Below are 72,089 nucleotides of genomic sequence, written 5' to 3'. Positions count from 1 at the left end.
AAGGAACCGAATCAAGAACTCCGAGTACAAGTTGGGGTAAGGGACAGGGGAGAGGGAGGCTCGGCCTTCCTCACCTGCCCATCGATAGCCGTGCATATCTCTGTCACCAGTTGTCTCTTTAGAATTAAAGATACAAGTTGGATGACACCATAGAATGTAATTTACCTGTTAGTAGTGGACTTTGAAAGAACTTGCTAAAATAATGCCTAAACATTATTTGTCTTTTTTAAGACAAAATATCTGTAGTAAAATATCTATTGTATCTGCACTGAAAAGTTCGCTCCTCATCAATTTGGCAGTCACCTGAGATTTTTAACCTTGGTAATATTCCTAGCCTGTGTCTGAGGATAAAATAGTCCTACTCTTCAAGGAAGGCGATAGAACTCTCTGTTCTCCTCACTAAAGGACTTGTTCAGAGTCTGGAATTGCCAACAGAGTCCATGAGGTTTCTTGTTGAGGACTTATCCTGGAGATACACGTCTGGACTCATGAGGGAAAAGAGAGGAAAGCATCAGAGATGTATTCACCAAGTGCAATGAATGTCTCATGATGATGGAGGAGATTGTTGCTATGGGGGGAGGAGTGGGGTGAGGGGGTGGGAGGTATATGGGGACCTTATTTTTTTTAATGTAACATTTAAAAAAATAAAGACAAAAAAAGTCAACAAAAAAAAAGAGGAGAGGAGAGGGAACGGAATATTTTTGGAATTTATTTTGGAGTTTGATGCGAGATAGGGACATTATTTTATATTTATTCCAAATGGCTATGCATTATCTCTGTGCTCCTTATTAAGAATATAGGCATGGTATGTTGATTTGAAGTGCTGCCTCTTATTACATATTCAAACTCATGAATATTTATGTTTCCCTTCAGAGTTATAATGTGTCTATTTCTTCAAGTGTCCTTCAGAAAGTGATTTGGTTTGCTCATCTACATCCTGCACAATTCTTATGATTTTTTTTGCTTGTCATTGCTATTGTTACTGAAAAAAGACTTTTTCCATTACATTTTCTAATTGCTTATTTCTAGAATTAAAAAAGTGATTGATTTTTCTTCTTATATCTATTTGTAATCATCCATTTACCTGAAGTCTAATGAGCTCTGATGATTTTTTCAGATGGTTCTTTTGTGATTTTAGTGTAAACACTAAAAGAGTGATAATATTCTCCAAATATGACCTGTGATTTCTGCCTCAGGGTCTTGGATTCTGATGCTATTGTCTGAATTTCCATCATTCCTGTCTCAAAATCCTTTCTTCAGGAAGAACCAATTTCTCTACGAACCCTCTTTTACCTTCTCAGGGAGTTAATTTCCCTCTCCCTGAACTTCCATAAAGCTTTGTACATGCCTTTATTATAACCACATCATGCCACATTATAATTATCTACTTACAAAACTGTTTTTTCCAAGGACACTCACAAAAGCACACATTTCTTCTCTAGGCTGGGAGACAAGTTGGGAAATTTCTGTTTGGAAGAGGGAGGACCGACGCTGTCTCGTTCATCTGCATATTCTCTGATCTGCAACTTGCCGTCTGGTGCAGGGGACAGAATGAGTGAGCGAGGGAGTGAATGAATGAGCTAAGAAGTGAATGACTAGACGGGGAGCCCACTAGGAGGTGAAGGTCAGGGACAGAACTCAGGTCCAGCACAAGACTTTGCAGCCCCACTGTGATGCTTCCCTGGAGTCTGAAGTCCAGTTCAGGGTCTCTGCGGACAGCTCGGGCAGCGCCTTGACCAACTTGGAGAAGAAGCGGGATATTATTTAGCGTCCTGTACTCTTACTGCACCCCGTTCGCTGTTCTGCCAGAGTGGGTTTCATCGATGGAGACTTGCAAAGAGTATTGCCCCTAGAGGCTCTAGGGCAGAACTCCTTTTCTCACCAACTGGTTCATGGCTTGAATTCAATTCCTTCATATATATTGAGGACCGCTTGTACGGTGCTAGTTTTTGAGATGGGTCTTCTGGTAATGGGCTGCCCGAGAGTTACGGGGTCTCACTTGATTAGGCAGAAGCTGGTTCTTGGGGAGGAGCCTCACTCCTCCGCTTTCCACTGCTCTTTCCCCACTCTGCCAGAACAAAGTGGAAGGAGAAGCTCCCTGGCTGTGATTCAGCCTGCTGGCTCCTCTCTGATCCACTCCCCTCTCACCGGGAAAGCCTCAGTGAGCACTGGGACTGCGGGCAGGGAAGACAAGGCAGCTTTATTTTGCACAGCGCCCCTGGACAAACGGCCCCTCATGAGGCTTCGGGGCAGTCAGGTGTCAGGTCTGGAATGCACACACCTGTACCTGGGAAGGCTCCTTTGAATTCCTTCTGCTCTGTGGCCTCCCGGGGGTTTTGCCAGCGGTGGTGGGTGGGAGTTTGGCAGCCTGTGCCCCGAGGAGGAGCACCCCACCCAGACCTCCACGTTGAGGGGCCACCAGCAGAGAGATGGCAAGACAAGCAGTTTCTAAAGCTCCCCAAAGAGCCTTCCTCCTGTCTCTCCCACTCCCTCCCCACCTGCAATTCCCACCCTGCCCCCACCCCCAGATCCACTGAGAGTAAGGCTTTCCCAAAAGAAACAACAGTTCAGGGACGGAGCTTCCCTGCTGAGACACGGAGGGTTTCGAAGCTGTGAGGGGCCGTGGGGTACACGCAGCGTTCTAGTCTGCTAGGCTGATGAGAGCAATGTACCAGAAATGGGCTGGCTTTTACAACGGGGATTTATTAGCTAAAGGCTCACAGTCCTGAGACTGTGACACTGTTCGAATCAAGACATCATCAAGGCAATGCCTTCGCCCTGAAGACCAGATGCCAGCGATCCTGGATGCCTCCATCACATGGCAAGGCACATGGGGGCATCCACTGGTCTCTCCCTTCTCTTCTGGGTTTCGCCGCTTTCAGCTTTTACTTCCGTGGCTCTTTCTCTCTTTGTGTGAATTTCATTCTCTTATAAAGGTCTCCAGTAGGAGGATAAGGCCCACGCTGGGCCATGCCTTTCTGAAGTAGCCTTATCAAGACATCCTACTTACCATAGGTTTACAACCACAGGAATGGATTATCTTTAAGAACACACTTTCCTGGGGACTCTGTGTCTTCAAATTATACCATGCAGCAAGGCTCATTTATCCCTTCAGCCTGAAACTTGTTCATATTTTTTGCTTGTTTCCAAGAAACAGATGAGGAAACTAAAACCCAGAAAATTTAAGTGAATTTCCCACACGTCCCATTGATTGGTGGCAGAGCAGCATCAGTATTTATTGAACTTTCATAACTTTTTCTGTCAGAATTATAACATAACCTTGCTTAAACTTATCAAGTTCCAATCAATATTTCAATATTCAATAATTCATTGGTAGCTTCCAATGAAATGTGATGAGAGGGAAATATTAGGTTTTCTAACTGAACCTGTCCTAGACCTCAAGAGGGCTGCCCAGTCCCATCTGGAAGGAGAAGTTGTGAATTTCTGTGTGGCATGCCTGGATCCATCAGTGACAGGAAATAGGGCTTAGACAATGAGCCTGTCACCCACTACTCTGGATCAATCTTAGCCAGAAGGTAGATAAAGGAAAACAACTGGTATAACCCTCTTCAGCCTATACAATTTAAAATAAATAAATAAAACAGATTCTGTTTATTTTAAAGCATTTTATTTATTTTAGGTCAACCCAAAGACCTTTCTGGATAGTTCACCCTTGTCTCCTGTACAGCAGGGACAAAGGGGGTTCTCTTCTCCTGGTTCAGAATGGGGACCACAAGTCTTGGGCAGAGCCTGCCAGAGGTCATGAAGAACCCAAGGAGGTCTTGAGAAAGCCAGGCACCTCTGGCCCCGGGTCCCCCACCCCCAGAGTAAGGTGTGGCATCTCTCACCTCCGTTAGGTCTCTCTGCAGCTAGAACAGTGGGAGCCACGGCTGTGCTCTTGAACAAGGGCTAGTGCGATATGAGAGGGTAAGTTAGAGGAGTGGCAGAGGGACAGTGGGAAGGAAAGAGGATGACCACAGGACCTCTGGGGAGGAAAGAGGATGACCACAAGACCTCCACCTGACCTCTCATTAGAAGTGCATTTCTCCGAGCCAGAGAAACCAGGGTAAGACGTGGTGAGCAGGCTGGACCGATGGAGGTGAGTACAGGGGGTACAGGAGGGGTGTCCCCTGCCAGAGCAGGGGGGAGAGGGATCATCCATGGCTGAGGACAGGCCCCCGCTGGGATGTGGGAAGCCCTGGGCCAGAGAGACCTACTAGCCCTCTCGGACAGGTCTAGGTCTTCGGCTGTGATGTCCACACTCCACCATGAGATTATGGTAGGGATATAGCAGATGAGCTAGAAAATCATCTTAGACTTTTCTCATCCCGGAAAAGCTTCCGAATGAATAGCAATGCGACAAAGCACAGGTGCTCCCAGGGTGCACACAAAGTGACCACACTGGTTCCAGAGCAAAAATCTTCCCCCATGTCTTCTGAGCCCAGCTGGAGAGCTGGCCGGCCCCTCGCCACAGGGACCTCTGCTGCTCTCCTGCGGAGCAGAAGGCTCACAGAGGGGTTGCAGCCTGGAAATGGCGTCCAAGGCAAGTCGCATTTCTGAGTCCTGGGGCAGGGTGTATTTTCCAAAAGTGACCTCAGCAGAACTTTCATTTCCACGTGCTTTCTAAAACCTTGTCTCTCCCCCAGCAACAGGTGGAGACTGTTTCCTTTCCCACTGAACCAGGAAAATCTTCTGTGACTGCTCCAACTGACAGGAAGCAGCCATGACCTGTGACCTCCAGGTGACAGAGCTCCCACCTGCTGCTCCTTTGGGGACATGTCTGTTGGGAGCCATGAGCTGATAGTGAAGAAGTCTGGAGATTCTGAAGCCACCACATGGAGAGACTATATAGAAGCATTAAGAGATGCCCAAGGAGCCCCGGCTGTTGCAGTCCCCGGGCTTTTTAATCCCCCTGGCCCAGGTGCCAGACATGTGAGCGAGCAAGCCACACATGTTCCCAGCCTCCAGCGTGCTCCTCGCTTTAGCCGCACGTGTTCCCAGCCTCCAGCGTGCTCCTCGCTTTAGCCGCACGTGTTCCCAGCCTCCAGCGTGCTCCTCGCTTTAGCCGATGCAGAATGGAGCAGGAATAAGCTGTCCCTGCCGAGCCCTCCAGATTCACGAGTCCTCCAGATTTAAGCCACTAAGTTTTGGGATGGTTTGTGTGGTAGTTTGAGTCTTTTGTGACCCCAGAAAATTATGTTCCTAAATTGGTCCATTCCTGTGGGTGGAACACTTTGACGGACTGGATTTGGTTGAGGGCCATTGGATTGGATTGCTTCAGTGCGTGTAGCCCAGGGTGGGTCTTGGTCCTCTTGCTGGAGTCCTTCATAAACAGGAGAGAAGAGGCCACTGAATCAGAGAAAAATGCCCAGGAGCTGAGAGAGATGTCTCTGGGACCAGAAGCTGAAATCAATGGAATGCAGAAGCTGAGAGGAAGCCCCTGAAGCCAGAAGCTGAAGGCAACAAAACCCAAGGAGAGGAGAGAGATGGGCAGAAGCTGCCTCATGTCTCATCACCCAGACCTGCAGCCTGGGGAGAAAGCATCTCTTGATGATTCTTCGATTTGGACACTTTAACAGCCTCAGAACTGAAAGCTTATACATTAATAAGTCCCCATTGTAAAAGCCACCCCATTTTTGGTATATTGCCTTGGCAGCCTTTAGCAAATGATAACAGTTATACAGTATCAGATCATCGGAACATTTCTTCACCTCATTTAATCCTCTTACTACTGTGAGAAGCAGGTATCACAATCCATAGTTTATAGGCAATAAAACCAAGGCTCTGGTACAAAAGAAGTGGCATTGCCAAAATTTAAGGCACAAATTTCTGACTCTAAAATCAATGCACTGCCTAACGTCAAAACAAAGATCCTGTCCAGGAGAGATGGTGCTGCTTGGTCTGGGCTCACAAGACAGGGTCATTATATGAAGGGCAGCAGAACTTGAGACAGGCTGCCCTTTTTTTTTTCAGATTCATTTTTTAAAATTTATTTCTCCCCTCCCCCATTGTTTGCCCTTGATGTCTGCTCTTTGTGTCTGCTTGTTGTATGCTTTTCTTCTTTTTTAGGAGGCACCAGGATCTGAACCCAGGACCTCACATGTGGGAAGGAGGCACCCAATGACTTGAGCCACCTCTGTTCCTGCTTGTTGTATCTCTGATTATGTTTCCTTTTTGTGTCTCTTTGTTGAGTCATCTTGTTGCATCAATTCGCTGTCTTGCTTGTCTTCTTTAGGAGGCACCGGAAACTGAACCCAGGACCTCCCGTGTGGTAGGCGGGCTCCCAACTGCTTGAGCCATGTCCGCTTCCCCAGGCTTCCTTTTAAATCAGTAGAGCTCAAGAGCTGGGCCAGGCAGGGTGCAAGGACCAGGAGCATCTCTGAGAGGAAGGTTCCAGAGCCTAGTGTATTAGTTCAGCAGGCTGCTATGACAAACACCAGACAATGATTTGGCTTAACAACAGGAGCCTCTTGGCTCAGTTTGGCTTGGAAGGCTAGAAGTCCAAAATCAAGGCCTCAGCAAAGCCATGCTTTCTCCCCAAAGGCTATAGTGTTCTGGTGCTGGCTGCGGCCACCCTTGGGGTTCCTCGGCTTGCATCCTGCCCCCCGTCACATGGGGATCTCTCTCCTGTTGTGTCTGCTCTTCTAGTTTCTACGGACCTCTGGCTTCTGGCTGTGTGGCCTTCTCTATCTCACTAAATCCAAATTTCTTCTGATTCAGCTGAGCCACGCCGTACTAAAAACAACATCTTTAAAAGGTCCTGCTTGCACCCACGGGGTTGCAGGTGAAAATGAAGAGCGTGAGTGGAGTGGGTGTAGCTCAGGGACTGAGCCCCTGCTTGGCATGGATGCGGTCCCCGGTTCAATCCCTGGTACCTCCTAAAAATGAACAAACAATTTAAGGGCTTGGCTTTTAATGGGGTATATAATTCGACCCACTACACCAGGGGAGATACTTAATTCTGGCTGTGGCTACAACAGAACTGGTGTCGACCGAGAATGATTTTAGAGACTCTTTTTTCACAGGAGTAGAAATGGAGACATTCCCAGGGCTTGGGCTCTCCCTTGCTTCCTCTCTTTCACATGGATTTCTGGAATGTCCATGGCCTTCCCGGGGCTATTCCGAGCAAGAGAAAGTCTCTGATCTCATGGAACTTACATTCTTCAGGGACAGAGAATGAAAGAGTGACCACAAATACAAACAACTTCATTTCTAATTGCGACAAGTGCTCTGGTGAAGAGGAGCTGCGGACCTGATAGAGAGCACCTTGGGGGAGGGCGATCCAGTGCGGGAACACCTGAGCTGGAATGGGAAGGATGAGGCGTAGCCCACGGGGAGAGCTGCAGCTCCGTGTTCCAGACCGAGGCAAGTGCAGGAGAAAAGTCCCTGAGGTGGTAAAAAGTGAAGCCCGTTCAAGAAGTAGATAGACAAGGGGCCTGGAACTAGAGCGGTGGAGGGAGGGAGACTGGTGAGGCGGGTGGCACCTCACAGGCCTTGCAGGCGGTAGAAGGAGTTTGAGCTTAATGAGTTTAGAGTTTTCTTAAGGTGACACTGGAGACGGGGGATAGATGCGCAGGACTTATCAGGGCGGAAATGGAATTCGGGGAAGCCAAGGAGCACGTTGTTGATAAGAGGTGTGCCTAACATCCTTGTGGGCCCGTGGGGATGTCGGTCTGGGGCCTGGTGATGAGCCGCCGGGTCTCTGTTGCCCTTCCCAGCTGGACCTTCTGTCACACTTCTGGGGACGTGAGGAAGATTGGCCCGTTGTTTCCTTCCAAAACGGATTCCCGGGGCACAGAGTTCTCACTGCTAGGAGTGGGCAGGGATCCCCCAAGTGTGTAAGCCAGGAAGAGAATAAAGGGTACTGCAATGCTTGTATCACTTTCCTAGTGAAGAAATTGCCATGATTTAGTGACTTCAAACAACACCAATTTATTATCTCACAGTTCTATGTTGGAAGTCTGAGACAGGTTTCCCCAGATAAGATGAAGGTGTTGGCAGGACTGTGCAACTTTCTGGAAGTTCAAGGAGAGCGTTATGGATTGAATCGTGCCCTCCGCAAAGCTCAAGTTCCAGCCCTCTGTGGACGTGAACTCATTTGTAAATAGGTCTTCAACCATCCTCTTAAGAGGAGGCCAACTGAATCAGGGTGGGTGGGCCATAACCCAGTATGACTAGAGTCCTTCTAAGCACACAGAGGAACTCTGAACACAGTGGGAGTAGGAGATGGATGGGGAAAGAGATGGCCATGGGATGGAGGCAGACTGAGTCATAGGTTGCTGCAAGCCACTGCTAGAAAGCTGCAGGCTTCAGAGGAAGCGTGGTCCTGCTGACAACTGGACTGTGGACTCCTAACCTCCAATCCATGAGACAGAACATTCCTACTGTTTAAGTCAACCAGTCTGTGGTATGTGTGACAGCAGCCCTGGAAAACTAAGATGGGGGACTCTGTGTCCTTGTCTTTTCTGGTTTCTAGAGTTCGCTCTCCACCTTCAAAGCCAGCAGCAGCAGGTTGGGGCCTCATGTTCTCATCTTCTGGTTCTTCTATAGGCACGTCTTCCTCTGACCTCAGCAGAGAGAGCTTCTCTGCTCTGAAGAAGTCATGTGATTAGATTGGGCCTATCCAGGAACCCAGCGTGTTCTCCCCATCTGAAAGCCCTTAATTTACTCATATCTGCAAAGTCCCTTCTGCCATGGAAGGTGACACACTCGCAGGGTCTGGTGACTAGGTCATGCACATCTTCAGGGGCCTTTATTCTGCCTTTTACAGAGCTAGACAAGGGCTGAAATGGTAGAGGGAATGCATCTGAGGTTTTTTAGGTTGACATGTCCAGAGAGTCTATTCAATAAACTCTTCTTGTGACTTCTTTGTCTGATGTTTAAGCTCGGCCAGGAGAACAGATACGAACAGTGACAACAATCATCATTTATTGAGAGTGTATCATGTTCCAGGTACTTTAACTACTGCTGATAGTAATAATAGTTTGGATCAGTTGAGGGCTTACTTTGTGCCACGCATTGTGAGAAGTGGTTTACACATGATGGCAGGAAATGTGTTGGTGTCGTCGTCTTCCTTTCCCTTCACCAGCTGTACAGATTCACCTTCTCGTCTTCTCGCCCTTCCCTGACATCCTGATGGGAGTTTGATCTTTGCACACCACCTTCTTAAGCTTTTGTGATTCCACATCAGAAGGAGGGGTGAGGAGAAACTGTACTGTTTCTTTGGAGCTTCCCTTCATTATTGTTTCATAAATGCTCCTCCTGTTCTCCTATGTTGGATTTCCTGTGTGCTCAGTGACAAATGTACCCTTTCAGCCTCTGCTCTGTGCGCTGGGCCTGAAACTCTGCAAACCACATTTCTGCATTGTCAGCTGGCTCTCTATTAGGCTCTGCTCATAGAGTTCCAGAGGGAGGCTGGAAGGCTGGAAGAGGGAGAAGCGACCTGCTGCTTCCTGGTTGCTCTTTCTTCCAGTCAACATCTGGCTGGTCCCTGTCTGATACAGAAATTGATACCAAAAGTAGTCTCGGGAAGCAGTCTGTCAAAGATGGTAGTTTGGGATTGGTTTGGTCATATCCTTTGTTTCTTGCCAATAGGAAATGGGATTCTAGTATCCAAGCATGAAGTGACGGCATGATTAATCATTATCACCTGGTCTGATTGTGATGAATCACCTACTAAAGCTGTGGCAGTTTGAGATTATTTATGAACCCCAAAAAAGAGAAGGATTATGTTTTTAAACTGCTGTTTCTCTGGGTATGATATCCTTTGATTGTATTAGATTAGATTCAGCTGACATGTCTTTGATTAAATTATGTGAAGATTAGGGCTTGGACTGGACCATGCCAATAGGCTTGACTCGGGGTTGTGTCCCCGCCCCCTTGGTGGGCTGATGTAAATAGACACTTACTCAAGAGGACACATGGAAGAAGACACAGAAAAGGAGAGAACTTGGTTATTTCAATCCTGCCATGTGAAAGTGCTGGGAAGAGAGATGAGCTCTCTGCCAACCTACACCTGAGATCAGAAGAAGCTGGGCCCATGGAGTCTTAAGAGGAAGAAGAAAGGAGAGACCAGGCAGAGACCACCCACCATTTTGCTTCAACATATGGTAACAGACTCTGGTGAGAAAGTACTTCTTATGGTACCTCGAGTTGGACTCTTTAGGATCTTGTAACTGTTAGCCTTTACCCAAATAAATACCCTTTATAAAAGCCAACAGATTTCTGGTACTTTGCATCAGCACCCTTTTGGCTGACTAATATAAAAGCTTTCCTCCAAAGAGACTTTCAGCCACTTACTAGAGTAATTACAACACTGAGCAAAAAGAAGCACTCAGATCTTTCAGGAATTACTAGCTCTGAATTGATACTAATTTTTGGAGGGCCAGAATGTCATTGTGGTCTACCAATGAAAGTGGGTACAAATGGTGGCCAGGTGATATATGAAGTCTTAGGTCAATTCCAAATCAAAGTGGGCTCAATGAGTCTCTGAACCAAGCATGTGGGTATTCCCCCAGTTCATGAATATAAATGGGATAGATATACTTGGTAACTGGGAGAATCCCAGTCTTGGTTCTCTGCCCCATGGAGTGAGGACCGTTGAGATTGGAAGAGTCAAGTGGAAGCCCCTGGAACTTCTCCATATTACCAGGGTAGTAAATACCATGTCCCTGGGGGAAATTGCAGAGATTAGTGCCATCATCAAAGACTTAAAGATTCAGAGAGAGTGAAATCTATCAACGAGAGGTTCTTAATCTTCTTTGTTTCACAGATCCTTGTGCCAGTCAGGTGAAAACCATGGACCCCTACTAAGTCCACACTATACTGTGTATTATTTAGTAAATATATCACACCACACCAACACGTCCCCGCAAGAATAATTTTTTAAAAAATTTTAATTCAAGCTCACAGACCCCTGGTTAAGAGCCAATCAACCCACATTTACTTGCTTTTTGGTCCATGCAGAAGGCAGGTGGATGTTGAAGAATGTGGACCATTGTAAATTTTATCAGGTGGTGATTCCCAGTGCTGCTTCTCTTCTAGATATAGTGACTTTACGGAGGGGTAAAAATCAGCATATCTTCTGGCACTTAGTAAAGACTTTTTTTCTTCATACCAATTTGTAAGGACCTCCCAGTGCAGTGTGGTTTTTATCTGGCAGGACTAACCCATACCTTCACAATCTTGCCCCAGGCTGCATCAGCTTCCCTGCTCTCTGCCATAATTTAGGCTGGAGAGATCTTTATCCTCTTGATATTATGCATAATATCACACTGGTCTACTATCCTGATAACACTGATCAGATCTGATGAGCTGGAGTAGCAAGTAATTTTAGATGCCTTAATAAGAATTATGTGAACGTTTTAGATGTCTTACTAAGATTTAAATAAATCAGAGGGTAGGAAATAAACCCCATGAAAATTCAGGTTTGTTAGCCCAATGGAGTTTCTGACTATCCAATGACCTGGAGTATGTCCAACTGTGCTCAAAGTGGAGGACAAGTTGTTCTGTGCAACACCTCCTACAATTAAAAAGAAACATAATGCTTTGTGGGTCTTTTTGGGTTTTGGAGACAGCAGTCAACCACATTTGAATGTGCTACTTAGATCTATTTACCAAGTAACTCATAAGACTACTAAGTTTTGCAAAGCGAAAGAAGGCTCTGCAGCAAGTCTAGTTCACTATGCATAATGTTTTTCCTTTTGGAGTTTTTGACCCTTAGACTCTTTGGGCATTTAATCCTGCTGCAAAGCCTTCTCCATGTCAATCTACTCTGATGGCCCCATTGACAGTTCCTTACAACCAAATGACAGGAGGAAAAAAACGTGTTCTCTGAAATAGATTTTTCTGTACAATATAATAACTGAAAATGGACAGCAACAGCATTATAGCACCTCTCAGGAGTGACCCTGGAGGACAGGGTTGAAGGAAAAGCCTCCTGGTGGGTGGAATTTTGAGTGGTACATTTGGATGTCCAGAAGCGCAGATCTACACTGCTTCACAGGAAGCTACCAATGGTTTGGCAAGGTGGCCAGGGTCTTAGAAAGAAGAACATTGAGAGAATGGTGGTAAGGAGTTCTGGAGAAGAGGTATGTGGATGGACTTCTCAGAATGGGTACAGCATGTGAAGATATTTATTTGTGAATGCTCAGCTCAAGTTATCCACTGTAGAAGAGGCTTCCAAAAATCAAGTGGAAAAAAGGCTATGTTTCATGGATGTCGCCAGCCTCTTCTTCCACCACCCCAGTACTTACTATCTAGCCTGTTCACCTAGTAGAAGACTGATATTACTGGACCCTTTCATCATAAAGGGGTCAGAGATTATCCTCACTAGAATAGATTAGTATTATGGATGATAACTTGCCTTCTTCGCAAGCATTGCCCTCTGTAAAGATAAGGAAAGCTGTATTCTTGTCATATCATTCTAATCATGGGACTAATTTCAGAGCAAAAGAAGTATGTCAGTGGGCTCACCCCTACAGAATTATCTGGTTTTACGATATATGACACCTACCCCCAAGCAACTGCCCTAACAGAAAGGTGGAATGGCCTACACAAGACTCAATTGTAATGCCATTGAGGAGACGCTTATAGAATGAGGTACGTGCTTTGAATTAGAGACCAGTTTATGGTATTATCTCAGCCACAGTCAGAATACAGCGGTCTGGGAATGAAGAGGTAGGAATAGAAGTGGGTCCTTTCACTATTATACCTAATAATCCACTTGTAGAATTTTTGCTTCCCATCCCCCAAATGTTGAGCTCTGGCCGTTTTGAAGTCTTGTTCCCAAGAATAAGTGCCCTGATGAAACTGCCACCTGGCCATTTTGGGCTTCTCATGTCACCGACTCTCAGGTTGAGAAGGATATATTTCCACTGCATGGGGTAACTGATCTCAGTTAACATGGAGGAATTAAGTTGCTGCTCTCCTACAGCAGCATGAAGGGCTATGTTCAGAACCCAAGAGATGCTCAGGGCATCTCTAAGGATTTCCATGCTCAAAAAAGGCAAGGACACTGAATAGTCACACCTTTCAAGAATGCAGGTTGGTCTCACTCCCCAGGTAAAGAACCCTATGATGCTGGGGCCAGAACTCTGCAAACTGCATGTCTACTTTGCACAAGGGCTCTGTGTTAGGCATGGGCTGAGGTTCAGACCGAAGGCAAAGGAAATACAGAATGAGCAGTGGAAGAAGGAAGTTCACGAACATCAGCTAGAGCCCGGGGACTGCACCTCATGACCAGTTGCAGAATAAGTAACAGCTTTGCACATTTGCTTCCTCACTGGTATGCATGTACATATCTATCCTTCTCTTCTCTGTCCTCCTTTCCCTTACTATTTTAAACAAGTTTTGTTAGAAGCTAATCTCACAATTTAGGATTTAGATAACACAATATTCAGATAGGATTTTGAACGAATTTGAGAAGTAATTAACTGTGGTTGTTTGAAGCTCTATATACCCCAGAAAAACGTGGTCTTCAATCTAATCCATTCCTGTGAGTGTGAATCCATTGTAAGTAGGACCTTTGGAGGAGGTGTAGCCAGCCCCAGTCATCATGGAGTCTTTTTTTTTTTAAGAAAATAAAATTCAGACACAAGAGAGAAAGCCATGGATGCAGGAAGCTGAAATCCCGTGGAGCCCAGAAGAGAACAGAGAGGCCAGGAGAGGCCGCCATGTGCATTGCCAGGTGACAAGCTAAGGACCAAAGACTGCCAGAGCCAGCCCAGACCGCCACAGTCTTGGGGAAGAAAGCATCTTCTGGTTGACGCCTTGATTTGGACTTTTTCCCAGTCTCAAACTGTGAGCGAATAAATTCCCATTGTTTAATCCAACCCATTCCATGGTATTTGCTTGAGCAGCCGAGGAAACTAAAAGCATTAACGTAGCCCAGAGATGAATTCACCTGTTGGGACTTCGCATCTTCTCGTTTGGATAATGAGCGAGGACATTTTTGCTTGTAGGTGGATAGTTATTGTTAGGAAAGAAATGTAGAGTTGTTTTGTTATTGCACGAATAGTGGTATAGGTGTAGAAGTGTGCGCGGAGGGATGGGCCATGGGCCGTGCTGGTTATTAGGTAATTGCCCTGAGCTCTTTCTACCCTCAGCTTTGTGACGCTGACATTGACACTCTGCTTTGCCTGCTCGCTCCCTGTTGGGCTCTGCCAGTGGGGGCTCTAGCGGTTGCCTCCAAAGCAGGAAGCGCAAGAAGGCAAGAGGCCCTTCCTGTTTGCTTCTGCCCATGAGCATCACCATAGGGACCCTTTTTTTTTTTTAATGTCATTTTGGAACTCTTCTCCCTTGCTCGATGCCATCCAGGATCATGTATTGGATTGCCTGATTTTAGGAGGTACCAGGAATTGAACCTGGGACCTTGTTCATGGGAAGCAGGTGCTCAAACCACTGAGCTACACCTGCTCCCCTAAAGAGACAGTTCTTCATCCCAGAGGCAGGAGTACCTTCTTGTGGCAGAAGCTGGCTTTAGTTTGTGTACCACTTGCAGAACCAACTTCCTCGTGCCCACCTCAGAGTTTCAGCTCTTGGGTCCCTCCTGTAGGTTTCTAAGTTTTAAATTTTATTGTATTATTTTTATTTTTTTAATTAAAAAATCTGTTAAAGATTTATTGATATATTTCTCCCTCCCCTTATTGTTTTTGCACTTGCTGTCTGCTCTCTGTGTCCATTTGCTGTGCGTTCTTCTGTGTCTGCTTGTCTTATCTTTTAGGTGGTACCAGGAACTGATACTGAGACTTTCCAGAGAGGGAGAGAGGTGTGCAATCTCTTGCACCATCTTAGCTCCCTGGTCTGTTGCATCTCTTAATGTCTCTCCTCTGTGTCTCTTTTGGTTGTGTCATTTTGCTGCACCAGCTGTCCACGTGGGCCAGCACTCTGCACAGGTCAGCACTCTGCTCAGGCCAGCTTGCCTTTACCACGGGACCCCAGAAACTGAACCCTGGACCTCCTATACAGCAGACGGGAGCCCAACCGCTTGAGCCACATCTATTTCCCATTTTTTAACTTAAAAATTTCTTTTAGGTTTCTAAGTTTAAAACATTCCAGGCTCGTCCCTCTGTCCCCTAGCTGCAGGTAGGAGTGTTAGCTGCTTACCATGGGTGCTGTCTCCGTGATGTCTTAATGTTATCTTTCGACTCTTGCCGTAGCCTAATTAACAACTTCGTACCCAGTTAACAGTCCTTGCCATTACATTCTACTTAGGTAACAGATGGGCTTTTTGTCTCCTTAATGCACTCTAACCAATACAGACCTTCCAGCCTGGTTGAAATTTTGGAGTAAATGGGGGCTTGACCCAAGTTTGCTCTTGTCTCTATCTTTACTTTCATTTTAGGTAATGTAGTCTATAGCTGTAAATCCAATTTATATGCCAGTAACTTCCAAATTCATCCCCTCACCTTCGCCTCTCCCTAGAATTTCAGACATATATTCTATTGTCAACTTAATAGCTTCACTCAACTATTTAATAAGTATCTCAAAGCTGCCTGGGCATAAGAGGACTCCTGAGTCTCTAGAGCTTTATACCACTCACCCAAGCCTGTTCCTCCCTAACTTTTCTCCATTATAGTAGAGTACAGCCAGTTCCTCAATAAAAAACACAGAAATCAACCTTGATTTCTTCCTTCCCTTGCTTCTCCATATCCAGTCCATCAGCTAGTCTTGATAAAAATGGCTACAAAATACATCTTGATCCCTAAAACCTTTCACAGCCCCCAGGTCTGTCTGGCCTAACGTCTGCATTAGCCTTTGGAAAGGGATCCTTTCTGTCACTCTTGCTCCATGCAGCAGCCAGATCTTTTAGAAACATAAAGCATCAAATCCCTCGAAAGTGTCCCCAGCGCCCATTCCATTGAGCAAACACCCCTCACCCGAGTCTCAATGGCCTTACCACCTCTCGAAACCGTCTCATGCCGCCCCACCAGCATTCCTCTGGAGGCTGATGCTTCTGCAAAGGTCTTGGAGCTGTGTGGTAAGGCTGTGAGCTTCAGCTGAGGAAGAGGCACAGACAGAACACCAAGGCTCAGCGTCCCGCGGCCTGGTGGCTGTTAGTCTCAGCCACCAACCATTCCCTTCTCTACTGCAGGCTGCTGTTTCAGACGACTTAGCTCCTGGAGGCCAAACCCCCTCCAGCCCACCTCACTGGAGACCCTCAACACCTGAAAGGTCAGTTTCTCTTCATTTCCAGGGAATGGTAACACTGAGGACAAAAGCTGTTTGCCTGTGTCTTAGACGCTCACCCTGAGTCGTTGCTCATCTCTGACTTTGGCTTCTGCCATTAAAGCTTTGGTCAGAAGAAAAAGCAAACTCTTTGAGTCCCAGTATAGACTGTTTTTCTCTGACTGTTGCAATTTGAAACCTTACCCGAGTTTCCAGTGGAAAATCTGGGCCCAAAAAAGAGCCTGTGGGTTTTTATTCTGTCAAGAATTCTCCTCTTTGGTAATTGTGGTTGTTCAGGTGAAAGTAATAATGAGATAATAACTAGATACATCCGTTTTGCTTTGTACTAGAGATAGAAGAAGGAGATCTATGTCAGTTGGTCTGTCAGTCAATCAGAAATCATTAGCGAAGCTGAAGTTTAAAAAAAGGAAAAACTCCAAGGTCTGACTCAAAACCGTAGACTCAGAATCTCTTGGGTTGGAGTTTTTGGTGTTTTTTTTAAAATGTGAAATTAAGTTTTAAAAACTTCATGAGTGATCCTGGTGCATGTTCTGGATAAGAATGAATCATTACAAGGTTTGCTGGGAGTGTTTAAATGTTCTGCTCTCAAAAGAGCCACATAAAACTCCCCCTGGAATCAGGAACTCAACAACTCCAATCCCAGCTTTTCACGTGAAGGTAGAAGAAAAGAGGCCAAGGGAGGGAAGCAGTGTCACCTCAACTCACACGGCTGCCTAGTGGCAGGTGCAGGTGCTGGCCCTCCTGAGTGAATGGAGCAGAGGGAAGGTAGAATGGATCAGGGCTGCACTTCGCAGAGAGGAAGGAACGTTCTGAATGGAGCGAACAAAGAGGAACGGAACGGGGCAGGTCCCATGGCTGGACAGGCCTGGAGAAGGTCGGGAAGGAGGGAAGGGACAAGGGCACCCCCGCCCCAGCTGTGAGAGATTTCCCCACCGCAGGTAAACTACCTGGCAGCTCCCTGGAAAAATGGGAGGGTAACATCTGTTGAGAGCTAAAAATAGAAAGTGTTATTGGGCCTTTTGAGGCTGCTCACTTGAAAGAAGAACATAAATCACTTCTTTGCCCAGAGCCCAGATCTGTTCTCTGTGGCTTTGACTGTGGGGGTGAGGCAGGTGGAGATAGAGAAGGGGGTGGCGAAGAGATTTCTCATCAGTGGAAATCCCCTCGGTTACGGGTCCATTGAGAGAGTTCGGGGTTGTAGCCATCGTGCCTGTGTGGGGGAAATATCTCCAGAGAATGACAGAGAAACAGACATGAGCGAGACAGAGGGATGGGGTAATGACAGAAAGACACAGGCCGATAGAATGGCCGAAGTAAAGTTCTACGTGGAGGCAGGAAAATAAGAAGGAGAAGGAAGTAATGGGGTGGGAGCAGAGAGAATGATGTTTCCTTGGGCTGCCTTAATGAATTACCACCACTGGTGGCTCGAAACAATGGGAATTTAAGCTCGCACAGTCTGGGAGACCAGAAGTCCGAACTCAGATGTTGGCAGAGCTGGTTCCTTGGGGAGTCTATGAGGGAGAATGTGTTCCCTGCCAGTGGCCACAGCAGTCCTTGGGGTTCGCTGGCCCGCAGACACCTCGCTCCAGCCTCTGCCTCCATCTCTCCAGGCCCTTCCCCGGGCCTCCCTGTCCCCTTGTAAGGACCCCCAGCCTTGGATTCAGCGCTCACCCTAAACCCAGCGTAGCATCTCAAGAGCCTTAACTAATTACAGCTGCAAAGAGCCTCTTTCCAAATAAGGTCGCATTTTGAGGCTCCAGGCAGGCATGAATTTGCAGGACGCTATTCAACCTACCACACCAAGGTCTGTTGTCTATGTTCCCACGATGTTTCTTTTTTCTTTTTTTAACCCCTCAGTTCTTTGGACAGGTGCGCGTTGCTCCCACGTCCCCTGGGGGCTTAGCCTCCCTTTGTGTCCAGTGCGTGATGGGAGGTTCCTGCCAGGCACTGGTGGCTTTGGAGAGGGGTTGGAAGGAGATCCTGGTCGTTGCTGGCTGCCTGCTCGTAAGCACCAGGGAGCCCCTAAGGCTCCTGTACCTGGACTTCTCTCCTGGGCACTCACCTCGGGCTAGCCGCTCCCGCCCCCCGCGAGCTGCCAGGAGGCTGAGATTTCCTCTTCCTGTGCTTCTCCTCTTAGTCAGCACAAAGGCCTCTCTTCTGTTCAACTGATACCCTGCTCCCCTCGCTGCAGTCAACATTTCTTTAGCCTTAATCCCTTAAAACCTGCTTAAACAACTCAAAAGCAATAAAGAGATAGTTCTTGGTTACATTTCTCCCCTTCTCTTTGTTCTTTCTAAGCCTGTTCTCAGATTGCAGCCCAGAAGGTCTTTGTGTGAGTGTTGACTCATCTCCTTCATTCTAATGAGATCACCTACAGCGTAAACCGAGGGCAGGGATGCTCCGGGCTGGGTGTTGGGTAACAGAGCTGTCTGGCTTTGGGACTGGGCTTCCTGGAGGGGGCTGGGGGCGGGGGGGGGTAGGGGGAGCTACTGCGCCTGAGACTTTGCAGCATCAGTTGTTCCCAGCGCCTAAAGGCATGCTCTTTGGGTACTGATGACCCCCAGGTGACCAGACCCCTTCTGTCCCCCACCCCTAACACCTGGAGAGGGGCGCGCAGTCCAGCCCCCAGCTCGTCCCCTTGGAGTCATATTATATCCTCATTTGAAAATAGATGGGCCGCTCATGAAATAATTAACTCGAATTCAGCTTCTTAGCCCAAGAGAGTTTGGTAAATTAGAAATTTGCTAGAACAGAGAATTTTTTAAAAAAGTGGTTTGTAAAATTTCATTAGCCAAAAACTTACAATTTTCGTCTTAAAGATTTAATACACGTAATATTAATTTAGGATGGACCTCAATTTCATTAAACACAAACTTATCATTTTTATCATCTTAAGATTTAATACACATAATGCTAATTTGTTTTATTGGCATTGTTACTGGATGACTCTGGTTTCTGGACCTCTAGATTCCTGGTTTATGTCGCATAAAAGAATTTAATGATATGCCATAGGGTAGGCAAGGAAGTAAAGAGAAACAAGAAACAAGAAAATGAGAAACGTACATGGTCCGACACATGGACCGTGGGTATTCTACTGGGTGAATTGGGGTCCCAGGTCAGGGCTTTTTAAAGTCTGTTTGCTGTTCTGATTGGTTGCTCCACCTCGGACAGAGAAATTTTTTTTTAATTGTTTCTTTTTTTATTTTGGACAGAGAAATTTTGATGAAGAAAATAATTAAAGCCTTGGGCTGTAGATAAGGAGGAGAAGAAAATACTGCATGCAGCCTGTGGTAGCTGGGGAAATTTTTTAAGTGTGATATTGTCCGGTATAGGCAAATAAATCAATGGAATAGAACAATATGCTGGGTATACAGCCGTAACTGATAGGCCAGATAATGAAGCAAAGTGCTACGCGCCCGTTACCACCTGGGTGCTGTGTGTGTGTGTGCGTGTGTGTGTGAGTGCACGATTAAATTAACTCTAATCAGGCAGCACAGAGATCGGCAGCCGCAGGCAGCTGGTGGTGGTGGAGGAGATGATAAAGGGGAAAGGCAAAATCTTACTATCTAAACCAAACAGTTGAAGATTCCATAGGGAGTTAGGGTGGAAAAATCTATGCTACATTCACACACACACATCCGTGGAAGGGATGGCCTGAATGAAAGGGTGAAGGGACTGCGTGAAGGCAATGCACAAAAGATGTAGGGTTGAAAACAAGATCTCCAAAAAAAGAAGGGGCCTGTGTCGAGACCTGTGCCCCAGGTAGCACCATCCTGAGTGTGACACTTACACCCAGACCCTGGCCTCATGCCTTTCTTCAATAACCCAGTATCTGACCACAGCCCGGGCCTGAATCACCAAGTTCCGAATCTCAGCTCCCCTGAATGATAAATTCACTCTCCTTTTTGGTAAGGAATTTTGCAAATCCGGGGAGATGATAAAATAATTTAGATAAGAAATAAATGAAGTCCATAGAATTAATAGTTATATGTTAAGTTTAGGAATATATTTTAGAGAATCTGACTTCCTGTCTTTGATTTTAATTAGATATTGGTTTTAATTTTGGAAAGCTGAAAAAGAATTTGATTCCATTTTTAAACATGTTTGAATGTTTAGGAGAAGAAAAAGCTTGTAAAATTTATAAATTTCATTATAGTGATATTTATAATAGTTGTTTAGAATCTTAGAGAAGTTTTCCTTATGAGGCTTGCAAATCACCTGCTAGACATATTTTGACAAAATCAAACATATTAAATTTGTAGCCGTATTTTAAAATGTTTTAGCTAATTTAGCTAATTAATTTTAAGAGTGCTTAAATGTTCAGGGGAATTCAATCTGGTATATTAGAGTTAATACACATTACTTTAAAAGACAAGGAAAGTAGTTGTTTATAAAATTAGCAGATTTTAAAGGTTTAAGAAAACGTTGGTTTTGATTTTAAAGTTTATCAAGTTAGTAAAAAAAAATACATTAGAAATTGGTATATTTTTCTGAACAAGAAAATCCTCCTCAAACATTAAATGCCCAATAGTCAAAAAAGAGCAATGGTTTTCCCCAATGAATTACTTTGTTATCTTTGTCAAAAAATCAGTTGAACATTGAAGTATGGGTTTACGCGCGGGCTTTCTATTCTGTTCCATTCGTTGTCTGTCTCTCCTTTACTTATACCACAGTCTTTATTACTCGAGGCTTCTAGTAAGCCTTAAACTTCTCCAAACCTCTTGAAAATTGCTCTGGCTCTTCTAGGTCATTTGTCTTTCCTGATAAATATTAGAATCAGCTCAGCAATTTCTTCAAAGTGCCCTTTAAGGATTTTGATTGGGATAGTATTAAATCTGTAGATCGATCTGGTGAACATTTTCATCTTAATAATATTGATTTGCTACTCCGTGCATAGTGTATCTATTTACTCTGGTATTCTTTGATTTCCTTTTGCAATGTTTGTAGTTTTCATTATACCAGACTTACACATCTTTCATTAAACTTATTACTAATATCTTATTTTTTTATTACAGTTTAAATGGTGTTTATTTTCATTTTCATTTACTACTATTCAAGAATGCAAATGATTTTTGTATACTGGGGTTGTATTATACAATCTTGCTAAATTCAGTTATCAGTTTTATATTAGACTATTTATAGATTGCTTCAGGTGTTTTAGCTACACAATCATTTTGGCTACAATCTCGTCTTACTGCAGTGGCTAGGGCGTCCAGTACAATAATAATTAAAAGTCAAGAGAGTGGACATCCTTCCCTTGTTCTTGATCTACTGTAGCAAATATGAGACGTCACCACTGAACACGCTGTTGGATGTAGATTTTCAATGATGGCCTTAATCAGGTTGAGGAAATTGCCTCTTTTTATTAGTTTGGTGAGAGATTTCATGCATTCATGCTGAATTTTTTCAAATGCTTCTTCTGTATCCATTGAAAAGATCATAGAAGTTTTTCTCCTTTATTCTACCACTGTGGTGTATTACATTTTTTGGAACTTCAAATATTAAGCCAACCTTTCATTCCCAGGAAAAAACACACTTTCTAGTGATATGTTATTATATAAATTGTTAAGATGATTTGCCAAAATTTTGTTGTGGATTTTTACATCTATATTAATGGCTACAGCTTTTCTCTTCTTATGTTTCTTAGTCTGGTTTTACTATCAATGTAATGCTGGCCAAGTAAAATAAGTTGGTAAGGGCTCTCTTCACCTCTGTTATCTGCTAGAGTTTGTGTAGAATTGGTATCAATTTTTTTTCAGATTGATATAACTCATAAGTGAAACCATCTCGGCCTGTAGTTTTCACTGTCAGAGGTTTTCAATTGGGAAAGGATATGGCTCAAGTGACTGGGTGCCCCCCTCCCACATGGGAGGTCCTGAGTTTGGTTTCTGGCTTCCTAAAGAAGACAAGCTAATGCCACAGCCAGCACATATTTCAATGAGCAGACGACACAACCAGCAGGTAGCAGAAGTGGCTCAAGTGTTTGGGCACTCGCCTCCCACATGGAAGGTGTCGGGTTCTGTTCCCAGTGCCTCATCAAGAAGATGAGCAGACAGACAAGGGAGCCATCTTGTGGTGGTGGTGGCGGGGGTCAGGCTAAATTTTTTTAAAAATTAAAAGTGTTTTCAGCTATGAAATCAAAAGTTTTTACACGATATTGACTTTCGAAATTTCTACTTCTCTTTTGGGTCATTTTAATAAACATGTTTCATGAAATTGGTCCATTTAAGCATTTAAATATACTGGCATAAAATTGTTTACAATATTTCTTTCATCATTTTAATGTGTATGCAATCTCCAGGGATGTTCCCTCTATAATTTCTGGTGTTGGTAATTTGTGTCTTCTCTCTATTTTTCTTCATTATTCAAGCTAAAATTTTATCAATTTTATTGATCCTTTCAAAGTCTGGCTATTAGTTTTGTTTATTTTCTCTATTATTTTTTCACTTTCTATTTCATTTATTTTTACTCTTTTGTTTACTATTTTCTTTCTTCCTCACTTTAGGGTTAATTTTCTATTCTTTTTCTAGTTTCTTAAGATGGAAACTTAAGCTTTTCATTTTAGGTTTTTCTTCTCTTAAAAATAAGCATTTAATGGTCTATATTTCCCTTTAAGTGTAGCTTTAGCTCCATTCCACAAATTTTGATATGTTATATTTTATTATTCAGTTCAAAATATTTTCTATTTTCCAATGAGGTTTTCAGCTAATGCGTATTTAGAACACTGTTTCCCATCGAGGGTGATTTGGCCTCCAGGAAATATTTGGCAATGTCTGGAATCATTTTTGGTTCTTACAGCTGGAGTGAGAACCAAGGATGCTGCTAAACTAACTTCCTACCCACAACAAAGAATTGTCCTTCCAGGTTGAGAAAACTGATATAAAACTACATTATTTAATCTTCAGATATATGCTTTTTTCTAGTTATTTTATTGTAACTGATTTCTAATTTTACTTCATTGTGGCCAGAGAAAATAGTCTAGATGATTTCAGCCTTTACAAATTTACTGAGAATTGTTTCATGATCCAGAGTATGGTCTGGTCTGGTGGATATACCAAGTGCCCTTGAAAAGAACCTGTATTCTGCAGTTGGTGGGTACAGTGTTTTATAGATACCAGCTAGGGCAGGTGATCAGTAGTGTAGTTCACACTGTCTTGTGTTTGCTGATATTTTTGTTTAAATTTTCCTATTAATTTCTGAGAGAAGTTGTAGCAGTTTGATATGGTTATTAATTCCAAAAATAGATATTGGATTACGTTTGTAATCTGATCTGTACCTGGGCGTGATTGAGTTATGATTAGAGCTTTGATTGGGCCACGTCATTAGGGCACTGAGTCCGCACTCCTTGGTGGCTAGGGACTCACAGATAAAAGGCATGACAAAGGACAGAGTTGAGGGTTTTTGATGTGAAGGTTCTTGATGTTGGAGTTTGATGCTGAAACCCCAGGAAGAGAGGAACCCTGAACCCAGAGAGAAGCAAGACCCTGGAAGGGAGGAACCCAGGAAGCCTGAACCCTCACAGACATCAGCAGCCATCTTGCTCCAACACGTGAAAGTAGACTTTGGTGAGGGAAGTAACTCATGCTTTACGGCCTAGTATCTGTCAACTCCTACCCCAAATAAATATCCTTTATAAAAACCAACCAATTTCTGGTATTTTGCATCATCACCCCTTTGACTGACTAATACAGAAGTGTTAACATCTCTAGATGTGATTGTGAAGTTGTCTATTTCTCCCCTTAATTCTGGCAATTTTTGCTTCCTGTATTTTTAAGCTTTGTCATTAGGTGCATACATAATTATGATTATTAAACTCATCTTTTTTTTTGGTACTGGATACATTAAATTTTTTTTTGAATCATATCATATGTAACACAATATATTTGGTTCTTAGTAACACAGTCATACAGTAGTTGTCCTTTTGTGTCTGGCTTTGTTTGCTCAACATAATGTGCTCCAGGGAATTGACCTTTTTTTATTGTAAAGTGTTACTTTTTATCTCTGGTAAAAAATATTTGTCTCTAAATATATTTCATCTAATGTTACCACAGCCACTTCAGCTTTATTCTACTTACAGTTTGAATAGTATATACTTTCCCAACCCTTTACTTTTTTTTGTTTATGCAACTTTACTGAAGAAAAACAAATCAATTACTAGCAGAGCTATTAGTTGATCACTCATGCATTGACAACTTGCATCATTTATTCAGTGCTATATTAAACAGAGTATTGGAAAATAGATTAACTAGAAGCTCCAAGTTTCCTAACAATTTAAATGAACCTTACAAAATATTTGAGGCCCTATTTTGGAATACAAAGCATGTTTGACTTCCAGTTTCCATTTTCTGTAGAAAAAGAGCAGATCGTTCCTTTATCAACATGCATGCAACATACATCACCTTTTCTGTTCTGCTTATACTCTAAGTTCAATACCAACTCTCTAGCCACATCAGATAGGAGCATAAAGCATAGCATGTAACCTCAACTCTCTGACAGTGGAGGGCTCTGACAGTGGATGCTGCCCTAGAGCAACGCTGCTTCCTTGACGTGACAGCTGCGCCTCCTCCTCCCCCTGCGCAGAGGACTTCTTCAGCATGCAGCACCCTGAGGAATGGTTCTAGTCTCACAACCAAGTGAAAGTGAAGACACTGGCCACATAATACACATGCACCGTTTTTTAAAAAATTCTGAATCTTGGCAACTGTTCTCTTGTAACTACTTTACACTTTCTAAAAGCAGTTACTGCTCAAAGCTGGAAGAATATATATCTGATGAGCACGTGAATGAATCGAGGGAGGTAAACAAAAAATAAAATAAAAAACGATGGTATCTGGTAGGAGAGCAGCCAAATAAGAAAATTTAAAAAGGAGCAGTAATTTAAAGTTTATTCCAGTTATAATGCAGGTTGTTCTGACTTTAAGGGAGCATCACATGGTATAGTTGTGAGTCCATACCAGAGATATTCTGTTGTACTTATCTCTGTCCACTTTATAGATCTGGGTAATCTCTGGCTCTAGGGGGTTATCTGGGCTCAGCACACACAGCAGAGAACAAATGGAAAAAATAATTTTAGAAATAGTTAAAGCAGAAGACCACGGTGATTGTAGAATATTGAAACAAATGCTTCCATTGTTAATATTTGGGTGATAAATTCTTGTTGTAAATGCAACCGTAGGTGGTTGGAAGGGGGTGCCTGTAGGAAAATGAATTGTCAAGAAGAACGCGCCGCCTTGCCCTGGGCCGTCCTGAGGTCCGGTGATCGTGGCTTCCCGTGAAACCCTCCATCCCCACCTGCACCTGTGCACCTTGTCCTGGGGCCCCGGGCCAAATCGCTGAATCCTTGCTAATCCGTTTCAGTGCCGTAGCCTGTGCTTTTCGTCTGGTTCTGCACTATCTTGTGTTTACTCAAAGGTCCAGCTTTTGATAACTCTTGTTTTCACTGTGGAACATTAGTTTTTGTCGTGAAGTACCAAGCATAATTAAAACGAGCTGTTTTGGTATTTGCTTTTTGTCTTCCGATTAAGACAGTGAGGGTACTAGCGGCCACTGTGGACCCAGGGCTGTAGCCTGGCCCCCGGGGCACGGGGGGTCAGCACACACGCTGGACACCTGGGCCCGGGGCTTGGCTCGCTGCTGCCCGTGTGGCCAGGCCTTTCAGTTTGGCTGTCTTGGCCGGAGCCGGAGGAGAAGTTGTCACCCGTCGTCACCAGTCGTCCAGTGTCCACTAGCCTCCACTTTCAGTTTGGACTTTTCTTTTGATTTTACACTTAGGTCAGCAAAAGCATCCATGTCATCAAATAAGTTGGATTCCAATCCTTCCTTCTCTTTTAAAGTTGTGTCTGTGTGTGTAAAGATTTAATTGCTTCCGTAGCAAATATATCATCTTCAAAAATATCCTGTGTTTTTGCTATAGCATCCTGCTGACTTGGATTTTACTCAGTCTTCTTGCCTCTCTCATCTGATAACTCTTCATTGTCAGGGCAGCGGGGGAGGACTGTATCTCTGTCTTGGATGAATTCTGCCCGATGCAGGTCCAGAGGGGCCTCTGCCTCTTCCCCAGTAAAAAGTAACACCCAAGGAAGCGGATGTGGCTCAACTGATTGGGCTCCCGCCTACCACATGGGAGGCCCTGGGAAGCGAAGCTGGCCCACGCTGCAGAGAGCTGATGGCCCATGTCCTGCACCCCATGGAGAGCTGACAGCCCGTGCCCACGGAGAGCTGATGGCCCACGCCCTGCGCCCCACGGAGAGCTGATGGCCCATGCCCACGGAGAGCTGGTGCAGGAAGATGGTGCAACAAAGGGAGACAAGCAGACACAGAAGAAAGCGCAGCGAATTGACACAGAGAGCAAGGGGGGGGGATAAATAAACAAATAAATAAATCTTAAAAGAAAAAGTAACACCCAACTATGTGCTTTCATTAAGAGATAAAAAGAGGTTAAAAGTAAAGGGAAGAGGGAAGCAGATGTAACTTAAGCAGTTGGGTACCTGCCTACCACATGGGACATCCCGGGTTTGGTTCCCTGTGCCTAACTGGCTGTTGCAGCAAGCTGACAGAGTGAGGAAACACAACAAGGAGACACAACAAGAGACACAACAAGCAGAGAGCAGATGTGGCTCAAGTTATTGGGATTCCAGTGCTTCCTAAAAAGAAAAGGAGGAGACACAGCACACAATGAACAGACACTGAGAGCTGAGAGCGAGTGCAAACAATAGGGGAGGAGAGAAATTTTTTAAAAAATAGATAAAGGAATGAACCCAGAACGTAGTACGTGGGAAGCAGGTGCTCAACCACTAAGCTACATCTGTTCCTGGTCACATACTTTTATTGGCTGCCTTCCTGCCCTGTGTTACAGCCTCACTTCTGAACTGCTGCTTCTTTCACCAACAAAGTAAGCCACTTGCTCTTGAATCTTGTCGTAGGCCCATTTTTTTTTTTTAAAGATTTCTTTTATTTATTTATTTATTTCTCCCCACCCCCTTGCTGGTTTTTGCTTGCTGTGTCTATTCATCTTCCATGTTTCTTTAGGAAGCACCAGGAGCTGAACCCAAGACCTCCAATGTAGGAGGGAGGTGCCTAATGGCTTGAGCCACCTCCACTCCCTGCTTTGTTGTGGCTCTCATTATGTCTTTTCTCTTCTTTTGTCTCTTGTTATGTCAGCTTGCCATACCCGCCCATTGCACCAACTCACTGTCTTCTTTAGAAGGCACTGGGATCTGAACCAGGGACCTCCCGTGTGTTAGGCAGGAGCCCAGTTACCTGAGCCACGTCCGCTTCACAGGGGCTACTTCGAAGGCAGAACTTGTGGTTGAAGAATATTGCCTGTAATTCTTTCTGTACAAAGTAAAGGAAGTGAACCAGGAGCATTAGAAATGCAAACTCCCAGAGCCCACCCCGCCCTCCCTTCTAACAAGATCACCAGGTAATCTGTGTGCACGTGAAAGTTTGAGAAGCAGTGTTACCTATTCTTCCTATTCTTTAGAATTTGCTGAGACTTGCTTCCTGATTCACTTTATAAGTTTTCGTAAATATTTCATATGTGCCTGACAAAAATATATATTCTCTAATAGTTGGGTAAATATTCCTTGTGTGTCCTGTGAACAGGCCAATTAATTACGTTGTTCAAAGTTTCTATATTTTGCTGATACTTTTTGTCTGCTTGGCCTACCATTTATTTGGGAGATGTGTGTTGAAACCTCACAATGTAATAATAAATTTGTCAGTTTCTCCCTATAGTTCTATCAGTTTTTATTGTATATATTTCAGAACTATATTATTAAGTTCTTATAAGTGCATTAATTTATATTCTTGGTGACTTAAGCCTCTACATTGTTATGTAGTTATGCTCTCCTCTCTAAGTGATGCTTTTTTGTCTTAAAATCATTTTGTCTGATATTAACATTGCCTACTAGCTTTCTTTAGGTCAAGATTTATCTGCTCTATCATTTTCCTTCCCTTTACTTTCAACTTCTTTCACCTTGAGATTTGGACCATAAGCATGATATCATTGATCTGGAATTACTGTGATCTTTTGCTATTTTTGAGGTTTGCCATTATACTAACTCCCAGACATGTGTCTTGTTTCTTCTGTTTTGTCTATTACATCTGTTCCTTTCAAGATGGGCTGTTGTGTTTGTTCCTCTTGGTCCTTGTTTCATGTTCTCGGCTGCCGTCGAGTGTCTAGTAATCCTTGGTTGTCTGTTCATATTTGTAAATGCAGCGCTCTCCTGCTCAGCACTGGTAGGTGTCATATCCTCCCCCCGCACTGTCCCAGTCTGTTTCCCCAGCAAACCACACCCTCCATGGGGCGGTGAGCGCAGCGGCGCCTACGAGATGGGCACGGGGAGCAGTGGGTGGGCGGGCAGTTCCAGGGGCCTCACCTCCGTCAGAGACAGGGGGGCTTCCCTCTGCAGGAGGAGCCCTGCGGCGCCTTCCCTTCCTGGGGAGGGCTGAGCACCTCCCATCTGCTGCACGTCCACGGTGGATGTCCTGAGCTCCCCAGACTTCGCCCTGCTTCTTCCAGCACCCCCACTACGCCGTGGAGCTCCCTCAGCAGGTGCGCCAGGCCCTTCTCAGAGCTGTCCTCAGGGCTCTCCCGGGGCAGTGCCCCCGCAGCCCGCCCCGAGTCTGGTGCACAGGACAGGCCTGCGCAGGCGAGCGTTATCTGCTCACCCTGCCCGTCGCACTGGACACTTCCCCCTGGGCTCTGCACTTTGTGGCTGCAACCGGAGGTTCCTCAGGACTCCTTTAGAGGAGCTTTCTTCACTATGTCTGTTATAGATGTGTTTTCTCTTTGAACTAACCCTATTACGTTCTTTGGGGTTTTCTAACTTCCACCAAATCTCTTAGAATGTCTGGGCTGTTGAAGGGATCATGTCTTCTTTTCCAGAGCCATTGTAAAATCGTTATTGTATAAATTATGCTTTCGGTTACTTCATTTAAACACGTATTTCACCTCAACCTATTGAAGCACATATCTTACCACTTTCTAAGTTTAGACTCATAGATTACAAATTAGAGTGAATTATCCATTCTAGTTCTCTAGCTCAACAAAATATGATTCTTCACTTAAAAAACTATTTTAATGACCCTATGTTAAAAATTTGTTTCCTTGAGAATAGTGGAAGAAAAAGAAGCACTCAAGTTCCCTTTTTACTAATTGGAATAATTATTTTTATTAACGACATGATTTTTAATATTTCTTTGCAATTCATTTGGGGTCATTGTAGCAGTTTGATATGGTTTATGAATTTCAAAAATAGATATTGGATTATGTTTATAAACTGATCTGTTCGTGGGTATGATTAAACTATGATTAGGCTTTGATTATGCCCTTCAGTAGGAAAGATATGTCACAGAGGTCATGTCAGATAAAACTACACGGCAGAGCAGAAGAGTTCGTTGGAGCTTCGATGTTAAAAGTTTTGATGCTGAGTCTTGAGCTGGAGCCTGGGAAGTGAACACACAGGAGAAGAACACTGAGGAGTAGAGACGGCTCCTAGGCACAGCAGAGGCCCCAGGGGTTGAGACAGCCATTAGCCTGATAGTCTACAGCTGGCCTTGTGGAGAGAGGCAAAGCCTAGAGAGCCTCATAGTCTATAGAAGACCTTGTAGAGAAAACAGAGGACCTGAGCCTGGAGAGAAATGAACCCTAGGAAGAGAGGAGCCCAGGAAGCCTGAACCCTGGCAGACGTCGGCAGCCATCTTGCTCCAACACGTGAAAATAGACTTTGGTGAGGGAAGTAACTTATACTTTATGGCCTTGTAACTGTAAACTTCTACCCCAAATAAATGTCCTTTATAAAAATCAACCAATTTCTGGTGTTTTGCATCAGCACCCCTTTGGCTGCCTAATACAGTCATATACTCTTCCAGCATTTTGCTTTTTGAATTGAAGGTCTTCTTTCCATCTTTCATTTCTCTTTCTTTCTCTTCTTTCTAATAGGAACAAATACTTTAATTTCCTTTACCCCAACATGGAGGAGACCAGGGAAATCACCATAACTCTCTCTATTCTGTTATAAATGTGAAGCTTTATGAATTTTCCTCAATCACAAATGCCTCTGATAACATTGGAAAAGGAGGTATCAGTTTATCTTTTGGCTTCCATATCTAGAGTTAGTGAAGGCTGACATTTATATACAGTAACTGTAAGGCTAATCAAAACTCTGGAAACTTTCTTAGAAAACTTAAGACTCACTAGCTTTATTCCTGCCTTCTGTTAAAAGACCATATTCTTTTAGTTAGAACACAAACTTTGGGGAAAAAAACTTCAACATGCCCATTTAGATGGAAAGCTTGAGCTTCACAGCAAGAGACCAAGACACACAGGCACTACTGCACGCCACGAACGACCTTCAAAAGCAGATGCCGACCGTGAGCGATGGCAAATACATGCTACCAACACGGGTGTGGATAATAGGACGGCTGGGAGGAAACGCACCACATCTAAGATGTTAACTCTAGCTAGCAGCGAGACCTGGATGAAGCTCTGCCCAGGCTGTAACAATTGTTTCACAACAATGCTAGGTGCTGGGGGTAGGGTGATGTACGGGAGGCCTGTATGATGATGTGAGCGTTTGTTTTTTAAGTTCACAACTTTTACTGTACACTTACGTTTATGTATGTTCATGTATGAATGATGTACTTCAATAAATTTTTAAAAAAAGATTTTTATTTATTTATTTATTTCTCTCCCCTTCCCCCGCCACCCGGTTGTCTGTTCTCTGTGTCTATTTGCTGCGTCTTCTTTGTCCGCTTCTGTTTTCAGCGGCACGAGAATCTGTGTTTCTCTTTGTTGAGTCATCTTGCTGTGTCAGCTCTCCGTGTGGGCGGCGCCATTCCTGGGCAGGCTGCTCCCTCCTTCGCGCTGGGCGGCTCTCCTTACGGGGCGCACTCCTTGCACGTGGGGCTCCCCTATGCAGGGGACACCCCTGCGTGGCAGGGCACTCCTTGCGCGCATCAGCACTGCGCATGGGCCAGCTGCACACGAGTCAAGGAGGCCCGGGGTTTGAACCGCAGACCTCCCATGTGGTAGGCGGACGCCCTAACCACTGGGCCAAGTCTGCCGCCAATAAATTTTTTAATGAGAAAAAACAGCTCTGCGGTCCCGGGCACTGCTCAAGCTAGCTCCTTCCTCGACACAGAGAAGCACGCTGGTGGTCCCAGGGTCCTGGGTGTTCAGCCTCTGAACAATTTCCACCACGTTCTTTGCTGTCATTCTGAGGTAGAGAGCTGTGTCATCCGTCTATGGTCTGGGGCATGAATCGAGGTGTTGGTGGTAGGATTAGCTTCTCACACACCCCGGGAGAGGGAGGGCAAGTGTGGACGCCTGCCACAAACCACCTTTTTTCCCAGTTACTGTAAAGTAATAAAAACAAACGGCGCCCTCCCCTTCCTGCTGGGGAGGGGGCTGCTGTTTACAGGTAAACAGAGACCTGCTGCCTGTTGGGATCCCAGTCACAAAATTCAGTCAGGAGACTGAAAATGCGATTATGTTCAGAGCTCAGCAGCGGCTTGCCAACGTCGTGTCTGCAGAAGGCAAAGGTCATGTTTACTGCGAGCAGAGGTGCCCAGAGCTGCCAGGGGGCTGCTGGCAGGGGATTTTGAGGAAGAGGGCTGCAGCCGCGGGGACCTGTCGGCCCCTGATGTGGATGGTCCCAAACCTCAAACCACGCCGTGCAGGATCACAAAAAATATCGCAACACCTCCGGGTCTGAAATGAACCACTTGTAAGCTGGCTCTGATTTTTCCAATTCTTGGCAACTTTGCTCCTGTCTGGGGAAGAAGACCCCTCTTCAAAATACAAGCCATAGGGGAGTGGGTGTAGCTCAGTGGATAAGCATCTTCTTCCCATATATGAGGTCCGGGGTTCAATACTCCTTAAAAAAAATATATATATATATATATATATGCATGTGTGTATATGGCATAGCAAATGAGAATCCCAGATCCCACAGAGTAGGCATCTGCCCTATATACCTCTGACCACGCTGCCAGACCCAAGCTCCTCCCCTAAGGACAGGCACTGGCCGCCTGCAGGTCAGCTCCTTTGGAGGCTCAGTGGTGCGGTGATAATCAGGATCCACTCTGCGGTGGAGGGACCTGAGCCCATCCCGGCTCCCACACAGTCAGTCCCACCTTGAGCAATTACTTAAGCTCTCGCAGCCCGATTCCATCAGCCATAGAATAAGGATAATAACGCCATCTTTTAGAATTATTAAGAAAGGATGGGGGAAGAGGATGTGGCTCAAGTGACAGAGCTTCCACCTACCATATGGGAGGACCTGGGTTCAATCCCTGGGGCCTCCTGGTGAAAAAGAAGAAGAGAAAGCACACCTGCACGGTGAGCCAGTGCCCGCGCAAGTGAGTCACGCAGCAAGATGATGACTGACGCGTCAAAAGAGAGGCAAGGGGAGAGTCAAGGTGAAGCACAGAGGAGACCGGGAACTGAGGTGGCACAGTTGACAGGGAACCTCTCTCCCCATCAGAGGTCTCCAGGATCAAATCCCATTGAATCCTAGAGGAGAGAAAATGAGAAGAGAAGACAACCCAGACAGCAAAAACAGCAGGGCCAGAGGAGGGGAAGGGGGGAAAATAAATAAATAAATCTTAAAAAAAAAAAGGGATGAACAAAAATGGTAACTGGAGAATTTGTCCATGTTTCTGGTAGTAAGCTCTCCCTAAATGGTAGTCGTTGCTATTACAGGGAGATTCTGGGGAAAGGCCGTGTGTCTAAGAGAATTAGGTATAAACCGATGACTCACGAGCTCGATAAAGTAGGACAGCCGACGCGTGCTTTGGCTTCTCGGGTGAAGGGCCGCACACGAGGGCAGACCCGAGGGAGACAGGTGGGTGACACACTCAGCCGGTTTGCCCGGGCTGTCTCCGTTCTCACACTCTTAAGTCCCACCTCCAGGAAACTCGCAGCCCTGGGCAGACTGGGATGGCTGTTCACCCTTGAGGCCAAACCCGATTTGGCTAGGGAAGTGCCTCTGGAGCCTTTCTCCAGAGCTGACCCACTTGTCGTAAAGCCGAGACGTAAAGGGGCCTAATAAGGGATAAGGTCCCTGGCGTCCTGCCTCCCCAACGGCTCTAATTGGAAGGGGGCTCCCTGGCACTCCTCGGAGCATGCCAGGCACGTGGCCTTCTCCCGGCACTCCTCGGAGCATGCTGGGCACGTGGCCTTCTCCCGGCCCGTCGTCAGCCAGGTCTGAATGGGTGGCAGGGCCAGCACGCTTCCTCGCGCTCACCCAGGCAGAGTCTGCAAGCGACACTGAAGAGTGTCTGCGGGCCTACCAGGCCTACCAGGGCAAAGCCGGGTCTCCCCTACCCCGATCCTCCGTCCTCGAGGTCAGGGAGAGGCCGATTCAAGTTTTCAAGGGGCCGGTTAGTCCACCGCATCCAGGTCAAGGGCAGTGGCTTGTGATTTCCGCTGGAATCCTTAGACTCCTTCCAGCTTCCTCTGCAGAGCCACTGGCAAGAGCGAAGACAGCCAATTAACATCCATATTTTGGGGGCATTCAATATACATGGATTGGCTCACAACATTTTTTTTTAAGATTTATTTATTTCTCTTCCCGCCCCCTCCCCGTTATCTGCTCCTTTGTGTCCACTTGCATTCTTGGCGGCACCAGGAATCTGTGTCTCGTTTTGTTGCGTCATCTTGCTGCATCAGCTCTCTGTGTGTGCGATGCCACTCCTGGGCAGGCTGTGCTTTCTTTCGCACTGGGCGGCTCTCCTTGCGGGGTGCCCTCCTTGCACATGGGGCTTCCCTATGTGGGGGACACCAGTGCATGGCACAGCACTGTTTGAACCCTGGGTTTGAACCCTGGACCTCCCATGTGGTAGGTGTGTGCTCTATCAGTTGAGCCACATCCACTTCTCTACAACTTTTTTTTCCACACCTAATATAAGCTTCATTTTGTGTAATGGTATCTGGAAATGAAGCTGCATCAGGGGCATATTGTAGATGAGAAATGACCCATACGTGGTGGATACAAAAAGTCAATGACAGAATTGCTTCCTAGCTGTTACCAGATACTCCAAATCACCAATGCTTAACTGGAAATAAAACATGATTTCCTGCACCAAGAGGCTAGAGGTGAAATATAATAGAATTTAAACCAGCAGATATAAAAGCAGCCTGTCTGTATTAAAAAAATCAAGTATTAGAAAAATCAAATACAATGTAGAAAGCAATTATAAAATTAATAGTCATGGTTTAGAAGTTATAATACCTCAGTTCGGTTTATTGATTTATGTGAACACACTGTTTTTGCAATGCCTGATGCATTATAATCACAAAGGGTCATGAATCAAAGAATGAATGAATGAAAGGAAATTATGGTGGTACACACACTTCTCAGCACTTCCGTCTCAAAGGCGGTATCTGTGTTTTGTTTTTGAAAGAGAGAATGATGTTTTGAAAATGTTAAGTCAGATCTTAACATTTCATTGTTCTCTCCAATGGCTTTTATTATTTTTAATTTTTTTAGGAGATATCGGGGATTGAACCAAGGACGTCATACATGGAAGGCAGGTGCTCAACCACTCGGCTACATCTGCTCCCCCAAGGATTATGTTTTTGTTGTTGTTGTTTCAGGAGGTGCCAGGGATTGATCCCAGGTGTCCGTGCATGGGAACCAGGCGCTCAAACACTGAGCCACATCTGCTCCCCTCCAACGGCTTCCTGCCGCCCTTGGGACAGCCTCACGGGCGTCACCTTGGTCCTGCCAGCCAGGAGCCTTTCCTCCTGTTTCAATGACATGGTAATGTTGTCCCATTATATTGACAATTCCTTCAGCTAGGGACACTCTGGCCATAGACCCAGCTCAAATGGCTCCTTCTCGTTATCCCAGCCCAAGAAAACCGTTACATTCCCAGAGAGCACTTCCCTTCCCAGCGTGTGCAGAATGGCACCCTGCCCCCGGCTCACGCACTCTGGGCTTAGGTTACGTGTGTGCTGGCACCGTCCCTTCGCCCACCTCCCCAGCTAAGTCATCGACTCCGCGGGAGCAGAAGGCTCGCTGCGGTGTCCCCAGGACCCAGCACCCCCAGCACACTTCCGCGCGTCTGAGAACGTGGCAGACGGCAGTTTCCAACGACGGCTGCACAGACGTATCCCAGCCCTTGGGCTCTGGAGCCAGGCTCCCGCCCCTCGAGCCTGAGGGGGACGGTGACGGGTGGAAATGACACAGGTGACTTCTGGGCGAAGACTCAAAAGACAGCTGTGCCTGGCCGCTTGCTGTGGGGGTTTGGGGCTGTATGTACTCTCCAAACAACATGCTCTTAAATCTAATGCGCTCCTGTGGTGTAAGCTCATTGCAAGTGGGGCCTTCTGATGAGGCTCCTTCAGTTAAGGCGTGGCCTTCCTCAATCAGGATGGGTCTTAATCCTACGGCTGCAAATAAATTCCATTGTTTCACCTGACCCATTCCACGGACTTTGCTCGAGCGGCCCAGGAAACTAAAACACATGGGACGCAGCCACCACGCTGGAGGAGCCCAGTCACCACGGGGAGGGGACACGTGTGTTCCAGCCAACAGCCTGTCCAGGAGCAGGGCAGCCTCAGATCACCCCATCCCTGGCATCTGAGCTGCCCCAGTGGGTGCCAGGAAGAGCAGAGGCAGGCTGTCCCTGCTGACCCCTGCCCGAACCGCAGAGCTCAGGAGCAAAATCACCTTGGGTTAAACCACTGCTGTTTGGGGTCGTTTGTTACAAAGCCACAGCTAACCAGTACAATGTGCCGAGCCGTACTATTCTCTCAGCGAGTATTTCTCAAGTGCCCACTTTGTGCCAGGTCCCCTGCCGGGCCCTGTGGCCACAGTGAGGGCCCAGGGCCCGGGGATAAATGCAGGAGTGGACAGGACAGCTGAAGAGTCTGCTCCAACAGGGAAGCCGCCCTTAAAATAAGGAGGTTGAAATAAAAGGGTTCGGATTTTCCGGGGGCTACTCATCCGTTATAAGCAGGCATCAGTCACCAGAAAGCGAAGGCTGTCTTTGGGTATGTGAGTCTTAGTTTCCTACCTTCCTTCAGCAAATCGCAGGGATGCCTCAGGAGAGCGTGGGGTCCGTTCCAGACCACTGCAATAAAGTGAATGTCCGATGAAGCAAGGCACGCGAATTTTTCGGTTCCCCAGTGCGTATCAAAGTTATATCTCCATTCTACCATAGTCTACTAAGTGTGCAATAGCATTGTGTCTAAAAAACAACGTATGTGCCTTCATTTAAAAACACTTGCTGCGTCTGGCCTGGATGCGGCGGCTGCTGACCGACGGGGGAGGTGGGTGCGAAGGTCGGGGCGGCTGCAGCTACTCCTTGGGAGAAGACAGCAGTGAGGTGTGCCCAGTGGAGGGGCTGTTCCCTTAGGGACCCTTGTGGGGTCGTTGGGGCCATTGCAGGCTCAGCGATCGGCCTGATGGCAATATTGCTCCGTCTCAGGGAGAGGGAGGGCAGACCAAGGGCAGACGGCCCTCGGCGGGACGTCGTAGGGGGGCGCAGTTTGTGGCACCCCAGAACAATTGCAATCGTAATAGCACCAACTGTCCAGCAGCAGATGAATGGACAAATGAAATGTGGTTTATACATAAAAGGGGCGTTATTCAACTGTAAAAAAGGATGAAGTTCTGGAAAATGCAACAACATGGACCAATCTTGAAGACATCCATGAAGACGTAAACTAAGCTAGACACAAAAGGACAAATATATGACCTCACTGATATGAAATAATTAGAATAAGCGAATTCATAGTTTCAGAAACTAGAATAGAGGCTATTAGGGGCCAGGGCGTGGTTAGGGAATGGGTAGCTGATGCTTAATTGGTACAGAGCTTCTATTGGGGTGATGGAAAAGTTTTAGCAATGGATGGTAGTGACAGCACAGCATCGTGAATGTAGTTGATACCACTGAATTATATTTTTGAGAGTCATTAAAAGGGGCAATTTTAGGTTTAATATATATTACTAGAATTAAAAAAACAACCCATGACCGTATAATACGGTAGCAGTTTGGCATTGTTTATGAATTCCAAAAATAGATATTGGATTATGTTTATAAACTGGTCTTTTCCTCTGGGCGTATTAGCTTGTATTAACTTCAGAGGTTTCACCTTTACTTGGTTAAATTATGATTAAGGCTTTGACTGGACCACGACAGTAGGACATTGAGTTACCACGCTCTTGTTAGGCAGAAACACAGAGAAAACTACATAGCAGAGGCGTTTGTTGGAGTTTTGGATGCTGGAACCCTGGGAAGTAAACACACAGGAGAAGAACACAGAGGAATAGAGATGGTTCCATAGACACGGCAGAGGCCCTGGGAGGAGAGATGAGCTGTTTGCTGGATAGTTTGCAGCTGCAGAGACCAGAGCCCTGAGCTGCTGAGCCCAGAGAGAAATGAGCCCCAGGAGAGAGAGAAGACATCCCAGCCTACAGCTGATACTGGAAGAAGCTGGGACCACCGAGCCTTAAGAGGAAGAGGAAGGCTGGACCCTTGCAGACACGGGCAGCCATCTTGCTCCAACACGTCGCAACAGACTTTGGTGAGGGAAGTCACTTATGCTTTATGGCCTGGTAACTGTAAGCTTCTGTCCCAAATAAATACCCTTTATAAAACCAAACAGATTTCTGATATTTTGCATCAGCCCACCTTTGGCTAATACCAATATGAACAGTGAACCCTGATGTATATTTTACACTAATGCGAAGTGTTAGTATAGGGGCCGGGTAAATGGGACCTCTGTATTTCTGCATGATTTCTCTTTAAACCTACAACTTCTCTAATGAAAAAAAATAGGAAAAAAAAACGTACGAGCCATTTGATTTCTTATTTATATCCGCATACAGGTTCTGGTGGTTGGGAGCTGTATGTACCCCAGAAAAACATGTTCTTAACCAGAATCCTTTTCTGTGATTGTGAGCCCATTGTGATGGGGTGACTTCTTTGAAGATGTGGCCCAAATCAGTTCCAGTGGGTCTCAATCCTGTTCCTGGAAGCCTTATGGAGAAGGCCACAGAGAGAGGAGCCAGGGGAGCAGCCAGAAGCTGGAGGTCAACAAAACCCAGAAGAGAAAGAAAAGATGCCCTTGTGCCCTCCATGGCGCAGAGGAGTCAGGCCAGGGGTCGCAGGCCAGATGGTACTGACCTGGGGAGGAAGCAAGACGTCTAGCTTGGAATCGTGAGGCAATAAATTCCTGCTATTAAGACAGCCCATTGTGTGGTACTAGTTTTAGCAGCCAAGAAGCTAATACACAGGTGTAGTTAAATTATAAAATACAAATGTCTAAAATGAAATAAAACCAACAATACTAACTGCTGGTGAGGCTGGGGACCACTGGAGCCCCCAGGCACTGCTTGTTAGATGACAACAGCATGCGTGCTCCTGAAAACAAGCAGGCTCTTACCGAGTTAAATGATCTGGCCGTTCCATTCCTGGGAATTTATCCAAGAGACATACTCATCCACACAAAGACCTGTACGTGAATTCGTACAGCAGTTCTTGTCCTAATTGCCCTGAACTAGAAACAACCCAAATTTCCTTCAGCAGGTGAAGTGGTCAACAAACTATGGTCCATCCATACCATGGAATATGACTCAACAGTAAAAAGGGACAAACCTGATACATGTGACACCTTGTATGATCTCAGAGGCACAGATGCTGAATAGAGGAAACAGTCACAAAATGTCACAGACTGGGATGATTTCATTTCTATGTTGTTTTCCATTTTTTTCTCCATCCGTTCTTTCCTCTCTTCAATTTCAACTCTTCTGTCTTCAGTATCACTTCTTTCTTCTATCAGTTTGAGTCTGCTGTTGTCTGCCTCTAATGTGTTTTTGATCTCACCTATTGTGTCTTTCATTCCCATGAGCTCTGATATTTTCAGGATTTCAGAGTCTTTGTGCTCGCTCAATGTCTTCTTGATGTAATTAGTCATATGGTCTTTCAACTCATTAATTTGGTTTTGGAAATTTGTGTGCATCTCATTAATTAATTCTCTCTCAAATCCTGCATCTCTTCTGCAGCTTTGATATATTCTATTTCTTGGACCATGCCTTCTATTTTTTTGGTATGGCTTGTAATTTTTTGCTGATGTCTAGGCATCTGATTAGGATGTAATTTACGCAGATGCTCAATTCTTTCTCTTTCATGGGGATTCAGTGGCAGAAGGCTATGTGTTACTGCTGCTCTTTGTTGGTTTGACCTGGATCATTAGGATTGTCCCGGCTAGTTGCTCAAAACTGGGCTCAGGGCCCAGTAATGGGTTGCAGACCTGCTTCCCAGGGCCTTGGGAAGGGAGGCTATAAAGGCCTAAAAAAGCCTCTCATTTATTTTTAGTTTTCTCATGTGCACTTCCTTGTTCTGCCAGCAGATGGTGGTCTTTGGCAGCTCTCAGTTCAAGGCCTGGTCAGACTGTTTTGGCTGTAACACAGCCTGGGATCAATGTGATAGAGGATCCTGCCTGGAGCCTAAGGGCCTCATAACTCAAACTTTCTCCGAGACAGTTCTCCAGCCTTCTCTGGCAGCCCCCTCCCTTTCCTGGCTAGGAAACATTTCCACTCCCCAGTCCCAGTTAGTAAAGAAGGGGATTGGGAGGGTCCTACATCTTTACCCCTTGCTGGCTCCAGAGCAAGCCATGGCAGAGCCCCACCCGGGCTGGAAGGGCTCCTGGGACACAGCGGGCCAACTCTGTGTCCCTCTCTCTCCCCTTTCCTGGGGTGGTGGATCCTGGAGCCCCTTTGTCTGTAGCACAGGCTCAGAGGCCTGAGAACTCCAGTGTCTTTAGTGTGGGGAGGGCGCCAGCAGCAGCGGCCGCTCACAGTCTCGCATCTTCCCAACTCTCCTCCTTTGCCCCTTTCTCTTCTCAGTGGTGTCCAGCCTTCAGCCACTGCCCTAACCCTAGAAGACCTTCTCCCAGGCCATCTCAGCCTGTCCTCCAGCTACTTTTCTGGCAGAGACTCTTGTGTCTTTCTCATCTGCCATCTTCCCGGAATTCCTCTACGTTATTTTTGACAAACAACATTGCGGTGATACGTAACAGATGGGGGGCTGCAGGGATTAGAGGTGAAGGGAAAGTATGTATACAAAAGGATAGCAGGAGAGAGGGTTTTGGGGTGATGGAACCATTGTCTCCTATTTGTAGTGGTGGCTACATAAATCTGTACACACATTAAAATTCAAAAAAAGGAAAAAGATTCTACTATACCATTTTTAAGTTTAAACTTTAAATAAAATTTTAATTTTGGGGAATTTTACATTTATAGAAAAGTTGCAAATATAGTTCAGAAACTTCCCATATACCCACAGCCAGTTTTCCCTATTTTTTTTTTTTTTTTCTTTTGGGATGTACCAGGGCTGGGGGATTGAACCCAGGGCCTCCCATGTGGGAGGCAGGCTCCCAACTACTTGAGCCACATCCACTCCCTTCCCTACTGTTAACGTCCTACATTAATGTGGTGCATTTGTCACACTGATTCCTAACCAAAGTTCATACTTCATTCAGATTTCCTTAACTTTTACCTAATGTCCTTCTTCTGTTCCAGGATCCCATCTAAGACGCCACAACATACTCTGACGTCATGTCTTTTAGGCTCCCCTGGGCTGTGACAGTTTCTCAGCCTTCCCTTGTTTTTGATGACCTTGACAGGTTTGAGAAGTACTGGTCAGGTGCTTTGTAGAATGTCTCTCTTTGGGTGTCATGTGATATTTTTGTCATGATTAGTCTGGGGCTTTGGGTTTGGGGGAGGATGGCCTCAGAGGAAAAGTGCTGTTCTCATCAAATCATGTTGACATGACTTAGCATTGCTACATGTTATGATTTACCTCTTACAACTTGATACCTGGGAGGGGATGCGTTTCAGCTTTCTCCACTGTAAAGGTACCCTTTTCTTCCCCTTTCCACACTATACTCTTTGACAGGAAGTTGCTATGTGCAGCCCATTCTTAAGGGATAGAGATTTTTGCCCCTCCTCCTTGAGAGAGGAGTATCTGCATGACACACGGGAGAGATTTGCCTAATTGCCAACATTCATTTATTTTTATAAGTTTTTATTTATTTTATGCTGTGGGTTACAAGTCAATGCTATGTTTTTTGTTTCGTTGCACAGCTTGTTTCAGTTTTGGTCACTGGGAACTCTTTTAGTTGGCATCCTGTCCTGTTGACATACCCTCCTTGTTGTGCGGTGGGTTTTTTTATTAGCACCTCCTTACTTTCTGGCATTACAAGATGCTTCAAGCTCATCCTGTATATTCTCTGCCCCAACCCTAGAATCTGTAACTTCTCAAAGGAGCTCTGATTCCTTTTATTGGAGAGTGGCTTGGAAACCAAGGGAGGGGCACTGGGTGTGCTCAGTGCTGTTGGGGTGTCATTGCTTCTAGACGCCTCTTATCTGACAGAACAAGGAAATATACACGTGCATACAAACCCACTTATATACACACTTATCAATATTTCTATATATGTCCATCTGTGTATATTAAGCTAAACATGAGTTCATACTGATGTCTCCAAGTGTAATTCAGTACCACATGGATCATTCTAGCTTTCCTCTTTTGCTTGTCTGTAACCACTGACCAGTGAGAAACCTGATTCCCACCATCTTCTATCCATTTACGTAATTGTTCGATTCCTGTGTGCATGTATAGTATCTCCAAATTCACACAAGTCCCCATGAGAAACAACATTACTAATCAGTGTACTTAGATGCAGTTCCTTTTGTCTTTAGTTTTATAGTCCCCACTCATTTCCAAAGTTATTTAGGATATTTTCCCTCACCCCTGTCAGTGAGGTTGTTTCATATATTTGTAATACACTAAGATTCTTTTGTTTTATTCTGTATTCCATTCTAGGACCCCCAGCCTTCTAAATGATTTTTCTTTAATTTTCACACATTAACACTTACTTTTTGTGCTGTAAAGTTCCATGGGTTTTGACAAATGAATAATATAATCAGTCCACAATTACATACCATAAAGAATATGTTCATCACCCGAAAAATGCCTTGTTCTTCACGTATTCAATCTTTCCCTTTCTCCAAACCTCAAGCAACTACTCTCTGCCATCCCTATATTATTGCCTTTTCCAGAATGTCATATAAATGGAGATTGGCTTCTTCCACTTAGCAGTATGCATTTAGTTTTGTGTCTATTTTGTCACAGCTTGATAGCTCGTTACTTTTCATTACTGAATACTGTTCCCTTGTCTGGATGTACCAGAGTTTGTTTACCCATTCATCTATTGAAGGACATTTTGGTTGATTCCAGTTTTTTGATGATTATGAATAAAGCAGACAAAAATATTCATGCGCAGGTTTTTGTGTGGACGTAAGTTTTCAAATCATTGAGGTAAATAGATATCTAGGAGCTCAATTGCTGGAATATATGGTAGGACTGTATTAAAATTCATAAAAGCCTGCTCAACTGTCTTCCACTGTGACTGTACTATCCTGCATTCCCGCAGCAACGAATGAGAGCTCTTAGTGCCCCACAGCCTCACCTTCCTCAATTGCGATTGTTGGTTTCTTGGATTTAGCCATTCTAATAAACATAGAGTAGTATCTCATTCTTGCTTTAATTTTCACTTCCCCAATGACAAATGACGTTGAGCACCTTTTCTTACGCTTATTTGCCATCTGTTTGCCTTCTTTGGTGAAATATCTGTTCAGATCTTTTGTACGTTTTTTGCTAACTGTTCTTTTTATGTATTCGTCTCCCCTTCCCCCTGTTGTCTGCTCTCTGTCTGTTCCCTGTGTGTTCTTCTGTGTCCGCTTGCACTAACCGGCGGCACTGGGAAACTGTCTCTTCTTTGTTGCTTCATCTTGGCGCGTCAGCTCTCCGTGTGTGCGGCACCACCCCTGGGCAGGCTGTGGTTTTCTTTCACGCGGAGCCACTCTCCTTGTGGGGCGCACTCCGTGCATGTGGGGCTCCCCTACGCGGGGATGCCCCTGTGTGGCACAGCACTCTTTACAAGCAGCAGCACCGCACATGGGCCTGCTCATCACACGGGCCAGGAGGCCCTGGGTGTGGAACCCTGGACCCTCCGAATGGTAGATGGATGCTCTATCAGTTGAGCCACAACTGCTTCCCATTTTTTGCTAATTGTGATGTTTGTTTTCTTATTGTTAAGTTTTAAGAAGTTTGGGGGGGAATATATTTTGATACGTCTTTGATCAGATATATAATGTGAAAACTATATTATAATTTTTAAAATAAAATTTTAAAAAGACATGGACTTGACTCTCAGGGATGAACTTCCCTGGCCCTGGGGGATTATTACCAAGTACCAACTAGCAGCACATTTGGAAAAAGACCTAGATCAAAAGGGGGAAATAATCAGGACAACTGAGTTTTCTTTATTTTTAAAGGAGGTACCAGGGATTGAGCATGGGATCTCATACATGGGAGGCAGTCACTCAACCACTGAGCTATAGTTCCTCCCCTGGTACAAATGAATTTTTATTGTTAAGAGATTTCAGAGTGAGTCGGGAGGTCATTCCAGAGGTTACACTTAGGCATGTCTCGGGAGGATCTCGCTGACTGCCACAGTAGACAGTGCCTCAAGCAGGGGCCTCCTGAGGGCTCTGGAGACTTCTGGACACTATAGGCAGGACAGACAACTCATCAATGGGCCTTACCTTGGGGGGTATGATAGCCTACTTCCTCAGTGTATCAGAGTTAGACTCATTTATAATTTCCCTACGCATGGTTTTTCTGCCCCTTCGCCTGCCTGAAATGCCTCCCTTGTTTCTTTGCTCATTGTTTTTACTCGTTGCCTACTCATTGTTTTTTCTTTAGAAGACACTGGGACCTGAACCTGGGACTTCCCATGTGGGGGGCAGGCGTTTAACTGCTTGAGCCACATCCAGTCCCTGCTTGTTTTGTTTTTGCTCATTGTCTGCTCATTGCTTTTTCTTGTTGTCTGCTCATTTTTGCTCATTGTCTGTTCATTGTTTTTCTTGCTCATTGTCTACTCATTGTTTGTCGTCTTTAGGAGGTACCAGGACCCAAACCCGGGACCTCCCCTGTGGGAGGCAGGTGCTCAACTGCTCGAGCCACATCCACTCCCCTTCTACCCCTTTTATTTGAACCTATAATTAGCATTGTATCTATTAAATATATGTCTCAGAGACTTAAATCTGGTTGTTCATCGGCCAGTTGAGCCCTGAATCTCATCTGAGTTGGAGCCAACACCTACTCTCCATTTCATCAGACTCACCTAGGACAAGAGAAGGATGATGATGGACAAAACCTATCCAAAAAAATAGACTGTCTACAATTGTAAGCAAGATAGTTCCATCCCCCTGCCCCATGGATCTAAGCTCCTTCTCAGTTGGAAGGAGAGTGGGCATCACCATCCCCAAATCCTCGAGACTGAGAAATGAACAAACATAAGCAAGGAATGTAACTGTGGATAACAGTAGACATTATTAGTCTAGTAATGGAAGAGCTTGTATCACTGATACAAAGACAGGGGTCTCCAGAGGTTCTGAGGGGAGGGAGAGGGAAGAACAGGTGTAACACGGGGCATTTGGGGGGCCCTGGAATTGTTCTGCATGGCATTGCAACGATGGATACAAGGAGCTATGCATTTTGTCAAAACCTGTGAAATTATGTGGTAAAAAGTGTAAACATCATATAAACCATAGACCATGGTTAGTACAATGCTTCAGTATGTGTCCCTCAATTGTAACAAGTGTACCACACTAAGGAAAGATGTTGTTAATGGGGCAAAGTGTGGGAGGGGGTGGGGTATGTGAGAATCCCCTGTATTTTCTTTTTTTAAAAAAATATAATGTAGCTTTTATTAAGTAGAGGAGAAAAGGAATTGGACTGAATGATACAAAGATTCCGGTTTGGTCAAATGCCGCACAAACCCTTCCCGTGTCTGTGGTGATCAGTGCTGCTGCCTCTGTCGGGGAAAGCCGCCTGCCTCCTTGGCCCACGGGGACAGTGGAGGACCAGGGCCTCGGGGTGGACTCCTGCGGCCACAAGGTCGGCTCCTGGTTCCCGAGAGGCAAGGGCAGAGGGCCTAGCCCACAGAACTGCTTTGCTGGTGAACTACTCGATCTTCAGGGGCCTCTTACAAAACTTTATTTTAAAGGATCGAGCAGAAAGTAGGGCAGAGGGCCGTGCACTCAGTGTCGTGGCCCTGGAATGTCCCGGTTTATGGAGTGGTGGGTGACAGAAAGGCTGGGGTTGGGCGTTGTAGGAAGAGGACGACACGCTGCCACGTGGCCTGTCCAGTTAGTGTGGACAGACCGCCCCGGGCTGGTCAAGAGCTCGTCGGTGTGAGCACGGAAGAAATCCCGCTGGCCTGGTCAGGTTGGCTGGCAGCGTCTCGTCTGTGTCCATCACAGAAGGAACGAGCAGGGGTGAAGTGGGGCGTGGGGGCGCCAGTGCTGGCGGCCACTGCCAGGAGCCCTGGCAGTTTTCAACAGCAGACTTAAAGAAGTCTTCTAGCGGTAGATTCTCAAGTTCTGCGTTCGAGCAGATGCATCTTTTATCTTCCCTAGGAATATACTTGTAATGATGCAGCCTTCTCTCCAGTCAGGGCAAGGCCGCCACAGCGAGGGTCCGGCCAAATGCAGTGGCTGCCCGTCTTAGCAGCACGAAGCCTTGAGCATAAGAGACGATCCTGGAAGCAGAGGGCCTTCCGCCTGTCCTCCAGGAGTGGTTTCTTATCACCTTGAGACTGGATCTCTCGGGTCCCGTCAGCTTTTTGCTCTTATCCTCCCCTCCTTCAGGGATGACGAGCAGCGTGCGAAGGCAGCTCCTCTGATGAGGGTGACAGGAACCCCGGGCTCCAGGGTGGAGAGGGCAGTCCACTTCCCAGCGCCTTTATGCCCAGCACCTGTCCCTGACCTTTGGCAACAGGTGTTTGCCATCCGCGTCTTGGAGCTTCAGAACACTGGCTGTGATTTCAGTCAGGAATGAGTCCAGCTCTGCCCTAGTTCATTCCTCAAGCGCTTCGCCATCTCATCACGCTCCATGCCCAGCACATCCTTCATCAGGTGGGAAGCCTCGCACGTCGGCCGCGCGTCACCGTGCCCGAGCCCACTGGGACCCTCTTCACAAAGTGTCCTTCTCCTCTCCCACCCGGGCACAGCAGGGTTCTCCGGCCCCTGCTTGTGCAGCGATGCCTTGGAGGATGGTCTTGATGTGGGGCCAAGCTTCTTTGTCCCCTCCTGGCCCGACCGAGCCCCTCCCTCTCCACCACTAACTCCTCTCCCCACAAACACGATTCCCTTGGCCGTGAGGTCTGGGGGTCTCTCTGTATCCAGAATTCCCTCCACCGATAAGGAGAGCGCCAGCGTCCAACGATGGAGCAGGGTTTTCAATGAAATCGCCAATGGCTTGACCAGCCTTCACAAGAAGTGTGGCCCTGCGAGACCTCTCCAGCTCGTCCACCATCTCCTCCAAGGAGGGAGCACCCACCACTTTGGTTCCCTTTGCCTCGCTGGCCGAAAAATCATCCACTTGGGAGACTGTCCTGTTCAAAGCACAGACCACAAAGCCATGGTCATTCATGCTCAAAACTCAGTCCTGGCCCATGGCAGCCCCTCCGAGCAGGGCGCTGTCAGCTTGGGCCGTGGGGGCCGCGGGCAGAGAGGAAGCGAAGAGCCCGAGGCCCCGCGGGCTCCCGGCTCGCCGGCCAGGGAGGCTCTCCCCTACATTTTCAATGTAGCATTTATATAATTTAAAGCTTCTTTAAAGATAAAAAAAAAAAAAAAAAAAGAAAGAATGAACTGAAAGAAAAAAAAGGAAGATGTTTAATCCATGAGAAGAAAAGAACAAGTATGGTCTTTGGAGACCTCGGGTTCTGCTTTGAGCTTTGCTCCTTGTTAGAGGTATGGCCTCCTCAAGCCTCCGTTTCGGGGACTAAGTGAGGTGATGTGTGATAATTGCTGGCCCTTAGTAGATTTATTCTGGTCGTTTAACGTGACTCAACCCAGTTGCAACTGGTGCAGGTGTGAGAGCCACGATGCAAATTAGGGGTTTCTACTTTCGCAGCCTGTGCCTTTCCCACCTGTCCCCACTAGAGGGCAGCATTAGAAGTCAGGGGCCAGCGCGACCTCTGCGGCATCCAGCCAGGTGACCTTGGGAGGTGACTTCACCTTTCTGAGCCTCATTGTACTCCTCTGTTGAGTGTTAGATGAACCACGTATTTAAAAAAAGAGTCTAGCATTGTCCCTGGAACACATCAAGTGATAAATATTTCATTTATATTTTTTAAATCATTGGTGGTAACATATATATAACATAGCAGTTCCCAATTTAACCACTTACAAGGACACAATTACGTGATGCTAATTAGTCACTGTATTGTTCTTCTGTCACCATCGTCCATTACCAAAACTAATCCATCAAAATTATTTTGCCGCATCCTCACCAACACTCTTTATTTTCAGGTTTTGTTTTGTTTTTTAAGAATGGCCATTCCGGTGGAAATAAAATGATATATCATTGTGGTTTTGATTTGCATTTCCGTGACGGCTAATGATGTTAGCATGTTTTCATGGGCTTATTGGCTATTTGTATATTCCCTTTGGAAAATTGTCTATTCAGTTCCGTGGCCCATTTTTCAATTGGGTTGTTTGCCTTTTTTGTTGTTAAGTTGTAGGAGTTCTTCATATATTCTGGGTGTGAAACCTTTATCAAGAATGTAGTTTCCAAATATGTTCTCCCATTGCAGAGGTTGTCTTTTCACTTACTTCATAATGGCCTTCAATGCACAAAGGTTTGCAATTTTAAAGAGATTCATTTATCTACTTTTTCATTTGCTATTTAGGCTTTTGGTATAAAGTCTAAGAATCCATCACCTAATACAAAGTCTTGAAGACATTCCCCCATGTTTTCTTCAAGAGTTTCCTTCTATTCCTAGTGTTCTAGGTGTTGTTTTTTTAATTTTTTATCAAGACGTTGGGTTTTGTCAGATGCATTTTCTGCATCAGTTGAGTTGACAATGTGATTTTTTTGCCTTCATTCTTTTAATGAGGTGAACTATATTAACTGATTCTCTTATGTTGCCCACCCTTGCATACCTGAGATAAATCCTGATTTATCCTGCTATGTAGTTCTTTTAAGGTGCTGCTAGGCTCAGTTTGTTAGTATTTTGTCATGGATTTTTGCATCTATGTTTATAAGAGTTTTTGGCCTCTAATTTTCTTTTCTTGTATATCTTTATCTGGCTTTGGAATAAAGGTTATTTTGATCTCATAAACTGAATTAGGGAGTGCCCCATCCTCTTCATTTTTTTGGAATAGTTTGAACAAGATTGGTGTTAATTCTTCTTGGAATGTTTGACAAAATTCCATGGGAACTAATTTAACTTTGTTAAATCTCTAGTAAAGGACACAAAAATGATCTCAATTTTGGAGAAACATCCCCATCTCTTAGATGAGTCGACTTAATGTTGTAAAGATGTCAATTTTCCCCTATTAATCTACATATTCAGTGGGATTCCAACCCCAATACAAGCTATATATGAAAAAATGGTGACTCAAAGACAGATAGGGGTACTTTTCACTTCCAAATATGAAAATATTCTATAAAGTTTTAATAATAAAATGGTATAGTAATGGCACAAATGTAGACAGACCAAAGAATCAGTATAAAAAATTTTAGACAGAGCTGTATGTATATGTGAACTTAGTAAATGATAAAGTTAACAAGACCAGTCAATAATCAGTGGGTGAAATTATGGATTGGGTAGTAGATGAGGTTGGGAAAACTAGCTCATAATATGGGAAAAAAAAAAAAAAAAGATCCTTACAGAAAACAAGAATTCCAGATGGATTAAAAACTGGAAGGTGGAAGGTAAAATTCTTTGTGAAATTCCCCCCAAATAAATCATTAGGCAAAAAATTATACCAAAATGAAAATGCTTCTATTTAACAAAGGAAAACAGGGACAAAATAACAGCAAAGGGAAACCTGGAGAAATATATTTCCAGTGTCTAAAATTGGCAAGAAACTATACATATAAAATATACAAGGAATTCTAGAAATCAACAAAGAAAACATAGGAATCCTAAGAGAGATATGTAAAAGCTATAAGCAGGTGATTTATAGAAGAGGAAACACAAAATGCTGATAAGGATATGAATAAATACTCAAACTAATGGTGACCAGATAAATGTAAATTAAAAGAGTAACTACTAGAAAATAGCTTTTATTCATTAGACTGACAAAAATTAAATAGCTAGATAATGCCAGGCATTTGTGGGTATGGATGACTTAGGAATTACCATGTACCAATAATGAGAGTATAGACTGATACAGCCATTCTAAAGACCAAGAAATTCTGTACCTGGATGTATATTCCAGGAAACTTCTCACATACTTGTGGGAGCTGAGAATTAAAAGCAATCCAGGTATCCATCATTGGAGAACTGGATTAACAAAATGTGTTGGATGTGCACCATGGAGCAGTTAGAAGCAATAGTACAGACATGCATATAACATGGCTAGATCTTAAAAATGTAATGCTGAGAAAAAAGAAACAATGAAAAACAAATAATTTAAAGACACATATTCACCAAAATTGCACATTATTCAAGAATATGTACAAAAGAAAGATGCACATGAAACACGTCAGAATAGTTGTATGGGGGGTTGGGGAAGAGAATAGGACTAGGCAATGGAGAGAAAATACCTGAGTAAGGGGATGGATGGATGAATGTATGTGCGGTTGGATAGATGGGTGAGTGGGTGGGTGGGTGGGTGGATGGATGAATTTCTCAAACAAGAGAAGGACATACAATGATTCCTTATCTGAACAGTGTCATTGCCTCAAACCTCTGCATCTGAAGTGCAAAAAAACAACATGCCCAAATATTTGAAAGAGAACTATAGCAACACTGACAAATTTTCATCAAGAAAGCACTTTCCAGGGCTAGCTCCCTTAAAGCAATTTTCCTTCTTTCACTGAAGGTGTTTATTGAGACTTACTTAGTGCCAAACAGTAGTCTAGGCACCTGGGATACATCCATGAACAAAAAAAGATCCCTGCCCTCAAAAAGCTTACATTCTGGAGGGCAAGAAAGACAATGAGCATGATAAATATGTCGATGACATAATATAACAGATCATTGAGAAGGTGACTTGAAGGAGAAAGCAGAGGAGATATGTAAGACTAGAGTTCCAGGAAGAGGAAAGCACCAGAGAAAAGGTGCTAAGGCAGAAGCATGCTTGGGGGCTGGAGCCAAGTGAAGAAGGAGGAGAGGAGTGGGCAGTGAAGTCAGAGAGGACAGGGAGGTTTGGGCAGCCGATCATGCGAGAACTTGGAGGCAATTGCCAGGACTTTGGCTTTGCTGCTGAAAGAAATGGAGAGTTGTTAAAGGGTTTTGAACATTCTGTCGCTGTGTTGACATCAGACTGTGGGGGAAAATGGTGGAATCGAACCAGCTCAGAGGCCGTTGCAGTTATCCAGGTGAGAGATGGTGCCAGTTTGCACTGCAGTAGTAAGAATGGAGCTGGTGAGAAGAGGTTTGATTCTGAATATTTTTGTTTGTTTATTTTGTTATGTAAATTTTAAATGCATATGTAGATTGCTGTAATTTTCATTTTTATAAAAACTGGAACTTATTACATGCATCTTGCTTTTCTCACTTATCAATAAATTGTGGGAATTCTGCCAAATCACCTAGTCATTTGAAGTTAGATCTTTTCATGGTAGCATGGTAACCCACAGACATATACAAAGTAGACATAATAGTTTAATATAATAAAGCTCCATGGACACATCACCCTGCCTCAACAACCTCCCAAAACACAAATAATTTTGTTTCCTTTAAATGTCCACCCTCCCCACTCCTCCTCTCCACTCCCAACACACAATGAAGCAACCTGGATGTATTTTTAAGGTAGAGATGACAAGATTGATTTCCTGATGGATGGGATAAAACATATGAGAGAGAAAAACAGGAGTCAAGGGAGCTCCACAATTGTCAGCCGGGGCAGCCGAAAGGATCCCACGGTGGTCCACTGAGAGGAAGACTGCAGGGACGGAAGGTTGGGGGAAGTGGAGAGTCTCCTGTTTGCATGGGTTGAGTTTGTGACATATTAGGCAGCTAAGTGGTGATATGTAGTAGGAAGATAGAAGGATCTGGAGTTTGGGAGAGGAAGTGCCTGGGGATATAAATTTGGGAGTCACTGCCGCATCTTCTCCACAGGCCTAGATGACATAACTGGAGATGAATGTAGATAGAAAAAAGAAGACCAATCCCTGTGGCTCCTTATGGTGGCAGAAGAGTGACCCCCAAAGGCACGCGTGCCCTAATCTCAGGGACTGTGATGATGGCACCCGCATCGCAGAAGGGACTTGAAGATCAAGGTTAAGACCTTCCGATGGGGAGATTATTCTGGATTATCAAAGTGGGCCCCGTGTATCGCCCAGGACAACTGACAACAGGATGATGATGGACAACACCCACCCCAAAAATCAGAGTGTCTACAACCATAAGGAAGACTGCTCCGTCCATCTGCCCCGTGGGATCGAAGCCCCCTCTCAACCAGAAACAGAGTGGGCATCACCATCCCAAATCCTCAGGCAAGACTGAGGAATGAACAAACAGAAGGGGGGAATGCCCCTATGGACTAAAGTAGACTTATTATTCTAGCAATGGAAGAACATTTATCATTGATATAAAGGCAATAATCAACAGAGTTTACGAGGGAAGGGAGAGAAAGAATAGGTATACCATGGGCGTTGTAGGGCATTGGAATTGTCCTCATGACATTGCAATGATGGATACAGGCCATTATACATTTTGTCAAAACCTATAGAATTGTGCGGTGCAAAGTGTGAAACTATAAACTACTGACCATGGTCAGTAGCAATGCTTCAATATGTGTTCATCAATTGTAACAAATGTACCACACTAATGAAAGATGTTGTTAATGGGGCAAAGTGTGGGAGGGGGAGTGGGTGGAGCATGTAGGAATCCCCTATATTTTTTATGTAACATTTATGTAATCTACACCTTCTTTAAAAATAAAAAATAAATAAATGAAAATTTAAAAATAAAGGTAGGCCCAGTCTAATTAAATATGTTCCTAAGAGTGGAGAATGTTTCCCGAATACCTTCAGAGAGAGCTAAGGCAGTGGAAGAAGAGTCAAAGAGATGCAACAGGACTGGCTTTGAGGATGGAGGAAGGCGCCATGGCGAAGGAGAGTGGATGTCCTTTCTGAGCTGGAAAAGGCGAAGAAACGAATTCTCCCCTATAGCCTCCAGAAAAGAATACAGGTCTGCCAACATACTGATTTTAGCCCACAGAGATGCATGCCATCCTTCTGACCTGCAGACTTGTAAGATAATAAATTTATGTTCTTAAACCACCACGTTTGTGGTCATTTTTAACAGCAGCAACAGAAAACTCACATACCTTCCTATCTGAAAAAAAAGTGAGCGAGAAGAGGAAACAGCCGAGACGCCTGAGAAGCAACCAGTGAGATGAAAGGAAAACAAAGCGTACGTGGTGTTCTGGAAGCCACAAAGAGGCAGCAGTCGACTGAAGGTCAAACAGAGGGAGGCTGGAGACGTGACGTGGTATTTCGTGATGGCGTGGATAATCCTTTTGAGGAGTTTTCTGCAAAGAGGTGCAAAGAAATGGAATGAGTGTCAAGAGATGTTTTCTGTCTTGTTTAAAATGAGAGAAATAACAGAGAAAGTGAGAAAGTGACGCTGTAGAGGAGAGGGAAGGCTAGCTGGAGCAGCAGGAGAGGACAGGGTTGAGTGTACAACGAGAGGATCGTCTTTTGAAAAGAAAGCGAACGCTGACCGCACAGTAACCGGTGGATGCAGATGACGTGGTGGAGTCTCTGGGCCTTCTCTTTTGTGTTCCCCAATTTTCTTAGTGGGATGGGGGAACAGGGTTTTTGCACAGAGAGTAGGTGGAGAGTAGGTGTAGAATGGTGTGGGGTTAAGTATTCTCTTTAAAGTAGAAAAAGAGAGTGGGAAACTGAAGGAATAGAAGAAAGGTGTGACTGCCAGGCAGAACCCACGACCCACTGACGGGTCGATTATTTCCAAAGAGAAAGAAACGAAGTGGAAAGTGCACCTAAACCTAGAATTGCCAAGTGCAGGCTTTTCCCGACGCTTCCACACCGAAGCCCCAGCCCGCATCTGCCCCACGGGCGGCGCGCACTTGGTCTGGGGCCCGCTTGGCAGCGTCCTGGCCTCCCGTGCTGGGGCCTCTGGGCTCCGTCTTGTTACCTGCCTCCCTGCAGCTAGTCTGATGAACATCCTGTTCTGCTCAGGGCCAGATGAAACGAATTTTTCTCTTTCCAGCTGCACCACACCCTCTAGCGACCTCCCACCGAGAGCTGGTTTCTGGTCTAGACAGGACGCTGCTTTGCTCATTTGCATAGCAGAGCTTCTTGACGTCACCCCGTCCCAAAGAGTGCACAGACCTGCCTCGGCCCCAGATCCGCAGGTGCGCGCCGAGTCTCCTCTCCCAGGCCGCACGTTCCTTGCCTATGGAGAACTTTGTCTAGCAAAAGTCTCACGTACGAGTAACAAGGCACAGCGCATAGAAGCAATAAAATGACCCCTTGGGCTGCTCGTTCACAGGGCTTGAGCAGCCAGGGGAAAATGAACACGGCTAGAAGAGGGAGCACTGGTTTAAAAGGTGAAAGCAAAGGCAAAATTTTCCCAATTTAATTTGGTCGCATTCTGGCTGATAGATGACCTGTGGGAGCTGAAGCTATGAAGAAGGCAAAGGTTCAAAACAGGTCAGTCTCATTGGGAAGAAACTTTCACATGTATGTGAAACAGGCTGTACTTCCCACAGAAGCTTCCGGAGCTTCCTGCTTTGGGTCTCTGCTCCTTCGGGAAGGGACTACCTGCTCCTTCCCATTCACCCATTCCCTCCACCTAGGAATCCCTCCTGCCCGAATCGCTGCCAGCTAAAATCCTTTCCAGTTGTCAGGTTCCTCTTAAAATTGCACCTTCTCTGTCAGAACATCCCTGGTTTCTTCAGCGAGAAGTTTTCTGAAACTTCTTCATGACTTCTTACAGCGCTGGAATTCACCCTTTTTCATTATCACCCTGTTAAGGAGCCTGTCTAGAAAATTTTCCCCAATCTATTCCCCCTCCACTGTGAAATTGTAACACCCCCAAGGAAAGCTTTCCAAGAGAGGGGTGAAGCCATAGCAACAAAAAGTAAGCAACTCAAGCCGCGTGGCTAAAGAGCTGGGTAGCGGAGTTTTCCTCCCTCTACGGGGTTCTGCCCACTGGCTTCCACGTTCTTTGGTTCCTTCTTTGACCAGAGGACCATCCAGCCCTCTATTTGCTGACACAGACTCCGAAATCCTGGCTCAGGACTGGCTTGAAGGTAGACTAGAAGCAGAATACAGAATGTCTCCATTTAGAAATTCATAGTGAAAATCTTAAACTTCACACCAGATGAACTATGGATAGTTTATTAAGATTGTTCACACTACAAAGGTGTTTGCCTTAGAATCTGCCTTTAGATAGTAGTATACTGTTAAGCCATGCAAATAAAATTTGGCTTAAAAAATACACACAAATTTTGGGGACTATACCTACTATAATAAGCATGGGACACTGTGACGGTTAAGTTCATGTGTCAACCTGGCCAGGTGATGGTGTCCACTTGCTTGGTCAAGCAACCCTGGCCTGATTATTACTGTGAGGCACTTCGTGGACTTAAATCATTGGTAAGTTGGTTGCGCCTGTGGCTGCTGACATCTGTAGTCAACTGAGGAGACTGCCTTCAACAAGTGAGTGATGTCTCATCCAATCAGTTGATGGCCTTAAAAGAATGATTTCAGCAGTGAAGAGGGAATTTCCATCTCCCCTTCAGCCAGTTTCTCCTGGGGAATTAATTGGACACCTCATCAGTGTTCCCAGTTTGCAGTATGCCCTACAGAATTTGCATTTGCATAACTGCACAGTCACATAAAATAACTCTTACAAAAATCTCATGATATTTACAAATATCTCCTTCCAGTTATGCTTCCCTAGAGAACCCTGACTAATACATACATGAACATAACATCTATCTGAATACACAAGATTTTAAAAATGTTTTTTAAGCAACATATTTATTTCTTGTTTTTCAAATTATAAAACGATGCATGTTAATTGTAGAAATCTAGAAAATATATATAACCTCCCCCAAATTAAGATCACATAATACCACCAGGCAAAGATTATCATTGTTTATAATAGTCTATATTCTCTCAGTCTTTTTAAGGTGCATATTTGTCTTTTTCCAAAATTGGGATCCAACACATTGTTTTTTAATCTATTAATTTATGCTTTAAAAAACAAGTAAGACCATTTCCTGATACCATAAAGTGAGCATTTACACCATAATTTTTCATGGCTACATGGAATCCTATCCTGTATATGTACCACGGTTTATTTACTTAATCCCTTATTGATGTTTCAGTTTTATTTTCTGTTATTTATAAACTGTTTATTTTAAGGAATTGGCTCGCACAATTGCGAAGGCTGGTGAGTGAAATCCATAGGACAGCTGGCAGGCTGATGTTACAATCTTGAGGCAGATTTTTTTCTTTCTCAAGGAAATGTCAGGTGTAGTTCTTTAGGCCTTTCATATGATTGAATTATAAAGAGTAATATCCTTTACTTAAAGTCAACTGGCTGGCTGTACATGTTAACCACAACTACAAATACCTTCAGAGCAACACCTAGATTAATGTTTGATTACGTCCTTGGGTACTAGCCAGGTTGACACATAAGCCTGACCATCTCAGCAGGAATCTGTGCTCACGCTCGTGATTATTTCCTTACAAATTCCTAAAAGTGAAGCTGCTCCTTCAAAGATTATGAAACATTTGAAGACATGGCATTAGAGCATCCCAAGTGCCATGGGTGAGGGTGATGATTACAGCCCGTTAGAAGCGGGAGTCTATGAGCACTGCACACCAGGAGGCTGTTTAGCTTGTACTTGACTATTGTGTGAAGGCAAGTAAGCCTTAGACAGAAGCTGACCATCGCTCTGAGGATCACACAATCAGGTGCCCAGCAGACAAGGATGATTGAAATAACTTGGTGTTTTCTACTCACTTATGATTTTAAAAAATAAACCTTACAGAGGTGTATTTTACAATCAGTAATATCACCCATTTCTTTTTTTTAATTTCAAAAACTATTGATGTATATCATTCACACATGTGCATACATAAAAACAAGTGTATAGTAAAAGTTGTGAACTTACAAAACAAACATGCATAACATCATACAGGGCTCCCATACATCAACCCACCACAGATACCTTGCATTTTGTGAAACTTTTGTAACAAATTATGAAAGAGCATCATCAAAGTATTGCTACTAACTATAATCTGTATCTTACATTTGGTGTATTTTTCCCACAACCCACCCTATTATTTTTTTTCATAAACCATACAATTTATCTAAAGTGTACAATAAATGACATTTGGTATAATCATTGAGTTTTGCATTCATCACTTCAATCAATATTAGAGCATTTTCATTACTCTAAAAAAAAATAACGAGCCACTATAATACCCATGTTAGTGCTACTAATTACAAATCTTATGATGTGCTTATTTTATTTTATTTTATTTTTTAAAGATACTTAGATTACATAAATGTTACATAAAAAATATAGGGCGCTCCCATATGCTCTGCTCCCCACACCTTCCACATTTTCCCACATTAGCAACATCCATCATTAGTGTGGTACATTCATTGCAATTGATGAACACATTTTGGAGCATTGCCACTAAGCATGGACTAAAGTTTACATTGTAGTTTATACTCTCTCCCACCCAATTTTGTAGGTTAAGGGAAGATATATAATGGCCTATATCTGTTGTTGCAATGTCATTCAGGACAATTCCCAAGTCCTGAAAATGCCCCCATATTATACCTGTTTTCCCTTTCCCTGACCTCAGAACCTCCAGTGGCTACTACCTCCACAGCAGTGATATAATTTCTTCCATTGCTAGAATCACAATCAGTCTATAGCTGAACACCAGTAAGTCTACTTTAGTCCAGAGTTCATTACCCAATCCTGAGGATTCTGAAATGGTGATGTCCACCCTGCCTCTAATTATGAGGGGGCTCCAATCCCATAGGGTTGATGGATGGGGCTCTCTTGCTTGCAGTTGTAGACTCTCTTGGTTCCTTGGTATGGTAGCTGTCCATCATCACCTCCTTGTTAGTTGTCCTGGATGAGATCAGTGAACCGCAGAGTAGGTGTTGCAACTCCGTTAAGATTCAGAGCCCAGCTGGCACACAGACTGCCCAAAGATTTAAGCCTTTTGGATGTACACCCAATGGCTCTAGTACTAATTATAGGTTCAAAGAGAAGGACAGAAGAGCCACATGTAGGGAAACCACAACTGAGTCCAACTCTGTCACAGTGGGGAGCATAAATTCCAAAGTAGGACCCACTGACAAAGCACCAAACTCCTGAGCTATCTGCCCTGACTATAGTGTCTGGATGTCTCCAGAGCCTTCAGGAGCCTTGGTATTTTTGTGTTAACTTCTGGAATGACCTCCTGACTCATGCTGAAGTCTCTTAGCCATATAAAGACATTTGTTTTTGCCTTTTTCCCTTTTTGGTTGTCTTTTTCCAATTCCATTGTTAGTTGGTCCTTGGTAGTAAACCCTTGGTGCCAGGGAGGCTCATCCCTGGGAGTCATGTCTCACACTGGGGGGAAGATAACACATATATATGCTGAGTTCGGCTTAGAGAGAGGACACATTTGAGCAACAAGGAGGCTCCCAAGAGGCAACTCTTAGATACTCTATATTAGTGGGCTAAGTTTCAATTTCAAGAGTAAAGTTTCATAAACAATCATCAGTATCACAGGCCCATCAATGGACCATCTCCTTCACTAGTCGTTGCCCCTGTACTCAGGGGATGCTAGCTGTTCCACTAGAGAATGTGGCAGAGCTCCCCAGAATGGGAATTAGATATTCCTTTGGTTATTGCGTGAATCACCACCCACTAAGACAATGCCTTATGAACATTTGAACATATTTATATGCCTTATATGTATGCCCAGGTGAACTTCCTCCCACCTATCCCCTATCACTGATACCCCACACCAATGATCATCCCCTGACACAGTTGTAACCTTTCTCCAATCCAAAACTTCTTAAAAAATGAAGTAAATGAAATAGCCAAGTACAATTAATAAGAAAATTAAATAATAACAATAGTTTTATAGATAAGAAAATACAAAAATTAAAAATTTTGTGACAATAAAAAATAATGAAAAGATATTAAAAAAAATTTTTTTTGACATTTTGCCTTTCATCATTGTAAGATCTTTTGTCCTATATGTACAGTATCATTTTCTGCCATTGGTTCCCCCAGTGTCTTTTTTCATTTTGTCTTCAAAGAAGTTTTAGGTTACCGAAAAGTCCCATACCAAATATGGAGACTCCCATATACCCAATATTCTCTCCCTTTCCCCCCTTCCCCTATTAATAACATTTTATATGTGGATGGTATGTTTATTACAGCTGATGTACAAATATTGAAATGTAGCTACCAACCATGGTCAACAGTTTACATTATGATTTACATTTTAGATCATACACTTTAATAAATTTTTATGTAATTTAACATGGCCTGTATCCATCATTACAAGAGCATGTAGAGTGCTTCCATCTCCCCCCAAATGCCCCCTGTTCCATCTGTTCTATTCCTCCTTCCTCCACCGTCAGGACCCACAGCCACCACCAGCCTCCACTCCTTGAAGGACGAGATTCCTAGTTACTTGCTACAACACTGAGGGCTGGACACACTGCCCTGTCCTCCCCTATTAGGCACTGCCCATGCTCTTGAGAGACTCCCACCACTCTATCTGAGAACACGGTGGGCCTCCCCAGGATGGGAGGCCACCACCTTGCCACTCATTATGTGGGTCTCCACCCAGGATGAACACGCACACTCCCTAGAAGCCTGCCCAAGGGGTGCCCTGCCTCAGAGGTCCCCCTCCCCATCCAACACCCTAAACCAGTAATTTGTCATATTGCTCGAAGAGCTTTCCCAACATTGTAGTTTCAACCATGCACCCCCAGACCCTAGTGTTCACCTGCTCCCCCCAGTTCCATGGAGTGTTCCTTTCTATGAGGATTTTTGTTTGTTTGTTTTGAGGTACTGGGGCTGGGCATTGAACCCCGGACCTCCTACATGGGAAGCCAGTGCCTGGCACTTAATCACTGAGCCACATCAGCTCCCCTGGTTTTTTTTTCTCAGTCTGTTTGTTTGCTTGTTGTTTGTTTTTTTGTTTTGTTTTGTTTTTTTAAAGATTTATTTTTTATTTATTTCTCTCCCCTTTCCGGCCCCCCGTTGTCTGCTCTCTGTGTCCATTCACTGTGTGTTCTCCTGTATCCGCTTGTGTTCTTGTGAGGTGGCACAGGAATCTGTGTCTCTTTTTGTTGCGTCATCTTGCTGCATCAGCTCTGTGTGTGTGTGTGTGTGTGTGTGTGGAGCCACTCCTGGGCAGGCTGCGCTTTTTCCACACAGGGCAGCTCTCCTTACGGGATGCACTCCTTGCACGTGGGGCTCCCCTATGCGGGGGACGCTCCTGCGTGGCGCGGCACTCCTTGCACGCATCAGCGCTGCGTGTGGGTCAGCTCCACACAGGTCTGGAGGCCCTGGGTTTGAACCCTGGACCTTCCATGTGGTAGGCAGATGCTCTATGAGTTGAGCCAAATCTGCTTCCCTGTTTGTTTTTTGTTTGTTTGTTTTTACAAGGCACCAGGGACAAGCCTGGAACCTCCCATGTGGGAAGTGGGTGCTCAGTCTCTTTGAGCCATATTCATTCCCCCTATGAGTTTATTTATTTACTTATTTTTAAGATTTATTTTATTAATTTATCTCTCCCCATGCCCCTGTTGTTTGCACTTGCTGTGTCTGTTCATCTTCTTTGTTTCTTTAGGAGGCACCAGGAATCAAACCTGGGACCTCTGATGTGGGAGGGAGGCACCTAATCACTTAAGCCATCTCCATTCTCTGCTCTGTTGTGTCTCTCATTATGTTTTTCCTCTTGTGTCTCTTGCTGCATTATCTCGTCATGACAGCTTGCCAAGCCTGCCCATTGCGCCAGCTCACTATCCTGCTTGTGCTCTTCAGGAGGCACCGGAAACCTCTGCTCCCTGCTTTGCTGTGTCTCTTTGTGTTTTTTCCTTCTTGTGTCTCTTGTTGCATAATCTTGTGTGTCAGCTTGCCATGCCTGCCAGTTGCACCAGTTCACTGTCTTCTTTAGGAGGCACTGGGAACTGAACTATGGACCTCCCATGTGGTAGGCAGGAGCCCAATCACTTGAGCCACATCTGCTTCCCCACTATGAGTTTTAACAACCACATCAAGATATTGAACAGTTCTACTATAACAAACAGTTTCCTCCTGCCCTGTCCCAGTGAGCCCCCATCACCACTGCTCTGCTATCCATCACTAAAGATGAGATTTATCTTTGCTAGAGTTTCACAAAGCAGAATCATATAGCATGCATTCTTTTGCATATGACATCTTTACTCAGTTTAATGTTTCTGATTCATAATGTGTAGCAGTAGTTGAGTAGGATTTCATTGTATGGAGACCATTTTTTATCCAAACACCTTTTGAGGGATATTTGAGTTATTTCCAATTTTGGGGTATTATGAATAAAACTGTTCTGGATATTCACATACAAGTCTTTGACTGGATATATTCTTTCATTTCTCTTAGGACAATACTCAGGACTAGAAGTTTGGACCATAGGATATGTATATATTTATCTTCCTAAAGCGCTGACAGTTTTCTAAAGTGGCTGTTTAATTTTACACTCCCAGCAGCAGAATATGAGGGTTTTAGTTGCTTTATATCACCCAACATTTGGTATTGTGAATTTTATTTTAGCCTTTCTAGTGGAACCTCATTGTGATTTTTCTTTTCATTTCCATGGTGATTAATGATGTTGAACATTTCATTATTGCCATTGGCCATTCACAGTATCATTTGTGAAGTGTCAGTTCAAATCTTTTGCCCATTTTTATTGGGCCATTTTCTTCTTATTGAATTGTTAAGGTTCTTGATGTAGGTTCTTTGTTAGCGACATATAGCAAATATCTTACAGCCTGTAGCTTGCCTTTGCATTTTCTTAATTTTTTTATTTTTATTTTTTTAAAGATTTATTTATTTCTCTCCCCTTCCCCCCCACCCCAGTTGTCTGCTCTCTGTGTCCATTCGCTGTGTGTTCTTCTGTGACTGCTTCTATCCTTATCAGCGGTACCAGGAATCTGTGTTTCTTTTTGTTGCATCATCTCGTTGTGTCAGCTCTCCATGTGTGCGGCGCCATTCCTGGGCAGGCTGCACTATCTTTTGCGCTGAGCGGCTCTCCTTACATGGCACACTCCTTGCACGTGGAGCTCCCCTACACAGGGGACACCCCTGCATGGCAGGGCACTCCTTGCACACATCAGCACTGCGCATGGGCCAGCTCCACACGGGTCAAGGAGGCCCGGGGTTTGAACCACGGACCTCCCATGTGGTAGGCGAATTTACAAACCACTGGGCCAAGTCCACTTCCCTCTTTTGCATTTTCTTAGCAGCATTTTTTGAAGAGTAGAAGTTTTAAATTTTGATGAAGTCTATTTACCCCATTTGTCTTTTGAATATTCATGCTCTTTCATGTACTACCAAAGAAATCTTTATCTACGTCAAGTTCACAATGATATTCCCTTATATTTTCTTCTGGACTTTTTATAGCTTTAGCTTTATGTTGATATCTATGATCCATTTTGAGTTAATTTTTACGTATGTTGTGAAATAGGATCATGTTTTACTACATGGATATCCAGTTCCAATAATATTTAAAACTATACTCCCAAAAAAGAAAGAGAAAAAGAAAATAAATAAAAACAGAAAACCCACACACACAAAAAATAAATAAGACGACACTCCCCTCCCATCCCCCCACCACTGAATTACCCTAGCTCCTTTGTCAAAACTCAATTGGCCAAGTACGTGTGCATCCATTTCTGAACTCTCTGTCCTATTCCATTAATGTACTTGACTATCGTCAAGTCCATTCCGTACACTTCAGGTGGCCCCTCCTCTCCTGGTGCTTTATCATCACTAATAAGAGACTGCCCTGCGGGGAACAAGGGAATGCCCTGAGCCATCCAGGACGACCATTCTGGAAGGCTGATGGCGTCCAAGCCACGCCCAGCCCCGTGTGAGCTCCAGGACACTTCAACCCTGCACAGCTACCTGCCATTCTCTGCCCATCCTAATGGAGTTCCAACTTAACATGTCTCAGTGTCCACTGAGGATAGTCACAGCCTTACAGAACTTAACACTTTTTAACTTAACCCCTCAAAGGACTCCTTGGCAGGTTCTGGAGCTCTTTTTCTGCCGAACTCCCTCCATTCCCTAACTCTGCCTACCATTTCCAGGCGGTCTCCTCCACCGAGCAGTCCTGCTTGGGTTCTGCCTCCCTGCTCTGTGGTCCAGCGTGTTTCTCCTTGGCAGAAATCGGAGGAGATCACAGGAAAAGAATTCGCTTCCCTTTTCTCAGGGATCACAATCCTGCACGGTCCACTGTCTGAAAACAGGTGTTTCTGACATTTTTTCCTGTTTTCTAGTTGTCGAAGTAGGAGGGTAACTCCACAGTGGCTGGAAGTGTAAATCCTTCACTAAACATTAAGCACGAAGATCCTCACTTTCACATATCAGAGAAACAAGTTTCTTGAAGGAAAGCAGTGGCAAAGAATTTGTGTCCATTTTTTTAAAAAAGATTTATTTATTTATTTATCTTCCCTACCCCCCCCCACCCCCCACCCCGGTTGTCTGCTCTCTGTGTCTATTTGCTGTGTCTTCTTCTTTGTCTACTTCTGTTGTTGTCAGTGGCACGGGAATCTGAGTCTCTTTTTGTTGCGTCATCTTGCTGTGTCAGCTCTCCGTGCATGCGGCACCATTCCGGGGCAGGCTGCACTTTCTTTTGCACTGGGCGGCTCTCCTTATGGGGTGCACTCCTTGTACGTGGGGCTCCTCTACGTGGGGGACACTCCTGCGTGGCACGGCACTTCTTGTGTGCATCAGCACTGCTCATGGGCCAGCTCCACACGGGTCAAGGAGGCCCGGGGTTTGAACCGCGGACCTCCCATGTGGTAGACGGACGCCCTAACCACTGGGCCAAGTCCGCTTCCCTGTGTCCACTTTTAATCCACCTCATACTCAATTTTCTGAAAGATTTTGTATAAGATTGTTAATATTTCTTCCTTGATTGCTTGATAGAATTCATTTGCAAAAACATTTCATTCTGGAATTTTCTTTGTGGGGAAGATTTTTGAGAAAAAAAATCAGTATTTTAATAAACTTACTAGAAGACTAGAGTGTCTATCTCTTCTTGAATAGTTTCAGGAAGTTTTGTTTTTTAAGGTCTCAGACTAATAGTATAAAGTTGATAATAATAATAATATCTATTATTTTGTTGTCCTAAGGAGTTACCACATTTCCTCTTTAGTCCTTCCTTCCCTCCCTCTCTCCCTTCTTTCCTTCCTCTCCCCTTCCTCCTCCCCACCATTGTACACTTTCTTGTGTCCATTTGCTGTGTGATCTTCTGTGTCCACTTGCATTCTCGGTGGCACCAGGAATCTGTGTCTCTTTTTGTTGCATCATCTTGCTGCTTCAGCTCTGTGTGTGTTTGTGGTGCCACTCTTGGGTGGGCTGCACTTTTTTTCACGTGGGGTGGCTTTCCTTGCGGGGCGCACTCCTTGCGTGTGGGGCTCCCCTACATGGGGGACACTCCTGCATGGCAGGGCACTCCTTGCGCACATCAGCAATAAGCGTGGGCCAGCTCCACACGGGTCAAGGAGGCCCGGGGTTTGAACCCTGGACCTCCTATATGGTAGGCAGATGCTCTATCAGTTGAGCCATATCTGCTTCCCCCCTTTAATTCTTGATATTAGCAATTTGTGCTTTCTCTTTTTGTCTTGGTAAACCTTGCTAGAATTTATCAAATTTTATTAATATTTTCAAATAACTGACCTTTGTTTTCTCTACTATTTGTCTCTTTTCTATTTCAATTATTTTTGCTCCTATCTATTTCTTTCTTTTTATCTACTTTGAGTTTAATTTCTCTTCTTTTTCTAGCTTCTTAGTTGCAAATTTAGGTAATTGTTCTTAAACGTCTGGGCTTTAGGTACATTTGATACATTTCCATTTATTATACAATATTTTCTAAGTTTTCCTGTGATTTCTTCTCTAATCCATGGATTATTTGAAAGTGTGTTCTTTAATGTCCACATATTCAGGGGCTTTTCTACATATTTTATTGTTATTGATTTTTAATTTAATTCCATGTGGCCACAGGTACATTTTGTAATCTTTCAAAATTTTGAAATTGATGGAAACTTATTTTATGGCCCAGTAGATGGTCTCTATTGGTGAATGTCCTATACGTACCTGAAAAGAATGTGGATTCAGCTGTAGTGGAGTGGAGTGCTTTATAAATGTCAATTAAGGCAAGTTAGCTGAGAGTGTTTTTCAAATCTTCTTTATCTTTACTGATTTATGGCCTGGTTGTTCTATAAATGCTGAGAGAGGGTGTTAAAATCTCCAACTAGGATTATGTATTTGTCTTCTTCCCCTTTAATTCTGTTGGTTTTTGCTTCATGATTATATCTGTTATTAGAGACACACATATGAGATTGATGAATTGACACTTTTATAATTAGGAAATATTCTTTATCCCTGCTAATATTTTTTGCCTTGAAACATATTTTTTAATATTAACATAGCCACATCAATTTTTGTATGCTTACTGGTTGTGTAGCATATCTTCTTCATTCTTTTATTTTCAATCTGTGTTTTATATTTAACATATGTCACTTGTAGACATAGTTGGATCTGTTTTTCTCCATTCTGACAATCTCTGGTCTTAGTTGGTATGTTAAATCTATTTAAATCTAATATAACCATTGATATTGTTGGGTTTCAGTCTATCATTTTCACCTTGTTTTTTATTAATTTCTTCTCTTCTGTTTGTTTCTGTGTTGCTCCTTTCTTACCTTCTTCTGGGTTAATCACATATTATTTTTAGTATTTCATTTTAATTCTCCTGGCTTTTTAGCTGTACTTATTTGCTTTGTTTTTAGTAGTTGCTCTAGGTATTACAAGATGCATCCTTTACACTGAGAGGTAATATAATATCAAATGTGAAAATTGAAAATTGTTGAAAATTTTAACAGTAAAATGTTTTTTTCTCCTTATCCTTGTGTAAGTGCTGTCATATATTTTACATTTCCATTATTTTAACCCCATGATATGTTAGAATGACTGCTTGAAGCACTAATTTTAAAGAAACCAGTGGGGGAGGGGAGGAGTCTTTTATATTTACCCAAATATTTACCATTTCCTGTGTTCTTTTTTCCTTCCCATAGATCTGAAATTCATCTAATGTCATTTTCCTTCAGCCAAAAAAACGTTAACTTTTCTCTTCATGTAGTTCTGCTGGTGACAAATTCTCTCATCTTTCATTTATCAGTTACTTCATCCTCATATCCTCATATTTGAAGAATATTTTCATTAATATAGAATTTAGGGTTTGCATTTCTTTTTTTCTCTAAATGCTACTCCACTTCTTTCTAGCCTCCATTTTCACAATGGGAAATCAGCCATCATTTATATAATTGCTCAATGTGTTTCCCCTCTATAGCTGGTTTTAAAATACTTTTGAGTCTTTGGTTTAGAAGTTGTACTTTGATGTGGTTTTCTTTGTATTTATCCTGCTTGGAGTTTGCTTATCTTCTTAGGTTTAGAATTTGATTTTATTTTCTTTAACAAGTTTGAGAATTTTTCAGCTATTTTTAATTTTTAAATATATATATTTTTTTGTTTTCAGCTATTACTTATTCAAAAATTTTTTGCTGCCCTATTCTACCTCATATCTCCTTCTGGGATTGAAATCACACATATATTAGGCTGCTTACTATTGTCCCATAGATCACTGAAACTCTGCTCAACTGTTTTTGTTATTTTTTAAATTTATCATTGCATTTTATGCTCTTGTCTTTTAGATCCTTTAGGAAGTGAAAAGTAGAGTTGCAAACCAAAAATACTGGCATTTATATTTATCCATGCCATTACCCTTACTGGAGAGCTTTATTTTGTGGCTTCTTTGATCTACTGTCTATTGTCCTTTCCTTTCATCCTGCGGATTCTGTTTAGAATCTCTCATGGGCCAGTCTAGGTGTGATGAACTACCTCAGCTTTTCTTTATCTGGGAATGTCTTAATCTTTCTGTCATTTCTGAAAGACAGTTTTGTTGAATATGGAATTCTTCAGTGGCTTTTTTTTTTTTTTTTCACTTTTAGTATTTCACATGCCATCCCACTGCCTTCTTGCCTCCATGGTTTCTGATGAGAAATCATCACTTATTCCTCTTGAGGATCCCTTATATATGACATGTTGCTTCTCTCTTGCGGCTTTCTGAATTCTCTCTTTACCTTTGGCATTTGAAAGTTTCATTATAATATGGCATGGTGTGGTTCTATTTGGGTTTATCCTCTTTGGAGTTTCTTGAGCATCTTGGATGTGTATATTCATGGCTTTTATTAAATTTGGGAAGTTTTCTGTCATGATTTCCTTGAATATTTTCTCTGCCCCTTCCTTTCTTCTTCTTCTTCTGATATTCCCACAATGTATATATTGGTATGCAAGCTATGTTCACTTTTCTTCATTCTTTCTTTTTTCTATTCTGAAGACTGAATTATTTCAATTATATTATAATCAAGTTCTCTGTTTTTTTTCTTCTGCCAACTCCAATCTGCTGTTGAAACCCTCTAGGGAATTTTAAACTTCTGTTACTGAGGTCTTCAGCTCTTGTTCCTTTTCATAATTTCCATCTCTCTGTTGATAGTCTCTTGTGGTCATCTGTCATTTTCATGATTTCCCTTTAGCTCTTTGAGCATACTTATGACCATTCCCCCTCCAGATGGCTCCCTTGTCTGTTCATTGTTTTTAGTTGTTGTTTGCACTCATTGTTTTTTGCTCATTGTCTATTTGTTTTACCTTTAGGAGGCACTGGGAACTGGACCTGGGACCTTCCATGTGGAAGGTAAGCACTCAATTGCTTGAGCTACACCTACTCCCTGCTCATTGTCTGCTTGTTGTTTGGTCATTGCCTTGCTTGTTATCTGCTCATGGTTGTCTCTTTTGTTGTTGTTGTTGATTTTTGTTCATTGTCTGCTCATTGTTTTTCTGTTCAATTTTTTAAATCTTTTTTCTTCTGTTTTTAAGACTGAGGAATTTCTATTGCTCCATCCTTAGGTTTCATTGACCATTTTTGTTCTCACCTCCAGAAGATGTTTTTGTTTTCATCTTTAATGTTCTGTTACATCCAACCAACCAGTGAGTTTTTTTTCATTCCAGATATTGTAATCTTCAGTTCTAGAAATGAACTTCATTATTGTTTATGCTTTCCATTTCCCTTACAAGACTCTCTGTCTATTCACTCTTTATGATCATCTTTTCTTATAAAGTCCTTGAAAGTACTTTTAAATACTGACAGTAAAGTGCTTGTCTGATAATTCCAACACCTATGCCATCTCAAGGTCTGTTTCTATTGGCTACCTTTTTTTTAAACTATAGGTCACATATTCCATTTCTTCACATGTCTAGTGATTTGTTGTTGTTTTGTTTTGTTCCTGGACATTGTGGAAGAGATATTGTAGAAACTCTGTTATCTTCCTCTGAAGAATGTTTAGATTAGTTCTAGCAGGGAATGGAGTTACTGTATGATCAACTTACATTGTAAAAGCTGCATTTTACATTTATTTAGTTCTGTGGTAAGTCCAAGGTGCATATGAAGTCTCCCTAATTCAACAGGACCGAACTCCAAACTCTTTCTCTTCTACAGCAGACAGGAGCTGAAATACGGGCTCAGTTCTTTTAGCCTTTCAGCCACTGTTTTCTCTAGGTTCCTTGGAGTCTCCTTTCATGTGTGCAGTTCAAGGATCAACCAAGGATTTGAGGGGATTTTTATGAAGATTTTGGGGCTCCCTTCTCCTGAGGCTCTCTCCTTTATGTGTTTGCTCCTTCATTTTTCAGACACTCTGATTGCTCTGAGTAACATCCTCTGATACCCCCAACCAATAAGATCAAGACTTTTTCCTTGAATTCTAGTTACCCTAAGGCACACAAACTGAGAGTGCTCTTGAGGGGGAGCGGGAGCAGTATAAATGTGAACCTCACACAATATATTTCTTTTTTTTCCTATTAGTCAAACTGATTTCAGTTTCTCCTTGTTTTTCAGCTATTTTCCCATGCCTTCAAATTATATATGCTATTATACATGTAATTTGTTCAGAGTTTATAATCTCTGGGAGAGTTGGTGTGAGATAAGCCACTCCACCATAGTGGGAAATGGAGCCAATCCTTCTTTTTATAAAAGAAAATATGATTACAAAATTAATGTTGAATAATTGTAGAAAAGTTGTAGGATTCAGAAAAACATAAAGAACAAAAAGAAACAATCCCAATCACCTGGAGACAACCACTGCCAACATTTTGGTAAATATCCTTCTAGTCTTTCTATCTATCTATCCATCCATCCATCCATCTACTATCTATCCATCCATCCATCTATTATCTATCTATCTATCTATCTATCTATCTATCTATCTATCTGTCTGTCATCTCCATCTCCCTTATCTTGTATCACCTCTGCTTTCTTGAATTTCTTCATTCTGTGGTAACCGCTAATGCTATTCACAAATGTTTGGTTCTTTCCTCTCTGAGCACTTGGTAGGATTACACTTCTCTGCCTTGTTGAACTCAGGTTTGGCCATATGACCGGTTTGGGCACCAAGTATGGGTAGAAGCTGCAACGTACAATTTCCCAGTTTCTTTGCCTGTGCTAAGGTTCCACTCAGAGGCTCCTCCATCAGGATGGCTCCTGGATAAGGGGTGATGGACAAGCATGAAATAAATCTTTGTTGCAGTAAGCCAGGGTGTGTTTGTAAATGAAGTTTGATTGGAGCACTGCACATCAGTTATTTACATATTGCCTATGGCTGTTTTTATGTTGCAGTAGCAGAGTTGAGTAGTTGCTACAGAGACCTCATGACCCCCAAGTCTAAAATATTTATGAATTAGCCCTTTATGAAAAAGTTTGCTGATCCCTCTTTGAAGCCACTGAAATTTGAGAGTTGTTATTTCAGCATATAATCTAGGCAATCTTAACCAACACACATTTCAAATTTCCAAATGAGTTTCTGGAACAGGCTGGAAGGAGAAGGCCACAGTAAAGCCAGGTGCAGACCTTCTAGAAGACCAGAGTAGCTAAATCTGTGTTTCTTAACTTTTAAAATTTCATCGTGCTCCTTTTTTTTTTGTTTTTGAGGAGATACCAGGAAATGAATCCAGGACCTCATACATGGAAAGCAGGTGCTCAACCACTGAGCTACAGCTACTCCTTCCATTTTCATATATTAAACCAAAATACTTACATGATCCTTAATGTATAAATTAAAGAAAAAAAAGAAACACAATGAAACATAAAAAGTGCAAAAAAAAAATTATAAGCCATTCGTCCTTTACTGAGAACAAATCAAAGTATGGTGGTTTGTGAAGAAGGCTTAAGCCCCCCTGTGTGGGTGGGGGGTGGATATCGGGATGAGCACTCATTCTCCTTCCTTTTGCTGGGTGGAAAATAGAGCACAAGGTAGGCCTCTTTCAACACCAGCTTATTCTCTGCTTTGTATAAGTGAATCCAGTAAACGCCCTCCAGTCCCTGGAAGGTTAATGGCTCTGTAGGGCTGATAATACGACTGAAGAGAGTGAAAAAAACTGGAGATAGAAGCCACAAGAGTTGTGTCTAGGGCTCCAAGAGAACAGTATTTCTTCCTTCCAGAAATCAAAAAGGAAAGCAACCGTGCCACTGAAACAGCAGGATGAAACAGGAGTAGGAAGAGGTAACCCAGGGTGAGGGTTAGAAGGAGGGAAGGAGCTTTAGCGTCAGGGAGAGGGAAGGCAGGTGCTTCATACCTGAGCCCAGCCACCTGAACAAGGAGAGGCTGTTCTCATGAGGCCCCGTGAGTGCCATCTGTTCCTGCTGGGGACACACGTGGCTTCTGGTGGCCTCTGGGCCCCAGCTCAGCTCCTTTGCTCTCCTTTCTCCTCCCAGACCCCTCTCCTTTTCCCAGATGCCCTACCTTCCCTACCTCCTGGGATTCTTCAGATTGACAACCCACCCCTCATGCCTTTACCTCACTTGTCCATGAAACGAGCACAGGGTCTCTGACCCTTGCTGGCAGGCAAAGACCCCAGGACTGAGAAGCTGCGGCTGGGATTTGTGTTCTACCTCAGCCAGTCACTAACCCTTGGTCTGGTCATTTATTCACTTGGCCTCGTTTTCCTCACCTGTAGAATCAGGAAATGGGCTGTCTGCCTTTGATTCTCAGGAGTTTTCTGTAATCACCACCAGGGAATACGGGCCACCCAAAACAAAGAAATATACCTTCATGAACGTTTCCTCTGGTTAGGGTGAAACAAAAGTGGGGCCAGTCTCCTCTTTACTCCATTTCTTCACAGGAGAGCTCCGATGATACAGGAAACTGTCGTTTCTGGGTCAAAAAGTGGGACTCCTGGACCAACCAGTGAGTTTCAGGTTCTTCCAGAAAGGATATGGGTGGCAGTGTGGGTCTCAGGTACCAATTCACCCAAGACATTCTCATGATCAGTAAATGCACCTGCACAAAGTTTTGGAAAATCAGGATAAGCCCGAAAATTTTGGAACATTTGGTCCTTAAATGTGCTCTTATTCTTGCCTTTTTTTTTTTTTTTTCCTTTTATTTTGATCTTCTTTCTTATTCTAGTCCTTAAACAAAACAACAACAACAAACCCCACCTTACTTAGGGCCAACTAAGTACTTCCAGCCTCCCCCTCCCTGGAAACCCTGGCACCTTGGTCCCACCTGTCCAGGGCCAGATAACAAAGGACTTCAAGTACAGACTCCAGAGTTAGCCAGTTTGAGTCGCCTGCACACCTGGGGCAAGTGCGGCCCTTCCTAAGCCTTAGTTTCCCCGTCTGTGCAATGGGTACCTGTCTCACCCGGAGGTTGGAATTGAATGAGACCAAGCACGCGCGCCCGCGCACTGGGTCTGGGGAATACTTCAGGGTTTAACAAGCCCCAGCAATTGTTACTACACCAAATCTAGGTGGGCCAGGCCCCGGCACCCCGGGAGAGCAGGGCCCGGGTCTGCCAGCTCTCTTCTCCCCACCCCCTTTTTGAGCTGTGCCTTTGGACTGTGCGTGGGGAGCAGGGCAAGAGCGAAGGAGCGGCCAGAGGGATCTGGAACGCAGGCAGTCAGGGCCGCGGGTCTTCCCACCCTGGAATCCCCCCTTTCCACCCTGGCTTGCCGGCAGGGGCAAAGTGAACACACCGGATTCCAGGGGGCTTCCCTTCCGGGGGAGGAACGGGGCGGGGGGCGCGTTCAACCCCAGCTCGAGGGGTGCCCCGGGGAAGGCCTGAAGGAGCCTGGTGAGAAGGTGCCCAGGCCCCAGGGGCCACCGTCGCCCCCACCCGAGCCCTCTTCAGCGTCCTCCTCTCCCTCCCCTGAAGAAAGCTCTCAAGTGGCCTCTTAACTTTTGAGGTTACCTAGTGCTTCCCCCGTCCCCTTCCAGACCCCCAGGCACCCCTGGACCCCTGGACCCCCTGCGGGGGACCCCTTCCCCAGACGAATCCCACCGTCCGGCAGGCCGAGGCAGCTGGCGGCCCCTGTGTCCTTGGCGGGGCCAAGGGGTCGCGGGGCCGACCTGGAAGGCGCTGGGGCCGGAGCCCCCCGAGCTGGGCCGCTGGGCCGGGGGCGCGACGCCGTGTGGCGGGAGCGCGGAGCCGCGGCGGGAGCCGGCGCGGAAGGGCCGGAGCCAAAGCCCCGGTT

General features: G+C 44.3%; 1 pseudogene; it reads right to left on the bottom strand.

Moving 5' to 3' along the window:
• Nucleotides 1-45,240: 45,240 nt before the first annotated feature.
• On the bottom strand, nucleotides 45,241-47,523 carry LOC101420187 (6-phosphogluconate dehydrogenase, decarboxylating pseudogene; annotated as a pseudogene).
• Between the last annotated feature and the right edge of the window lie 24,566 nt (nucleotides 47,524-72,089).

Source organism: Dasypus novemcinctus, chromosome 17 (assembly GCF_030445035.2).
Source record: "Dasypus novemcinctus isolate mDasNov1 chromosome 17, mDasNov1.1.hap2, whole genome shotgun sequence".
In the NCBI taxonomy this organism is placed as follows: Eukaryota; Metazoa; Chordata; class Mammalia; order Cingulata; family Dasypodidae; genus Dasypus; species Dasypus novemcinctus.
The sequence above is the reverse complement of the archived record's forward strand: the minus strand, read 5'-3'. Positions and strand labels throughout refer to the sequence as shown.